The sequence below is a fragment of the Lissotriton helveticus genome, chromosome 5_1 (genome assembly GCF_964261635.1).
Source record: "Lissotriton helveticus chromosome 5_1, aLisHel1.1, whole genome shotgun sequence".
Lineage (NCBI taxonomy): Eukaryota > Metazoa > Chordata > Amphibia > Caudata > Salamandridae > Lissotriton > Lissotriton helveticus.
Window position 1 is genome coordinate 1,520,035,557 of NC_136065.1, and position 72,089 is coordinate 1,520,107,645.

Sequence of the window (72,089 nt, forward strand, 5' to 3'; positions counted from 1 at the left end):
ATCTATATCCTCCCTGGGTTGCATCTGTCAGAGAGGATGAGGCACAGCAGTTAGGCTCAGATTGAGGGTCTCCGGGCGCCCTGCATTGGTGGGGATTATCCTGTTTTTTCTTATTCTGTCTGTCAAGTTTCAGTAAATTTAGCACATGTCCCAATCTTCATAGACTGCCAATTGAACACATAGAAAGGGTAATTGTAGGCAAACTCCACAGGCAGTCTGTCACACCGACGCGTTTCGGGCAAACGCCCTTTCTCATTGTAGGTGGCACTACTTTTTTTTCTGTTTATCAAGGCTTTGCGATTCAACCCTTCCCATAGAATTCTGGGATTGGTAGTTTATACATTTCCTTTGCAAATGACACCTTTTGCGACAGTAATCAATCATAATTTGGTAATTATATTACACAACACATTTTTGTAATGCAACTGCACTCCGTAATCCAATTTATCATATTTTGACTTTAAATGATAGGTACAGTACCTTATGCATCAAGAATTTTTACGCATTGGTGCAGTTGTATATCAACCGATTTGCCAACTATTATTATATACTTATCTGTGTATTATGTTCAACTTTAGGTTTAGTAGCTGTCATTCTCACCAATGTCTTTAACTTTGGCTATTCTCCTCTCTGAACTTAACCATGCTCATTCCTTTTTTGTTACAAAATGTTAAAAAATTTTAGTGTATGTTACTGACAGTCACATTTTTGCAGTTCAAATCTGTTTTTCAAGTTTTTGTTACAAATGTACAAAGAGTTCCTCGTCAAGGTTCATCCCTCTCGGGATCTTGGTTTTCATGCGGATTATGTACTTTGATTCCATTTGGCGTAATTTAAATTTTCGATCGCCTAGTCTTTCATTTTGTTCGATGTTGTCTATTCCAAAAAAGCACATTTTCTTCCAATCCTCACCTTGGCATTCGAGCATATGTTTAGCTGTAGCATATGTCATGTCTCTGTTCTTTACAGCTCTTATATGCTCAAGCATTCTCTTCATGAGTGCACAGATTGTGCTTCCAATGTACATTTGTGCACAGTCACATTGAATAATGTATACTACAAATTGAGTAGTGCAAGTTATTTTTGTTTTGATTTCAATTAGTCGTCCTTCTGGATCCCTGAAAGATTTTGTGTTCTTGCCAATTTTGCACGCTTTGCAACGTCCACATTTATTAAATCCATTTTGCTGCTTTTCAAGCCAATTCGTAGACTTTTTGTTTGGATTTTCAAAGTGACTTCTTACGAGCATATCCTTTAAAGATATATAGCTGGAACCTCCTGAGGCGCAGCCGGGAGTAGTGACAATTGGTGTATTTTACTTTGTAATACTGTGTTTTTAAAAAACAAGACTTACCGATACCCTGGGCACCTAAATCTTTCAGGCACAGACATCCCCGCACAGCGGATTGATCGCTGCCACGGGCGGGTGTTTTTCTCAGTCCTGACGCCATTTGCTGGAATCACAAGACACGCCCACTTGTACTGGCCACGCCCCCTCACCAGGTACATAACGTGCGCTGAATGCAAGCGCGGCATAATAGCTGGAACCTCCTGAGGCGCAGCCGGGAGTAGTGACAATTGGTGTATTTTACGTTGTAATACTGTGTTCTTAAAAAACAAGACTTACCGATACCCTGGGCACCTAAATCTTTCAGGAACAGACATCCCCGCACAGCGGATTGATCGCTGCCGCGGGCGGGTGTTTTTCTCAGTCCTGACGCCATTTGCCGGAATCACAAGACACGCCCACTTGTACTGGCCACGCCCCCTCACCAGGTACATAACGCGCACTGAATGCAAGCGCGGCATTATAGCTGGAACCTCCTGAGGCGCAGCCGGGAGTAGTGACAATTGGTGTATTTTACTTTGTAATAATGTGTTTTTAAAAAACAAGACTTACCGATACCCTGGGCATCTAAATCTTTCAGGCACAGACATCCCCGCACAGCGGATTGATCACTGCCGCGGGCGGGTGTTTTTCTCAGTCCTGACGCCATTTGCCGGAATCACAAGACACGCCTACTTGTACTGGCCATGCCCCCTCTTTACACCTTCCCCACTTCCATAAAGGATGTGCATTTACCGGAAGCGCAGCGGACGAGCGCAGCGGGCCGACGTTTGCGCGCCAAAGGCGCGCTTAAGGCAAGCTCGTCTGCGCTCGTCCGCGCTGAGACCGGGCCCAGGGCCACCGCCCTTGCCCGACTTACTCCGGATAGTGAGACTCATAGATATAGTAGGGATACCCTGATAATGCTGGATCCACTGGCCGGCAAAGCAACCAGCCCACGATTAACCCCTAACACAACATCTAAGGACAAGATTCCCTGCCCTAACTGCCTAATTTGCCTGCCACATATCAACCCCCTCCCACTCGAACTATTATTTAAATCTGATCAGGCCTCAGGCAACAAGCATATCCCGCTAGACAAGACATCTTATACAGAACAAGGACATACACCTAAGGGAGAGTTAAGTGGGTTACTAAATGTTAGATCCCTCCCAAAACATGCCACCGAGATACAGCTACTGATCGAATCCAGTAACCTGGATATTCTGTTTCTAACCGAAACATGGACGGTGGCCGGACTAGAGTCAGAGGTGGGGCCGGCATGCCGAGTAGGGTATAAGATTGTTCACAAACCTAGGACCGAGGGATGAGGGGGAGGAACGGGAATCATTTTCAGGGAAGATTTGAACATTGCGACGTTGGACATTGATACGGTCTCATGTGCTGAAGTTCTTGGGATATCGATCAGGCATGATTCAGGCCATTGCCTTACTGACCTAATCTGCTACAGGCCACCGGGGCACATCAACGCTATGCAAAAGCAGGAACTGATCGCTGTCATTAACAACCTGTCAATCTCACATAGCAGACTATTGGTACTGGGAGATTCTAACCTGTGGACCAACGGCCAACTAGACACGGCCTTTTATAACATCACACAATCCTGTACCAACTTAGGATTAAAACAATGGATAACCACTCCCACACATAGGCAAGGAAACATTCTGGATCTAATATTCGCTGCAGAAGATCTTATAACCATGGGAACAATACAACCAGTAGGATGGTTAGATCACCATCTCCTAACATTCAATATCCACACTCTGGTTAATATAGGACTGGCAAACACGCAGACCAGGACCTACATTAGTCGTGACTGGAAGGGACTATTAAAAAGAAAAGAGGAAGAGGAGACTGACCTCTTTCAAGTGGGGAACTTGTTTAACCCAGAGAACGATATTACCACAAACTATCGCCTACTATGCAATGAGGTAACCAGAAAACTTGATCATATTGCACCGCTGAAAGTAATCAGAAAAAGAGGCAACCCTTCCGCGCCCTGGTACACGGAAACACTGAAAGAGCTGAAAAACGTCTATAAAAAGGCGGAAAGGCACTGGAGGAAAAACTATTTAGAGCAGGATAGACTACTCTGGAGGCAGACAATTACTCAGTACAAGAAAGAGATTACTACAGCCAAAGCAAACTATTTTGCAGATTTAATCTTAAAAAGCTCCAACAAGTCACGTGACATCTTTAGGATAGTAAAAGATCTGTCCCATCCTGAATGTGCTAATAGCAAAATCAAGCCCTCACAGGAACTATGCGACGGTTTGGCCTCCTTTTTCCAGGACAAAATCACCAAGATCATTGAGGGCATGAAGGATGCCCCCACTTCCCTAGTGCAGCATAATAGCAGCATAGAGAACGGGAAGAAGAGCGAAGGAAAGGAAGGACACCCCATACCAAAGGTTATCCTGGATAAATTTGAGACTCCGACAGAACAAGAGTTTGCGCAAACAGCCCTCAATATAACATCGGGATCCCCACTGGACCCTCTACCTCACAAAATAGTAAAGGAGTTTGGGGATGAACTCTTTCCAGTACTTCGTCAGCTGTGCAATCAATCCCTCGACACAGGTATTGTACCAAAAGAATGGAAATTGGCTTGTCACCCCCCCTACTGAAAAAATCAAATTTGGACCCCAATTGCCATAAGAACTACCGTCCTATATCGCTCCTGCCGTATCCAATTAAGATCATGGAACGACTGGTCAGCAGATCATTGTCCCTCTTCCTGGAAACTAACAACATCCTTGAAGAGGAGCAATTTGGTTTCAGACCAGCCCATGGGACCGAGTCAGCTCTGCTGATGGTCCTGGACAAACTGTGAATGAGGGCAGACAGGGGAGAATCAGCAATCTTAATTTTGCTGGACCTGTCCGCCGCATTCGATACGGTGAGTCCCGACATCCTGCTGACAAGGCTGAAAAGCTTTGGAGTTGCGTACGCATGCTGAACTCCGTCTCTAGATATCGCTATGAATTTACTTGCACTTTTCTCAGAAACTACTAAACGGATTTACACCATTTAACAAAAAACTCAATCTGCGTACAGAACTCTAACTTTCTACCAAATTTCGTGCAATTCCGTTCAGCCGTTCGGGCTGTAGCCCTGGCTAAAGGTCCCCATGGAAAATTGCATGGGGAAAACATGTTTTGGGACCCCCCTTTTTTCTCGGCCCCAACTTGACGAATCACCCCCAAACTTTCAGGGATAGAGCGGAACCGAGCAGGCCATTTTCTTTGAGAATTGCGCTAAGATTCGTCCACCGGCGCCAAAGTTATTCCAAATAGAATGTTGTGGATTTCCTATGGAAAGTAGGTCCTAACTATAACTACCTACTGGTGACCGCTTCAGGGCTTGAAACGCGTTGTGTGTTTGGGTCTCTCTAATAAAGAAGATTACTGCCCAGAAGAAACTACAGAGGTTTGTGTCTCTCTCCTCGCCTAAAGCCACCGTGTGTGGTATCAGGAAGTGGTTCGAGTTTATATATATCAACTCGTTGTGCTCAGCAAACGCCGAGCAGCGCCATGGCCCAGCCGCTTAACGACGGCAGTTCGTGTAAAGGTGGCGAACCTTCAAATAAACTCCAAATACCGTCTCTTTCCAATGACGTCCACTGGCAACAGTAAATACACGAACGCAAACTTGCATCAAAAGGAAGCCTTTTAATTTGCAAAATTCATCTGCAAATAATCCACTCTACGCATTTCGGGAAAAATTCCCTTTCTCACGAGTAATGTTGGCGGATTTGCGATTGGTTTAAATAAACATGTGACATTCTCAAAATCAAAAAACAGTGAAAACAGACTTCCACTGTTATAAAATTATAAACAAACGTGAAGAAAGTGCCTCTTCTTGCAGTCACAAAGTGCATAAATAACAATTATACATCATGGCAATTTATGGCAGAGAATATAATAAAATTGCCGAAACATGTACACAATGTAGAGAGTTTATAACGCATCGTGCCATATAATTACAGACATACTAGTCATGTCAAGTTGCCTCCTGTTTTTGAATATCAAATTCTTGATGTTATAATCCTCGAAATCAAATTTATAGTGTGGGTGTACACGATTACTTCAATTGCGTACAGTTTTACTCCTGTCCAAGTGGGCTATTACTATACTTCGGTAATGAATAACATCATGTTGTACATGATTTGGCTAGACAACAAGCTGCTTGGTATTCAACCTGACCAACATCATTGCCACAGTGGGCTTATAACATCAAGATGGGCTGCAAGATGTTTTTAAAAATAAAGGTGTTTCTCAATTTAAGCTGTGAAGAACAACCTAGTTATTTTATTTCTTATACTTAAATTAACCTTTAAATAAAGGCATGCTTGTTTATTTATTATCTCCTAATTGATTGTTCTGAGTCGAGTCCAGTGCTGCTATTGACCAGGGCACTGTATGTATAGGTCAGGAGGGGCACATGTGCACCCCGGGCTGCACTTTGATAATCACTGATCTATATCCTCCCTGCGTTGCATCTGTCAGAGAGGATGAGGCACAGCAGTTAGGTTCAGATTGAGGGTCTCCGGGCGCCCTGCGTTGGTGGGGATTATCCTGGTTTTTCTTATTCTGTCTGTCAAGTTTCAGTAAATTTAACACATGTCCCAATCTTCATAGACTGCCAATTGAACACATAGGAAGGGTAATTGTCACATGTTCCATGATTAGTAAGCAGGGCTCCTCAGAAAGATGTTTTGATTAAACCAGAGAATACCGTTTGTAAAAGTTCCATTGAAGTTTCCATAATAAATCATTGCCTATGTTTACTAAGTTGGTGCAGTGACGTTTTCAGGCATGGGGAAAAGTGGGTAATTTCCCAGGGCCCCCATCTCCATGGGCCCTCTAGGAAAGAGATATTTCTCTCTATATTAGCTCTACCTTTTTCTATTTCTCAACCTTGTTCCTTCTCTCTGTTAATCTCTGTATCTCACCTTGTCTCTTTCTTCGCCATGATATCTTAAGATCTTTAGGGCTCTATTAGACCTGGCATACTTGGCGTGGTTTCCCCCTGTATTTTTACCTCTACCTCCTGTATTTTTTGATGCTGTGCTGGATTTCTTTTTTGCTGGTTTAGATGATTTGGGCACTTTGCCACTGCTGTTCAGTGTCAAAGTGCAAGTGCTCCCTGTGTAAATTGTTATTGTGATTAGTTATCCATGATTGGCCTATTTGTGTCACCAAGAAGTCCCTAGTAAAGTGCATTAAGTGTGCCAGGGCTGGTGATAACAAATGCTACTAGTGGGCATGCAGCACTGGTTGTGCCACCCACATGAGTAGCCCTAAAATGGTGTCTCTGGCCTGCCAGTGCAGTGCCTGTGTGCAGTCTATGAACTGCCATGTCCTGACCAGGCCTAACCCTTCCCTTTCTGTACAAATTGGTAACCCCTATGGAAGGCCCAAGGTACCCTCTTGGGCAGGGTGCAGTGTATGTGAAAGGTAGAGCATGTACTTGTGCAGGTGACATGCTCTGGTCATGAATTACAGCCATTTTCGTTTTTCACTATTGTAAGGCTACCTTGCCCATAGGCTATCATGGGGAATGCTGGCTACAATGGCTACCAGCATTTCTTCCCATAGGAGCAAGGTAGGACATAAACGTCTGGTATCCCTGAACTCAGAATCTAATAACACATCTTTTAGGAAAGGTTATTTTTAAATCCTGTGTTTGAGAACAGCACTTTTAGTAAGTTGCTGTTCTTGTGTCTGACCTTTCTGTGTGCCTTGGCCTGTTTGTGAATTGACTGTCTGGTTTGAGAGTGACAGAGGCTGGGAGCCCCCAGGAGGCTGGCTGAGTCAGCCCTTAGCTGAATGACTGCATCTGCATGAGTGGTGGGAGGGGATAGCACCTGGGTCTGAATAGGGCTGTGCCTGCCTTCCACAATGCAGGGTCCACCTCCTGCTGGGCAGCTGACGACGCTGCCCCTCTCCCTGAAAGGAAAGGAGAGGACAGGAAAACAAAGTGCTCAAGGAACACCCAGAACTGGTTCAGACCGGGCTCAGAGCCCTCCTGCACAAAGGGATCAAAGACTTTTAAGGGTATAAGTACAGGACCCCTGATTACAGAAAATTAGATCATCCTGGAATCACGAACGAACCTCTGCCAAGGAGAAAGCTGAAATTGAAGAAGGAAGACTGTCCGGCTGTTGCTCTGCTGGACTGACCTGCTGTTGCTTTGCTGCCAAGGAGAGGGGAAGGACTTTGCTTTGTGCTGTGTCCCCTTGCTTGAAAGAATCTCCAAGGGCCTGAGGAGAGCTGGCTCCCTGTTAAGAAGTCCCAGGAACAAAAGGACTTCACCCCCACCTTCCCTGAACTCTGCTGAGAGAGTCCTGTCCTGCCTGGAGTGCGTGGCCCATGTATGGTGCCTCTGGAAGTTGTACCTGGTTGGGAAGCTGGAAACCAAGCTTTGAAAGACTTTCTGCAAGTTTTATCGCATCGCTCGCTTCCAGGGTGCATCCCCATCAGTGCGAGGAAATTCCCGCCGCTACGAAGGCCGAGATCGTCGTAGCGCCTGTTGCCGCTGACAGAGTCGTCGCATCCTTCGTTTGCGGGACGCACCAGTCTGGAGCGGGAAGATTGCCATCGCTACGAGCATCGTCGCAGAGCCTGTCGTCACTGGGTGAGATTGTCGCACTGCTTGCTTGCGGACCGCATCACATCACTGCGAACATCGCCGCAGAGCCATCGCATCAAGGAGCTGCGAGAGGAAGATCGCCGCTGGACCGCGCATCGTCGCCCCGGAGATCGCCGCAGCCCCAAAGATCATCGCATCGTGCCTTTGCAACCTTTTTCACTAGGGAACATCCGCACCGGAATCCATACAAGGTATCGCATCCCTCCCCATACAGACCGGAATCACCGCAACACGCCGGCTACATCCAGCAGGGTTGTCGCAGGGTTGTCGCATCACCTCCCCAGGGTCTCAGGAGTGTTTTCCACCGCACCAGCTTCTGTTTTGGAACTTTGTCGCATTTAAAGGTGTTGTTGGCTAAACGTGACGCAACTGTGAACTTTTCACATAACTGTGGATAATTGTATCGCAACTTTAAGAACTCTTTTTCAACCATATTCTCGAACTGTGTATGTTGGATTTTTTTTGTCGTTTTGGTCTTGTGTAGTTTAGATTAAATACCTTTATTTTTCTAAACTGTTGTGGAGTCAGTTTGTGGTGTTTTCACTGTGTTACTGTGAGTGTTGGTACAAATACTTTACACATTGCCTTTGATAAGCCTTGACTGTAAATGCCAAGCTACCAAGGGGGTGAGCAGGGGTTATCTCAGAGGGTTTCCTCCTTACCCTGACTAGAAGCAAGGGTCCCTATTTGGACAGTGGTACCTACCTCTGCCAACAAGAGACCCCCAGTTCTAACAGGCTCCACCCAAGACACAAAGCAATTTTTTTCAGACATCCTTTCTGAAAGTGTAATGTATAATTTGGTATTATTTGGTTTCATTTGGATGTGAAATACCAAAGAATGGATAATATAATTGAAAGTTGTTCCTAACAGGGGGCTCCAAAAGATACTTTGCCCTGGGCCCCAGAAAATGACACTGTGTTGATGAGCATTGTCAGTTAGGCATTTTGTGGCCCCCGCTCACTGCACAATTGTACTTCTGCTTCAATGTTTGTGGATTGTTTCAGTATTTGGATTTCAAAATCGGGTCCGACTGCTCAAACTGCTTCTTTTGGGCATGACAAGAGTGACATTCATCAAGTTGCTCCCCTACTCTAATAATAATAAAGCAATAATACAAACAGGGGCATGTTCTCAAGGAGTTATCATCGAGTTAACGGCACTTTAGCGCAGCCAAATTCGCGATATAATCATCACCCCATTCACAAGCAGGCGCTAACAGCCGACATCACCAGTTTACCCGTGATAGCAGCCGCAAAAAACATCGTCACAGATGACCCCACCAACTATCGCTAATGAGATACAGAGTAAGCGTTCCCATGTAAAAAGCTGCGACAACACCACTCCGCAACATTCTCAATGACCAACCAGATCATGCGATAAGGCGTGTGAGCAGCAAGAAACTAACACCTGCTCTGACCTGGTGCAAATTTGGATGACAGCCTGCACCACATAAGGGAGCCCAGCCCAGAGCCACACCTGAAGAACAACAGATGTCAGGGAGCCACTGATCATGTGGGCCAGACACCCAAGAGGGCCACAACACATACTGCCACTACCCCAGGACCACCCTCCGCCCCCTGGCCCCACCCCGGGCACACACCCCCACCACCACCGGACCAAGACACTGCACATCAACGGCCAAAAACATGGGAAAATTACCCGCCTGATGTCGCACAATTGCAGCAATCAACACACATGTGAGTACAGAAATTTGAGTCAGTCATGCACCATTGAAAGACCAAACCAAATTTCACATACTAATTTGTCTCCAAACAACTATTGTGAAGAGTCATGGAGGGGCATACCTGGACAATCTGTGAGTCACAGCCTGCAGGACAATATCCAAGATAAGAAAGTGTGTCAGGCACTCATCAAAGGACAGGGAGAGAGAGAACAATAGAGAGAGAGAAAAAGAGAGAGACTGAACAAGGAGCACAATGGCATTCGGGCCCTTGGCTCATGCAAACATGCCAACAGCTGCGTTTGTCTCAAAATTTGTGCACCCCAAATCACAGGCCTTGCATCAAAGTAAGAGCGAAGGCCACATCACAACTCAGAAATGAAAGCAGTAGTCAGCTCCTTTGTCCCTAAACACAAGGCGGAAGGCCAACCGATCCTCCGACCTTGGTCCTGAATGCGGCTGGCACACCCTGGTCGAGATACTAAATCAGTCTCCGACAACCTCCACACCACGAACAGCGCTAATCAAAAACCAACGAGCCCACACACACTTGTCCCTTCACGACCTACACCTGCAAGGGATGCCCTTGATACATTGATCAAAAACTACCCACATACAACACATTGCCCTAAGCTGCGGCATATCGTCCACAGAACTGCAACCGGCCTGAGGAGTCTCGGTGCTACGAGACCAACAAACGCAATGGCTGGCATTCCCAGACACATGCACAACCCCTAACTTGGGGAACTGTACAGTACACGAATGCTGCATCTGTTGGAATCTGTGCCAATGCCAGCACTGTGAATCAGTTAACGTCTGAGTTTCCGTCTTGCCTACATCACCTGCATCCAGCCCTGGTCCCAGTTGATTATGCACATTCAAGTGCCCCATGCAGGTCTGCCTATCCAACGCAAAGGTAGTTGAATTGTCTTAAGACCTGACAGTGTGCCCCCTGTTGGTCCATGAACAGGAGTGTCACAGGGATACCTGTGCATGAGATGCACTGATCTTTGGCGTAGGTGCAGGAAGTTGTGCATGGGAGATTGCACAACTCCTCCTGTGCAGTGACCACATCGAAGCTCTACCCTATTGGGCTGTGTTGCGGATTGGGGAAATGGCGTGGACTGAGCACATCTGCCTGGACCAGTTGATGGATTGGGTCACCCTGGTGTTCCTTGAACCCGACAATGGTGTACTATTGGAACACATTGCCCATGAAGCTGAGCTGGCATTCATGGACGAGTAACTACATTCCTGCAGCCACATTGGATTGCCACCCAGAGCACAGGTCCCAACACCTTGGTGCATCGTGGGGAATGCTCACATATCCCACCTCAACAGTTGACATGTCTGCCTCCGTCTGGACTCAGAATGCATGGGCGTGGAACTATTTGTGTGTATACACACCTGTGCAAGATGAGGCACTACCATGGTCGGAGCAGCACAGGTTCGTTTGGCAACGTTCCCAAATCAGACATCCTGCTGGGGGGAGCACTCATGGCAATGTAGCATGACATGTGTCCTTGTCGGACCCTTCCACCTAATCACTGTCAGCAGAGCAGTCAGCGCAGTCCGGTGGCACAGCACTATGCAGACCCCATGAGCTGTGAGTCGTGTCCCATCACACAGGGCAATGGGAGGACGGCAAACATCACATGACTTTTCCAGCAAGGCAAGGTGGGCTGAGACCGTTGCCATCCGTAATGATACACACAGCCCTATTCAATACATAGACGTGTGCCTACGTTGGGGGGTTGCGAGATTGTCATTAATGTGCAACGAGGCCACAGCTAGTACTCACCTTCACAGACATCCAACTAGCCATGTGGCTCATTGTTCAACATGCGCATTGATGTAATTTCCAAAGGTGTACCTTCTTGTGCAATCATTGTCCAAACATACATACATACTTTCACACTTGAGTGAACATAGTCATGACACATTTGTGTGATTTCGAATGTTTTATTCATATTCTGGTGAATTTCGGAGCTGGCGCTGTACATGGCCATGCCAAGCCAACAGTACATGGGAGCCCAGTGGTGGGCTAACCAGAATCCTCTCGGGATTGGAAAGTGATTTGGGAGAGGGAGAGTGTAGTTGCTGTGTTATTGTCAACCAGTGAAGATATACCAGTCCATGTCGGGGTTCAGGTGTATGTCGCAGAGTGTTCTGGGGGTCAGTGAAAGATGTTGTCCCAGGGCATGATGCATAGGGCAGAAGCAAGCAGTGACAGGTCATATGGCAATGATGGATGCAACTACCTCCTTCCTCACATAGTAATTACAATCCACATCTTAGTCCTCTGATACTTCCTCAGTGTCCGGTGTGTGTGGCGGGGTAATGGCTGCATCACTGGGTGCCACTGACACATCAGGGTGCAGCTGGTGAAAGGCTCCATCTCTTTGTGCCACTGACACATCAGGGAGCGGGGAGTTGTGTGTCGCAGTTCCTGCTGCAGTCATTTGGGACTGGCGCAGTGGCTGCAATGGCAGGATGAAGAACTACAAGGCATGGCAGATCTCAGCTACATCTCGCTGGTGTTCAGCTGTGGCAGCCATATTTCCAGCCTGCATCTGCTCCATGGTCTCAATTGTCCTGTGCATCTGTGCCAACTCTGTTGTCATCGCTGGTGCCTGTCTGACTAGACAGTTCTTGTATCCGACAGTTGGCCCCAGCGATGTCATCCAAGGATTTTCGTGGAGCATGGTGCGGACAGTGTGTGTCCGTTAGGCACTGTAAGTGGTCCCTGATGGGAGTCAGACACCCACGTATGGCATCAAGTTTGGCTGCCACGAGCTCGAAACCCACCCGCAGCTGATCAGCCAACTCCACCTGGCAACCCAACACATGGTGTTGAAATTCCATGTGTTGTTTGTGGGGGTCCTAGGAGACGGCCATGTGGGTGTGTGTTTCCTGCTGTGTGGTCTGTGCAGGTGGTGGGGTCACCTCGAGGCAGGTGGGCTGCTCTGCTCCTGGGGGTGGGGTGTGGAGGCTGTCCATTAGCCATTGGAGGGTGTCTGAACAGATGTGCAGGTTGTCCTCTTCATCATCACTGATGGGATTTGAGGTCTGCTCTGCAGTAAGTGTTGTTTGTATCCCTGCAATATTAAAGGGAGATGCATGTTAACAGAGGTTCTCATGTATGTTGCCGCTTTGCAGATGTTTACATGCAGACTGCATGCCAATGTACATTGTGACTGTTTTAGTGGAGCTGGCTATTTGATGGCAGACAGTTTTCCGAGTACATGACGGATGTGTGGTAGTACCCGTACATTGTCATCACACAGTGTCAGGCAATGCAAGATGTGAGTGGCCAGTTACTACGCACAAGCTGAACCTGTTATGTCCTCTGTCCTGTGGTGTAGGTGTTGCACTTAGTCCCACATTGCCGACATGCTGGTCCTCCGTGAGGCTTGTGGGGTTCGGCTTGTCCTTTGCTCTTGGTCCGGGTGCATCCATGGTGCTACGCAATTTGAATTAGTTTTGGCGTGGTTTTTTGTTTTGGCTCTTATAGTGCGTTTTCCCGCATGGCGCATGGGTGTTACAGGGCTGCGCTGGTTTTCGATGATTTTGGTATCGCGCTTTGGGGCATCGCAACGTTTTGGGTATTCGTGTTTTGCATTTTTTGTTAGTCTCATTGAATTTTGCACAGTCATTTGGCGCAGTATCACGCATGGTGCCGCCGGGTTGGGAATTGGACGTTAAGATGGTGTTATTATCTCGCGATAGACTGCAGGATGCACGGTTGCGTTAAGCTAAATTTGCGATGGTTATCACATGATCTTGAGAATATGCCCCTAACTGGCTCATATAGCACTTCATCACACACGTCTCTAACGGCCACATGCATCATCGGTACATTTTGCGATTCCTTATTTGCGAAATTTAGGGAATCGCATATAAGGAATCGCAAAATGGAATGCATAATTTTTTTCGCTATTTTTATGCGATTCGGTAAAAATCGCAATTTTTACCGAATCGCATAGAATTGCGAATTCTTATTTGCGAATTCGCATTTTTGCGAATTCGCAAATAGCGAGATCGCACACATGATGCATCTCAATACAATTACTGCCAGGAAGCTAGGGAAGCAATCAAATGCACCTGATTCAGCATTTGAACTGCAGTAGAGACTTCTGGCAGTTGGAGCTGTGCCTGTTGGTAGTGGAGGAGCCTGTGTTTACTCCTGAAGTAATGGATCCTGAAAATTTGACGGAAGAGCAGCATGCAAGGAAAAGAAAAGTGAAATTTAGTGAGCAGGAGTTAGAGATTCTAATAGAAGAGGTGACAGCCAGACAGGATCGATTGTTTGGCAAACAGTCCCTTAAGGTGCCTGAAGGGGTGAAAAGGAAACTGTGGCTGGCAATAGAAGCTAAAGTTAATGCAGTAGGCGTAGCAGACAGAGACATCACCAACCTGCAAAAAAGATGGTATGATCTGCGCAGTCGCGCAAAAGAAAAACTTGCAACCCGCATTAAGACTGCCAGAAGGACTGGTGGAGGACCTCCAAAAGACAAGCCAACTACACCCCGTGAGGACCTTGTTGACGGAACCCTTTCCACAGAAGCGGTGATTGGATTAATAGACATTGACACATCAGAGCTACCAGGAACTTCCCAAGGTAAAGATACTTTCTGTGTTTTTAGAAGTAATGTTTGTCTCTGCTGGCCATTCCAAACTACATCATAAGTGATGTTGGTTTGTTTCACCCTCTGCTTCAATGTGTTACCTATGGTTGTGTGTGCATTTCTAATTTTCATAGTAGCTGCAATGCATCATGGTACTTGTAGTTTCTTCTTGGCATATGCAGAAAACTGTTTTTAATTGTGTTATTAAAACAGAAAAGAAAATGTGGTAATAGCCAACCAAAGTAGGCTATAAACATGTATTGAATATACAAATGGAGTACTTTATTTAATGCAACATAAAGTACATTTCACACATAGTAACCACATTTTTGCACTCTTTTAACCATAGATGTAGACATGGACACACAATTCATAGACTTTGCTGAGTCTTTTACTGAGGATTTGCTTAATTCTGTTGAAAATCATTCTGAAGCATCCTCACCAACAGTCCAGAGAAGTAATCCACGTCACAGAGTACGTCAACTTCCAGAGTCAGACAGCGATGTACCACAAAATGATATTGTTCAAGTCCAAGATACTCCACAAAACACTGCTCCTCCGCAAAGACAGCTTGGCAGACGTCATAGACTGCAGCAATTTTTTAGGCGCAGGACACGTCAAGGGTAGCGCAGATCAAATAATGATGATGAGACCGGTGCCAGTGTTGTAGAATTGAAACTTTTAAAAATTCAGCGTCTGCAAGGAAAAGACATTAGGGTCATTAAAAGAAAAATGAGTAACATGAGTCTTGATTTTAGTGCCATTAGTAGAAGTGGAACGCCGCAGCAATAGGAAAAGTGGCAAAGGAACCAGCATGACCAAGGGCACTGCCAATGTCACAAGTAAAGCCTTAAGGGTGAGAGGTAGAAGGAAATAGCATGTTTCCAAAAGTGATATGATACATTTGTCATCATAAGAGTTATGCTTTTCAAAACTTTACAATAACTCAATACATGAAACTTTTCTTTATCCAAGAGCCATTATGATGTCTAAAATATTTTTTTCCAATTCATTTCAAATTGACCTAAATAAGCAGACCATGTCACCTAAATCTAAGCATTGTAAGTGTCATACCTGTGTTAAAAGTAATGTTGTGTGATCTCTGCCCTCCTTCTCCTTCCCTCTGCAGCGTCTGGTCCATGTATTCTGGCTTGGGGTTGTTGGGTTGGTTGTCATTGTTTTGCAAGACATCCTCAAAATCCAATTCAAGTCCTCTCTTAGTTGCTACGTTGTGCAGCATGGCACATGTTGCAACAATCTTACAGCAAACCTCAGGGCGATATTGTAAAGCACCTCCTGTTTTATGTAGTATGCGAAATCTTGATTTCATTACTCCAAAAGTTCTTTCAATGACATTGCGTGTTGAAATATGGGCATGGTTGTACAGTTGCTCTTTGCGAGTAGTAGGGTTCAGATAGGGTGTGAGTATGAATGGTCTGACACCATAAGCACCATCACCTACAGTACAAGAAAAGGTGGAATACAAGCTATTAGTGTTAATGGAAAGTATTATTTCACTACTTAAATTTATTTCCTTAAAAATCATTTACCAAGCAAATACCCATCACCAAATTCTCCAGCCAGCAGTCTGAATAGCACTGTGTCTAAAAATGTAGGAATCATGGGCACTTCCAGGGAAGCTAGCAACTAGATCAGTGATAATAGTTTTGGAGTTACATATAGCTTGAATGTTGAGAGAATGGTAACATTTCCGACTGCGGAAAATGTACTCATTGTCAGAAGGAGGACAAATAGGAATATGTGTGCCATCTATGCAGCCTATGACATGTGGGAAATGTGCCAAGTTGTAGAAGTCTAACTTGGTTTGAAGCAATTTCTGCGCAGTTGTAGGGAAAGTAATGTAATGCCTTACCCTTTGCAACATAGCATCTAGAAAATTATTGAAAAACCTAGACAGTGAACTCTGGGAGACCCCACCAGCAATGGCTATGACACCCTGGAAAGACCCCGAGGCAAGAAGGTGGAGCGAACAAGGTACCTGAACATAAGTAGGAATGGCTTGAGTCCTACGTGTCTGCTTCTGCAAAATTGGGTCCAAATCTGCAATCAACTCTAAAATAGAATCACCATTGAGCCTATACTTATCATATATCTCTGGCTCTGTCTGCCCTAATAAAGTTATGCGCAATCTAAAAATTATTTTACTAATGATCCTTCTCCTCCTAGCAGCAGCTCTCAACCTCATCCTACGGGCAACTACAATGACTGCAGCCATAGTGAATGTATGTAAGATGCATTGGTGTTCCCCTTATATGCCTTTCAAATCACTTTCGCCTGAATCACTGTTAGAAAAAAAAATACCACCAGCTCATACCTCTTCTAAAAATAAGAATTGCAATTTGTGATTTCTAAGAAAATACCAAATTGTGATTTTTCATGCATGCACTTTTTTGTATTTAAATTGTGATTCCTTAATTTTTGCGAATAAATTTAGAAATCGCAAACACTATTGCGATTCCTAAATTTGCGATTTGGCCTTAAACATTAATGCATCCCAAAATTCAATTTTGCATTCGCTAACGGCCGATTTTTGTGAATCGCACCGATTGCGAATGCAAAAACGAATGATGCATGTGCCCGTAACTGTTTTTAACAGCAGTAAAGAACAGATGTTATTGTTACTCAATTCATTGGAAAATTAGAGGTTTTATATTATTGTGACTAGGTATTCAAAGTTGTTTCAAACTTTTGGTTCAAACATTTCTACTGCAATCGTTGTTCTGTACAAAGCCATCTTTGTCAGTAAGCCTAGCCACTTTTATGTACAAAGTGACACCCTCTTACCGAAAGCAAATTTCCTATATTAGAGCAATGGGCGCCTTTTCCGAGACTCAACCAACCAGAGCACTGAACTGAATCTTCCTTTATTCGCCCAAATTGGGAGGACAGGAAGCCTTTTCCACACAGTCCTCTCCAACGTATGCGCTGGATGTAGCTGCCCGTTAATTTCCAACCTGCACCAAAGTATTTCTCTCCTTCCTTCAGAAGCTCTCTTAACCCCTTCCATGCTCATGACGGAACGGTTCCGTCATCCGCGTCGGTGCTCCGGTGCTGATGACGGAACATTTCCGTCATGAGCCAATATGATTTATGACCCTTCAGCACTGCAGCGAAATTTGCGCAGCACTGAAGAGGTTAAAGCGCGTCTTTTAATTGACTGTTACTAGAGCAAGCCTGCCAGTGGAGAAGTGTGGCTCACTGGTTAGAGCAGGCAGACCCTGAAGCAGAGGTCAGACCCGGGACCAGGGTTCGATTCCCGACGCGGCAGGGTGTTGAGCTCAAATGTCCACGGACTCGATAATTCTCGCTTCGGTGCCTGACCTAATCATGGGTTCACACTCTGCAACTCTGGGCATTAAGCTTGCTTAATCTCCACAACGGCCCCCCCGCGGCGGGATGCCTGGCTTTCACCTTGGGGATGCCCTGGAGGGGCTATCTCACAGGGAAAAACCAGGACGGGTTCCCAAGGCTGGCACGGAGATACCCCTTCGGGGGTCGATTCTGGCGCTATATAAGAAATGTAATAATAATAATAATAATAATAATCAAGTGGCCAAATGACACACAGCAATGTATAGACAAATTCAATCCATTTATTCGAGTAGGACACAAGGAAGATAAAAGAGAGGTTTAATTTCTGCACTATTCACGCCTGAATTGGCAATATAACAACCTGTCCTGATTTATAGGCGTGTCCTAGAGTTAGATTTAAGTTCTTGCCAGCTTCATGTCTAAAAAAAATTATTAAATGAAATATATACATACTTGCATCGATTCAATTAAATCTTGTAACTCTGTTCGAATATATATTTATAAATATAAAAGTGCAAATGTAAAAAACATGGCTGCGCACAAACAAAAGATCGCACATAGAATTACAACAATGCACAATATATTTAAGGACAGACTAAACTGTTGCGCAGACCTCATCACCAACAGCTATAAAATATGAAGCGCGGGACTACACCTACATTTTTTCTGCTTTAAAAAGGGTATTCAAAAGGTGTAAGAATACAATTCATAGGATTTGCTGAAAAAGGTGAAGTTCAACAGTGTCTGTTTAGAGAAATCATCTCAGGGGCAACTGGTTGCCCTAAACTAGGCCTGTGCAAAAAGAACAATTGATGGACAGAATGCAGAACAATGTTATAAATTCACCCCAGTACGGAGATCTGGGCCTAAATCTATCGTTTTTTTGCACCCCATGCCATTCCAGTTTGAACTCAGCCATATGCAAATCAGTCTTGACCCTGCACCCAATGGGAAAAGTGCAGCTCGAACGACCAAGCCAGGTCCTCCCTTGACTGGAAACAAGCATCCTAGGAACGGTTTTGGGGTTTCATCCTTCATCAGCCAGGCTTGCTTGACTGCAGTGGCTTGGAGCGCAAGGGACTACGTCTGGGCATTCCCGTCCCAATCGGGGCAACAAATGCAAAAGGAGCAATTGATGGATAGAATGCAGAACAATGTCATACATTCACCCCAGTACAGAGATCTGAGCCTAAATCCATTGTTTTTTTTTTAATCCCAATGCCATTCCAGTTTGAACCCAGCCACATGCAAATCAGTCTTGACCTTGTACCCTATGGGAACTGTCCAGCCCAAACTGCCAGGGCAAGTCCTCCGTGGACTGGAAACAATCATCCTTGGACCAGTTTCGGGGTTTCACCCCTCATCAGCCAGGCTAGCTTGAGTCAAGTGGCATGGAGAGCACAGGGCCCACGTCTGGGCATACCTGTTTCACTAGGGGTGACAAATGCAAAAGGATTGATGGACAGGATGCAGAACAATGTCATACATTCAACCCAGTACAGAGATCTGGGCCTAAATCCATCTGAATTTTTGCTCCCCATGCCATTCCAGTTTGAATCCAGCCTTATGCAAATCAGTCTTGACCCTGCTCCCTATAGGAACAGTCCAGCCCGAACTGCCAGGCCAAGTCCTCCGAGGACTGGAAACAAGCATCCTAGGATCGGTTTCAGGGTTTATCCCTCATCAGCCAGGCTAGCTTGACTCCAGTGTTATAGAGGCATATGGCTGGGTCTGAACTGGGGTGGCGAAGTGAGCTAAAGAACGATTATGGATTCAACCCAGATCTGTTACTGGGGGTGACTGTCTGAAAAGTTTCAGCACTCTGTTCATTATCTCCTAGGGTTTGCTTTGTTCGCCCTAAGTTGGCAGGGTATAACCAGACGGGGGTCCCTTGCTCACTTTGCCACTGGATTCAAGCAAGCCTGGCTGATGAGGGGTGTTACTCTGAAACAGGTCCCAGGATGCTTGTTTCCGGGCCAGTGAAGACCTGGCTTGGCAGTTCGAGCTGGACAGTTCCCATGAGGGTCAAAACTGATTTACATTTGGCTGGTTCTGAATTGGGGTGATGAAGTGAGCTGAAGAACGATGATGGGCTCAACCCAGATCTGTGACCGGGGATGAGTGTCCGAAGAGTTGCAGCACTCTGACCATCATCTCCTTGTGTTTGTTAAACTAGGCCTGGGCAGAATTACAATTACCCAAGAGGGATTGAAGTAATTCTTTAATACTGTTTAAAGCAGAATTACCGATAATTATGCAATTACTCCTTATCATATGATTAAAAGTAATTTTTGGGAAAAAATCTTACTAGGAGTGCACATTTAAGGAGTACGAGCAGCCTCTCACGCTTGCTATTCATTGTCTGTTGCATTCACATTGTTTCTTAGCGTAAAATCATCCTTCCCTCTATTTTGGATGCAAGGGTGCATTTTGAGCAAATAAAATAGTGGCAAATGCCTGTAGTATCTTGGGGAAACTCCTACCCCAATTTAGCACCTTGTCAGCAGCTGCTTGTGTTTGATATTCATGTTCTGTTGCTATTTCTTGGCTCAAAATGTATCCTTGGGAGGGGGTATTTTTGCACTAAGAATTAGCTCTAAATGCAGAACAAGTCTTCTCTTAATAAGTTTCCAGTGATCTGTGTAATTAGGTTGAGTGCACTGTACTTCATGTTGTTGCAAAGTCATCCTGTGCCCCCCCATTTTGTTTTACAGACTGGTACTGGGGAAACTGACTCTTGCTGTCCAAGGGCTCTGCCTAACCAGGCCCAGGGCCAGTGCTATGGTGAAAACACTGTGAAAACACACACACGTTAGGGTACACTATGGGTTAGGGTACCCCTATGATTGGCATGACATACCCTTTAAGTCCCTAGTACATAACATGCCAGGGGGATTAAAACTACCTTTAAGTCCCTAGAATATGATAGAGCATGGCAGTTTAGAGGCCAGCATCCCTTTCTGCTCTTGCATGTGTGTACTGCTAAAACCCTGAGGTCATTTTCAAAGCAGGCCTTTGTTTCTGGACTGGTTTTAAATGTTAATTGTAACAAACTCGACTTTGGTGGTAGGGGCACTTAAAAATTGATAAACTACAAAATGTTGGCCTATTAGGTACCACCAGAGTCTCCAGGAGGTGTCTCTGGGGTGGGCGTTCCAGGTACCTATAAGGCGAAACCTTATAAAAGAGATTTTATATGCGCTGGGGATAGAGAAATTGCATATTTCACTTTCCTCATCGTAGTAAAGTGAATTCCAAAAATGTACTGTTGTGCTAGAAGCACTGTGGCGTGAGAATCTACCATATATTTGCATATTCATGGCCCCCAAAGTCTCCCCATGGTGTTTGAGGGGTGGGAGATCAGGTAGATATAAGCAGTGTTTTATCAAATATGTTTTATAGGCCCTGGTGTTGGAGAAATTGGACATTTCAATTTCCCATATAGAGATCCCCAGCCACATAGGTTAACATTGCAATAGTTTATGAATTCATAACTAGTGCTAAGGAATTCTGAAAATGTTTATTTAAGGTCTTAGTAGAATGGTATTGATAAGTCCAACAATATGCTATTGTTGAATGCATCCTAAAATACACTGAAAAGAAGTTATAAGACTTTCCAGTCTTTAAGCCACAAATCAGCCTTCCTGCCCTCTTCCCTGATTGGTCAGAATTAACATGATTAGCCAGGCTGCTTTGATGAAGGGATATGTGGCACCTGGGGAGAGAGAGGCTATCTGGGAAGATAGGGTTCTGTTACACAGGAATGCCGGAGCATGGGAGAGGGATCCTAAACCATGAGCCTTAAAGAAAGAAGGGGACAGGCAGAAAAGGCAAGGTCCATCTACCTCATCCCCTCTTACCCCAGCCAGATGTCAGGCTTAATGAAGGAAATTGCAGATTTCAGGGGGAGAAGAGCTATGTAAATGAGCCATACATGAGGTTGGTTTAGCTAGTTCTTTCTCCTCTGCTGAGATTTTAGCCATATTGAATTTTGGAAGAATAGTGCTTTCTGGGAGTTCATTATGCCACACTTTGGAGACAGTGGTCATGCTCCGGAGTGTTGCCCTGCACCTCATTGGACAGGAGGGCCCTCCTGATTACCCCAGAGAACACTGAGTAAGTATCTGAGAGGCGCAGAGCCTCTTAGATCTTCTTCTTGAAACTAAGAGAAGAAGAAGGGCCCATGCTGGAAGTTTGATTTGCATCAACCTGGCCATAACCTCTGATTCACTGTGCCTGCTGCACAATCAGAAGCTACAGCACTGTGGGCCTAAATTGTTTCAAAAGGAATAAATATTGGAATCCCTGCAAGCTACAGGTTAACAGAGTTCACCTGCATCATTGTCATCAAGAAAGCCCAGTCTGGAGTGTGTCCATTGGATTTGTAAGGCTTTTGTGGAACTGAAGTCCCAAACTGTCAAGGACCATCTTGGAGATTCCAGACCCTTCGATTGTGTTTTGGACACTTTGGGACCCTAGAGGAACTTCAGGAAGAATTTCTGGAAGTTTGTAGAAGTTTAGAGAAACTTTGGAAAAAAGCTCCAGATGGGGATAACCTCAACCGCAAGAGCCAAGCCAATGATCTTCAACTGCGAGCCGGCCAGCTCTGCTGGTTCATCTCGCTGAAAAGCTCCAGAAGTCCAGCTTCCAGAATTTGATTGGAAGCTCCGTGGAAAGCAAGCCAACAAACCCTCTGTTGAAGAGCATCAGGGACCCGACAGAAAAAGCTCGAGAAAAATGTCTAAAGACGAAGGTAAAATTTTGAACGAGGCCTACTGCGAGGGGTAGCCGTGCAGGGCTCCATCACAGTCACCCTGAAACTGTGACTTTGTCCCAGTCTAGAGTGACCACATGTCCCAATTGATGCTATAGGTTTCTATGTGCTATATAGTGCTAAATCTTTAAAAATGCATATCTCTGTTTCCCTATATTGGATCTTTATGTTTTGGTGTCATTTTAAAGATAACAATATTTTCTATTTATATAAATTGGTGTTCGATTTTTATTGTATGTTTTATCTTAATATTAACTATATTGGTATTTTTAAATGCTTTACATACCTGTCTCTGAATTTAAGCCTGCTTGCTTGTGGCCAGGCTACCAATGGTTGAGCATGGGAATAATTTTATGAGACCTATTCTGAGCCCTAGACAGTGTTATTTCCCTTATTGCCAGTGGTGGATATATATTTACCACTACTAATAATCCACTTTCCAACATTCAGCGGTGTGTCTGAGGACTTGTGGTTAAAAATACACCTTTCAGTAAATATATAAATTATAAAAATCATCTAAATTGTATTACAACAAAACTTTTGAGTTTGATTTTTTAAATTTGGACTAAATTGCTTTGTTTTTGATTTCTCCAAAATTCTGATGCTAGTTGTTGTGACCCAAAACTATAGGCATGCAGACCAGAACTTTTTTTTGGCAATCTTGTTCCTCCCACACCTGCCTCCTGCGAGCAAGCTGAGAACATCACTCCTGCATCACCACCCCAAACTAAGCCCAGACAAGGTCTGTTAGTGAGGCATTCACTGCAATCATGTTGACACCAATGAGAAGTGACATTGAATTGGATCCGTCCTTTTTACAAAGTAGAACCCAATTGTTTCAAGAATAAAGAGCAATGTGGACAGCAGTCACAGCCAGCAATAGTACATTTTTCTGATGTTGGAGCATAACAGGAGGATGAGCTTCCTTCTGACCAAGAAGTTGAACTTCCTCTTTTAAAACCATTGGCTCCCAGATCTCCACCAAGGTAAAGGAAGGTTACTAATCCACCACTTTATCCAAGCACCACTTCTGATGACGATGACAGGGACATGGAGTGGACCCCGGCAGAGTCCAGGACACAACAGGAGAGGCAAGGAGAAAGAGAAGTTCCTAAAAGACTTATACTTATGGAAGGAAATTATGACGAGGATGACAACGATGACGCAATCATGATGGAAGGTGACACAGAGGAGTCTGATATTGCTATTCAGCCTGTACCGTGGGATGTGGTACAGGTAGCCAAGGTACCCTATGTATAAAGGAATCCTTTGGGTATACCTGTAGGTATTTTAAACAATATAACTTTCTTCTGGATCTCTGCTTATCCAGTTTGATTTAATCTAAGAACTCCCATTTTATCTTTGATTGAGTACGCCCTGGTGATACCATCCTACCAGGGTTCAGATAGGCACCAATGATGAAGCATGTCATGGTAAAGTGAGTGAGGTATCTAATCGATCAATCAATCAATCAATCAATTAATCAGGAGTTAGTAAAGTGCACTACTAATCTGTTAGGCTCTCAAGGCATAATGGGGTAAAGTGCGCAGCTCCATTGGGGTCATCTGAAGAGCCAGGTCTTGAGTTTTTTCCTCAACTGGAGCGGAGTCGGGCTTTGCCAGAGGTGGAGGAATCTGTTGTAAATGTATCTAGGACCCTATTTAAATATTCCCAATGTATGCCCTTATGTGGTTGTATCAAATTATACCCTTATAAAGGCACTAGCAGCCCGTCCCGACCTTGTCCGGGAGCAATCAGGCTTCAGGGCCCCCGCCCGCCCCGACATTGTCCGTGGGTCCCCCGGATTAGCAGCCCGTCCCGACCTTGGCTTCAGGGCCCCCGCCCACCCCGACATTGTCCGTGGGTCCCCCGGAGCCTTACCTCATCTGCCGCACCTCCCCATGCTCCTGAGTTCATTGGTCCGCCGCTAGCAATCAGGCTTCAGGGCCCCCGCCCGCCCCGACATTGTCCGTGGGTCTCCCAGAGTAGCAGCCCGTCCCGACCTTGGCTTCAGGGCTCCCGCCCGCCCCGACATTGTCTGTTGGTCCCCCGGAGCCTTACCTCATCTGCCGCACCTCCCCACGCTCCTGAGCTCACCGGTCGGCCACCCCTCGCCGCTCCTCCCTGCCTGTCCGCCGCTCCTCTCTGCTCCTCCCAGCCTGTCCGCAGCTCCTCACCGCTCCTCCCCGCCTGTCCGTGACTCCTCCCCGCGCTCATGTCCGCCGCACCTCCTCGCGCTCCTGGACGCCGCTCCTCCCTGCACTCCTGATGTCAGCACGCACGTCGCGGCCGGTGCTACTTCCATGGGACTACTTAATTTTTTTTTTCTCGTAAATCTTTTAAATAACTTATATTTTTTTAATTTATATAGCCTATGTCCATCTGCACACCCTGACAATTACAACGATGTATTGGGTGTGTGGATTGGCATTGTGGTTCCCGAGTTTACCCGCCTCAAAGGTTCAAAGTTCTTCCTTTATAATAGTAGTATAGATAAGAATCATACCCATATTAAGTCATAGCCAATGCAGTCCAAATACGGCAAGGCTACTCCCATAGACTCCTAGAAAGCACAACGCGTTCTTAAACAAACCAAGCCTCCAGCAGCCCGGGAATTCCCCCTGCTTCTGTATTGATTTGTCCTAGAACTCCTGGAGTCCTGAAAGAACTGCGAGTTCTTAGTGACGTCTTATGTCCCACCTTACGTCAAACTCGGCACCTTCCAGGTATAAATATACCAGCATCTGCCCTAGCAAAAGACACGGTGGTTTGGAGCAGATCGGCTATCCACTTGCCCGATGCCCTGCTGAAGCGAGTGCCGATGGAAGCCGACCCTTCCATTGACGCACTGAGAGAGACGCTGTCTTTTCTCCTGCCGAGAAATCCAGCTCCAGTGTTTCCCTGTCACCCTTGCGGGTTGCTGGGAGATCGAGTCCTGAGAGAGAGATACAAGACCTCCTTCATTCTATAACCAAGTACGGAGCTGATTAGACCCTTAGAGAATTCTTGATTCAGATTCTTGGCAAAAACTATCTTAACTCAAAGTACAACTCATTTACTCCTTCCCATGCACTAGGCTTAGGTTAGGTACACTGGGGTAGGCGTATTTTAGAAACACCAGTTGAATACTTTTAGTCAACTTTTATCATTGTATGTATTTTATCCGTTTTAAGTATCTTATGGTTTAGAAACCATATAAATGCTTTTACAGTATTATTTCATAATACTCCTTTTACTGTACGCACTTTACTTTATGACAATTATTGCAATTGTGGCAATTCACTTCTCTTGCATGAGAAAGAAGACTGCTCAATAAAATAACCACTTTTATTGAAAACGCCCGTCTCTCTATTTCTCTGCACTCCTGGTGAAACTAAGCATGCACGATTGACTGAGTAAAATAGCCATCTATTGTTTCCGCGACTCTGTAGATATACTCCTTGTTCTAGGGGAGCAAAGTTGTCAGGTTTATGTGGTTGTCAGAAACTAATCCCTTCTTGTGAATTCGAGAAAGGTTCTAGTGACCTCTGAGCTAGCTGGCATTCATAATTAAGTCTAACATATTCAATAGAGATCTAGTCGACCTCAGTCCTACATCTAAACTATCGTTTATGTTATTCCAATGCGCAGAGCCTATTGGGAATATAGGAACTACACTACATGTCGCCTAACGTTTGGTAAGGCGATAATTTAACGCTAGATACTGGAGTAACTCAGTCGTGCTTTTCACACAGACCCCTTTTCCCGTAAAAATTCCAATAGACGTCTGGAGTGGGTAAAAGGTTAATATCCGCCAGAACTTACTAGGAGGAGATTCCTATGTATTAGTTTTTGGTATAGTCGACTTTGAAGGGTACAGTGTTCCAAAATATTGTGCACCTAATCTTTGTTTCCTTGAAACTTGCTCTGCAAAACTTTCTGTCAGCAAAAATGGCGGAAAGTGACGACGAAAGGGAAAGAGCTAGAATAGCAACTCAACTTTTAGCGGAAGACACAAGTCTCCAACAAAATGACCCGGATGCAATACTCTTGAAACTTATAGAAAATGGAGTATCACCAAGAGGTGGTACAGTAATATTTGTGTTAGAGGCACATGAATATCGGCAGACAGAGGTATTCTATTCATGGATAAATTTTCCAGCAGCAAATGCTGTGACACGCGAGTTCCACTACTACAAAATAGAGGAATCTCCAGAGGAATACGCCCCTTTCGAGGACGTTGAAATTCCACTAACTTACCAAGAGCATGAGCTCTGGTTTAATGGCGCCCTAAAACATCAAAATCACATTACCAGGCTCAGTCCACTTGGTAGACCAGGAGCCACATGGCCGGTTCTAGCCAGCTATACACCAAATCCTGACATTGAAGAAATGTCAGACCAAGAACTTTTAGTTCAGCTAAAAGAATTAACAAAAGCATATAGACAATTATTTCAACTGACAATTGACGGTAAAATGATCCGCCAAAAATTAAAAGAAACAGATGTAGCAGAACAACCTTTTGATCTTGCCAGAATAATTGAAAAATCCTATGAAGAACTAGGAAGAGATAGTTTGGGTGGGAAACTACTAAAACCACAACTAACTGAAAATCCTGAAAAAACATTTATCAAGAATAATCTCAATACTCCAAAAAAGAAGTAGGAGGGTAGGAAACAAACCACTCCCCGAGAAAAACAGTTTCGATCCAGAGGAAAGTCTCCTCAACGGAGAGATATGTCTCCAGAACGGGGGGGCAGGTCTCCAAAAAGGGAGCCCTCTGAAAAAAGATACAACCTTAGAAATATGGACAATTTGAGGAAACCTGACAGATATCAAGATATTGATACACGTCCTTCTCGATCTTTTGAGACTTCCTCACAGAAATCGGAAAGAAGAGGACAGTCAGAACATAAAGAGGAGCGTGTCAAGTCCAAAAGACAAGGAACCTGCTCATCAAAGTATAAAATTACAATTTCCTAAAAAGAAGGTAGCTAGTATTAAAATAAAACATGTCGAGGATTCTGAGGACACAACTCAAGAACGGAGATTGGGTCCAGACAATGCTAGACAGCGCAGCAGAAAAGACCATAGCTCGCAAGATCCTGATGAATCTTCTGGAGACAGTGGACACAAATGAATACATTCAAGTGTAAACTGCAGAAACCAGAGTTAGCATACCCCATAAATTATATGAAATAACATTACGTATAGAGGGGGACAAAACTAGGAAAATAAGAGGTCTCTTTCGGGAGAAACTATCTAAAGGCTATGATATCCTGCTAACAGAGAAAGACTGGCCACCAGAGTTTGTCAGGGAGTGCCCACATGGCGAAATAATGAATATGCCTGCCGTCTCAAATCACATTCCAATTCATAAAAAATATACATATGCTAGAAAATGGGCAGTGGCCCAAGCCCCGGCATTATATAAAAATCATGTAGGATGGGATGAGTATTCTCCTCACCATAAAATCCAGTTAAAAAATCAACCTACTGCACAAAAGCAGTATCCTGTTAAGCAAGAAGCTAAAAAACAAGTCACGGAGATCCTAGATCAACTTGAATACCAGGGGGTATTTGAAACATGCACCTCACAAATGAACAATCCTTTGTTTCCTGTCTCCAAACCAGACGATTCATATCGTCTAGTTTTGGATTACAGACACCTAAACTCTTGTTGCAAAACATTTGCAGTACAAAACTCACACAGTGCAGCACTAATGAATAACATCGGGCGCCAAAAATATAAATATAAAACGACATTAGATATTTCCAATGGTTTCTTCTGTCAAAACATTGCACCAAAAAGCAGGTATTTGACCGCTTTCTCAAGTATGGGGGCTCAGTGTATAATTTTGTCGTCTCCCACAGGGATTCAAGAACAGCCCAGGATTATTTTCAGCCAGGGTAACAGAGTTACTACAAATGTATGATGATGAGGCATTATCTTATGTCGATGACATCTATCTTACAGACGATGACCTGGAGACATACTTGAAAAGAGTGAACACCATTATACTTGGGTTTCCATCTGAAGGGTACAAATTCAACTTTAAAAAATCACGAATTGCCCACCTAACTGTCCTATTTTTAGGATATGATTTATCAAGTGAAGGCAAAAGCCTAGCAGACAACTTCTTAGCGTAGTGTGCAGTACTCCAAGCTCCAAAAACGCTGAAGAACTTACAATCGATTCTAGGTTTCCTGAATTTTGGAAGAACTTACATTCTAAACTATGCAGAGAGGATTAAACCTCTCTACGAATTAATAAAACCTGATTTCAAACCAATTAATTGGACTCAGAAACACACAGAAATTTTATGATCATTACAAACAGACATGTTAACTAAAACAAAACTGCAAACACACGCAAACGAACGCAACCTTGTAATCCGAGTCATCCCAGGAAGTTGCGGATTCACGTACCTGACCTCTAATGAGGGAGAAACGGTACCAATAGCTTATAAATCACACTTGTACACACAAGCTGAAATGAAATTCAGTTCTACTGAAAAAATTCTGACTGCGGTTCAAACTGCTGTAGCAAATAAAGAACCCTAGCTCAAGGGAAGAGCATATCTGTTTTAGCAGTGATATCAGCCCTTGAGGCAGTAACAAGACCGAGCATTCCAAATGCTATGGCATTAGATCCAGAATGTATACAATGGGTTAATTCTCTTGCTGCAACAGACGTGATACACGCATTTGATCCCAAAATGAAAAAGCTAGAACATCTAGAATACGAACATGAATGTCCTGTGCCGATCGAAATTCTGCCTCTAGAACAGTACTCCTGTGTAATCTACACAGAAAGATTTGCACAACACTATGTTGTGGATAAACAAGTTTACAGTGCTGCATGTGCGATTGTTAAAGGTCGCTGGCGCATAGGTAAATTCAGACCAATGGTCACTAAAACTGAATCACTCAGAAACTGTACAGCCCAGCGAGCTGAACTACGAGCTTTGAACATGGCGCTCAAGAATGCTGATCGCAAATTCCCCACACTAATAGTGTGCAATTCGCATTACTGCGTCCAGTCTTACAATAATTCAATGCAGACCTAGATTGAAAACGGTTACAAAGATGAGACAGGTGTCACAATAAAGCATACAAAACTATGGGAACAAGAAGTTCTTTTACAGAAAGAACTACGAAAGACTCACGGGATACATACGCAGAGTCTTCAACGTGATGGCGTTCACGTTACAGGGAATTCATTGGCTATCAAAGCCACAGTGGCAGCTGTTCAACCGGCTTCCGTAGCTACAAAAAAGCGTTAAAAAAAACAAATAGATGGAGAAACCATGCTGGCAGTAAAAGCCTCATTAAAAGGCTACCATGTGGAATTACCTCTAAATTAATTTTGGAAAATTGGGTGGTGATGGACAGAGTTTCTGAATGATGCAGAATACTCTTACCAAGTCAAGAGATCATGGTTTTAATCCATCACCGTTTTTTAGCTCACTGCACCATCCCAGCTCAGAACCTGGCTATATGCAAATTAGTCTGTTCCTGTCCCAGTGCATGATGGGAACAGGGCAAACCAAACTACCAAGCCAATCCTTATACTGGGAAGGAAACAAGCTCCCGGGGACCGGTTTCTGGCATCACAGCCTTCTTCGGCCCGGTTTGCTTGAATCCTGATGGTGCAATGAGCAAGGGACTCACGTCTGAGTATACCCTCCCACACATAGTGTGGATAAAACCGATTTTGGAAAATTGGGTGGTGATGGACAGAGTTTCTGAATGATGCAGAATACTCTTACCAAGTCAAGAGATCATGGTTTTAATCCATCACCGTTTTTTAGCTCACTGCACCATCCCAGCTCAGAACCTGGCTATATGCAAATTAGTCTGTTCCTGTCCCAGTGCATGATGGGAACAGGGCAAACCAAACTACCAAGCCAATCCTTATACTGGGAAGGAAACAAGCTCCCGGGGACCGGTTTCTGGCATCACAGCCTTCTTCGGCCCGGTTTGCTTGAATACCTCTAAATTATCCACTGAATAATACATACATAATTGATGCGAACTCCGTTCCTTTTGCTCGAATCCCTGGAGTGGGGGACAGAGTAATTCCAAACACGAACCGGAGGGCTTACTTGATTTCAAGAAGCACACATTGGAATTGGTCTGAGGCACCAAGAGATCTTAACATTTCTAATAGAATTGCAATCACAATACTGGTGGCCGGGGAAGAGCATGCAAATTTATAATTTTGCAATAGACTGTGAGGACTGCAACAGAGATCGCAGTTGTGAACCGGATGAGATACCAGCCCAGACACCTCTATTAGACAGCATTAGGCTATCTACACGCAGACGTCCACACGGAAAAATGCGATCCCATAAATATTAAGACGAAATTCATTTGGATGTGGCCCCAGCGCACGCCTCACGCCAGAACTGTTATAAAAGATTTGCGAGTCTTTATCGGCACATACGCAATTGGCATGCTACATTCTGACCACGGTCCTGCGTTTACCTCTTGAGCTTACAAGGAGGCCATGGCCAGCTTGGGCCTTGCATTGCGGTACTCTAGTCCATTCCATCCTGAGAGAAAAGCGGTAGTGGAGAGAAAAAAACGTGACATAAAGCAATCTATAACAGCGAGGGTATTAGGTTCGGGTGATGGGTGGGTCAAACATCTAATAAGTGTCCAACGTAGTCTTAATAATCTGCCAAGAAATTCTCTGGGTGGAATCACTCCGTATAAACTTTTGTTTGGTACAAGAATGATAATCGAAGATCTCGATTGTCAGACTTCAGTGGTGGAACAAAAAACCTTTGATATCAAAGATCATTTGGCTCTTTTACAGGACTTAAATGAAACAAGAAGAAGTCTAAGTAACACAAAGCTAAAGCCAACGCCACTGAAGAAAAACCACCTGTCCCAGCAAGACCTGTCTGGATTCCAAAGATTGGGGATCTGGACAGAAAAAAGATCGCGGTGAAGAAGGGATTTGGGCCTTCTTACAGAAAAGCGGTACCTATCTTGGCAATCAGTGGAACAAGATCAGTAGTACTACTGCCCCTTGCTGGTAAAAAGGAGAACAGAGTTGTATCAATCGACCTGGTAAAACCACAATCATGTGGCCAATAATAAGTAGTAGGCCCAGTGGACTCCCAAGGAATAGCAGAAGACCAAACCTTGCTACAATCCAAGAGGTACAAACTGAGAGACTAATTACATTTGATAAACCTGCAGTAAATAAAAAAGGACTATGCAACAAAGCCATGGAACTTGTACCTCTTAAAACCCAAATTGAAACAGTTCGTCAAGAAACACCTTTCTACAATGATGTAGCCTCTGACCATACAAATCCAAAGATTAATGAAAATCCGGAAGCTATTCCAACAATTGACAGAACTGCATCTGGCTACTTCATCAATTTCAATGACTTTTCTGATGATCCAAGTGAACATGAGGACAAGCCAGCAAACAAGACTTTCAAAGACAAAATTACAGAACTCTTTCATCAACTTGGAGAAACATATCTGATTTCACCATGGATTGAATTGTGGATTGTGTTAGGTGTACTAGCCTGCTCTGGCTCATTTTGGTTTTAAGCTTGGGAAAGATGATTGAGGGAAAAAATAGTACAATGGACACAGCAAGTCAGAACATCAACTTGGTTCTAAAACCTCACAGATCTTCTCACATCGAAAAAAGAGAACTGTCATCAGTGAATATCACAGCCATTTCTATACCTGGTGGTGTAGCATGGGACACAACTGATTACGACATCTATGGCCCGGTTGAACTCTTGAAATATCCACATCAGTTCAAGGTTTCTTTAAGTGACTTTGTATCACCTAGTACTTTCTCTGATGATTGGGACTTTGAAAATATTAATAATATGATGTCAGATTTAGAAATGTCAGCAAAATTTACAGAACATGATTATTTACAAGGTTCATCAAATTATGAAGAAATGTATTGCTTTAATCATTATGGGCATCACCATTTGCATAAATCTGCTAATCCTAGAAATGTTTTTACTTATAATCAATGGGAGCATTGTCCAACACCGCCAAAAGGCAGTTCGAAAACATTTTATGGAAAATTCCCATACTTTTCAGGGTTTAATAACTATGTTCCAGAAACGTTTTATTTTAAAATTATGAATAAGACAGGAATGAAAAACATGTTGACAAATACTAAACTGATTTATTCTGAAAAATTTTATGAAAAAAATGTCTACATTTGGGTTTGAATTTTGGAAAAACAACATTGAGACTAAAACAGTCTGGGGTACAAAAGACTGACAGGTACAAGGTTTAGAATCATTATTCAGAGCCTGCATGATCCCAGAACAGATAATATTCCTGAATGACACCATTCAATAAACAATCTGTCTTGGCCTAGCCAAGATAAAGGACTTAAACAAACTGTCTATACCAAAGCCCATACCTGATAGTATTAGCACTACAGATGTGGAGATAGACGTATCCCATATTTTACACCAAAACAGAACAAGTCCTGATTGGAAAAAATGGTTGATCTGGCACACAGACATTAATAACTGTCAAGATAGATTCCTGAACAAAACACAGGGGTGCAAACAGAATAGGCCAGACTCAAGATATTCTCAGAGACAACATCCAGGGATAATAACAACATACAGTGTAGGAAAACTATGCCTCGAATGGCTACAGAAATCCACACTACCTGAAATTAAGCAACACTTGACTTTACTTAAAGAAGGTGCTGACTTGCAAGATTTCTTAATGGGACCTCGCAAACTGCGTCAAAAACGTTTCATAAACACTGGTATATACGCTGCTTACAACGAAGCTTGGAAAGTAACGCAAATTGAAACTGCTGAAAAAATACGAGAAATTGATCGTATTCATTTGGAAAAAACAGGGTCTGTAGTGGACAATGGGTTAACGACTCTGTCCTGCAGAATGTATTCACTGGACAGCATTGTATCATCTGCTATTGATATAATAGAACAGGATATGCTAATGTTACAACATGGCCAGTCCCAATTACGTTCTATTGTACATTTAGGCTGGACGTTACAAAATCTCCATTCAGGCTACGTGCCATGGCGTCTAATCAACACAACGTCATTATTTTCTATCTTTAACCTTACAGATAAACAAATCTCTTTGGCACAAAAAGGAGCTGACTATACGGTGCTGAGCATTGAAAAACTAGAAATATTGCCATTGACAATCTCCGAAAGACCTGTCATTGAATGTATAATACATGGCACCATTACAATTCCGATAACGACTTTTCAGTTTCAATATTGCCATAAGTATATACCAGCGTGCCTGTATGAAAGGTTGGGTAAAGAATACATCAAGTCAACCTGGAATTTACCTTATACACATAGATTTTAAAGTGAAGGGAAAAAAGAGGTATTTCTTAGTGGTAACAACTGTAAAAATTCACTAAGTGGTACACTTCTGTGTCAAGGTATTAACTTGCATGGAGCCTGCGAAGGTTCATCAAATAACCTTTCATGTCACCTGCATGGCACCCCTGCTACACAGATAAAGCTTTTTTTAAGACAACTTTCCAACGGCAGTTACGTTATAATAAGTGACCACAGCTGTTGTGGTATGGTGCCAGTAACGGCCTATCTCGTGAGCGTTACTTCCAGGGTCACTTGCTGTATGTAAGTATTGTATCCAAACAGCAAGCCAGACAAGGAGGCAGCAATATGGCCTTCTCTGAAATTTGAAAAGTAGGCGGAGCTCTGTCAAGCCACGCCTTTGCAATACATATTCAATAGACTGCCATGGCCAGGAATAGGAATTCCCTAGGGTGTCCCTCTGCCCCATCCATCACCCCAAGCATTATTAATTCAGGTGACATTACCGCTTTAACCCCCAATTATCCTTCCATAAATTTCTCAATTGTCACTCTTAGCGAATACAATTGTGGGCATTCTGCAAACATGTGGACAATATCTGCGTTACTTGCATCGCAGCGCAGGCAGGTTATTCCAGAGGTACCACCCCACTGTGCTATTCTGGCGGGAGTGTGGTAAAGTGAGTACACCGTCTTGTAATGTTGTGCTTGTAACCTTGCTGAACATAAGACGGTTCATCCCAAGTCCAAAGAAGCCTGTAAACCCTCACGGGGGGCACCTACTTTCTCTACCCACTTTATGGCAAATTTATCCCTATCATCACTTTTGAGCATACATAATTCTGTATATAGCTGTCGAATTGTGCACTGACCACAACGCTCTATATAATCCATTATCCGACAGTGGCCAAATCCCAGTGGACCTCCCTGTTTATTTGTGAAATAACTTCTCACCTGCAGATATTTAAAAAAGCTTCTGCCGCAAAGATTACATTTTGTTTGTAGCTCTTGGAACTGGAGAATGCCCCCTTGGTCACACCGATCCCCTACTTTCTTAATACCCTTGTTCTCCCATTCCCTCATGACTGTATCCCTAAAGATATCCCCTGGGAGTAAATGGTTTGTATATAGTCGAGTATACCTATTATATCTTCCTAAGCCTAGCTTTTTTGCGACTGCCTTCCAAATTGTGTACGCTGCGTTTAGTGTCTTGAACCTTGTGTGCTTAAAATAACTAAAATCAATATCATTTAAGAAAGCGTTCTCTGCATCCCCACCCAACAGTGCAATATATACATTTGTGAGGGCAAGACTATTAACCCCTTGACCCGTTCCTCCACCCCTTATCAATCCCCGAAAGTAGTGCAGGGCCGTTGCTCAATAATAAAGCCTAAAGTCAGGGGCCCCCCACCCCATTTTTCTCTGGGGAGTGTCATGTGTCGATATGGTCTCCTAATTTTACCCTGTGCCCAAATAAACCTATTGATTATCAATTCCAACTTGTTAAACCAAAAGTGATCAAAAAATAGTGGTATTGCCCTAAAAATTTATAAAGATTTTGGGAATGTGATCATTTTGATGACATTTATCCGGCCCATCAAAGTTAAATGCAAATTGTGTATTCTTTCCGTGCTTTTCTTTACCTTTGCTAATGTCAGAAACTAATCCCTTCTTGTGAATTTGAGAAAGCTTCTAGTGACCTCTGAGCTAGCTGCCATTCATAATTAAGTCTAACATATTCAATAGGAACCTAGTCGACCTCAGTCCTACGTCTAAACTATCGTTTATGTTATTCCAATGTGCAGAGCCTTTTGGGAATATAGGAACTACACTACAAATCGATGCAAAGGGAACACATGATGGACAGAATGCTGAACAATCCAAGCATTCACCCCCAACCACAAAGATCTGGGTTCAATCCATCGTTCTTTTCCTCACCATGCCACCCCAGTTTGGACCCAGTCATATGCAAATCAGTCTTGACCCTGTGCCTCATGGGAACAGTTCATCCCGAACTGCCATGCTCTCTATGCCACTGGAGTCTAGCTATCCTGGCTGATGGGTGAAACCCTGAAAATGGTCCTAGGATGCTTGTTTCCACTCCAGGGAGGACCTGGCCTGGCAGTTCGGACCGGACTGTTCCTATTGGGCGCATGGTCAACACTGATTTGTAAATGGCTTGGTTCAAACTGGAATGGCATGGTGACCGAAAGAATGATGGATTTAGGCCCAGTTCTATGTACTGGGGTGAATGTATGACATTGTTCTGCATTCTGTCCATCGATTGTTCTTTTTGCCTATGGAGGTAGAGGAATCAACAAAAAAGTCTTCCGGGGGTCTAATCCAATATATTTGGATACCCAAGAGGTATAACAGAGGACAGTAAAAAAAGACTCCTATCCAGTATGGAGTTTTTTTACGGTTAGCAAAAAGGGGAAGCACAATGCAGTATGCACTATTTGCCACACAAATGTTCATTGAGGTACGCCTGGTACGCATGTTGGTACTGGAAACCAAATGACCCATATGAAAAACACCACACAATCAAGTGGGAGGGTCGCCATAAAAAAATTGCTTAGCGTGATTGTGGTGGTGAGAAGAGCCAGGGAACACCAGCTACAAGTAATAGTTCAATCATAGTGGAAGGTGATGATGAGGAAGAAGAGGGTAACATTTTAATGCAAAGCAGCTCTGTCCCAGCACTGCACCAGCAGATTCACCCACCTCTGCAACTTCAGAATGGCATAAGATTTGGAGTGAGATGGAGACACCACAGCATACAGTGATTGCCCCACCACAATGCACATTAAGTCTACCAACACCATATACTTCTCAAAACACGCCTGTATCAGTGCCCCTGTCGCAGGGATTCTGCTCCTACACAGAACTGAGCATAGAGACCTAGAACCTCAGTGAATTAGGGTGTACCAAAACTCACCTCAGTATCCAAAATCCCCTACCAGACTAGCAATCAATGTCTCATTGGTTCTTCCATACCCCCAATGTTTAGACAACCCAGAACATGTACTTAGAACACCTCAGGTAACGTGGAACACATCAAGACTCTTTCGTTATACTAACATACCAATCCAAAACGAGGAGTAAATGAAGACACGTGCAAGTTTGAAATGTTTATTTCTAATGCTGTGTTCTCAAGCGCAGTATCTTAGCTAATACAAGCAAACATATTATAAGCAACAAAGTTATCAGCATAGTTACTAGTCCATAAAATACAAAGGGAGAAAGCATGCTAAAATGCTAAAGGGAAGAAGGCTAAATGGCACCTAAATCTTACCCTCCCTTGCTAGTATAATATATTATATCTAAAGAAGGTCTCTTTGGGGTTTAGAAGGGCGGCCCCATACCTCTGATCTTAGTGGAAAGGGATCACATCATCTTCCACCAGCTCTCTGCTTGCGAAAATTCATCAAGTGTGTGTGCATGCTCTGCACAGTGCATTATTAAACGCGCCTAAAGCCAGAGTTGGCCGTAGGTGCATATGTGTTATGTCTAGAACGTGCGCAGATCAGAACTCACAAAACTACTGTGTTAAAATAACCTTGAAGGCCTCGGCACTTCGTGTTCAGACATAGCTTACCAAGCAAAGCTGATACAATAGGAACACATATTATTCTCATGTGAAGCAAAATAGTCTACTAGGCTCAAAGCTCCAATAACAATATGTGCCGTGTGCAGAAGCAGCAGAAAGGTAAAATGGCATTTAAACTTCTAATAAGCTCATGCTAACTTAACACAGTGTGAAGGCAAAGCCTACCTATATGACACCCTCTCTTTATCCGAGCACGGATAAGATAAGTTAAGGGGCAAATCTGAGAAATGCAGAGTTCAAGAACAACAGTCAGCTCAAATTTGCACAAGATAAAAATTAAAAAGAAAACATTTTTTTCTTTCAAAATTCTCATAGTCAAGTAAATGTAGGAATTGGGCTTAGCAAAGTCAATAGGCCTGGGGCAGAGAATTTTTTTTATAGAGGCTTGAAAAAAAAAATGTTCGATGTCCAATAAATGACGTCGGTTATGGGAGAGAGAAGCAATGACATATCTCATCCTAACAATGAATATGCAAAATATGCCTTCAACAGAAAGTCACTGTTCTCATCCGAAAATAATTCAGCCATCCAATTTAACAATGGGAAAGAACATATAAGTTCTTCAATTACCGGAGCCTCTACTACCATCAGAGGATGACTCGGTGGGTTCTCAATGAAGCTGTGTGCCAAGAAATCTTGCGCCGCTGTGAACACATTTCAACCACCCAGTATTCCATGCATCGCCGCAAAGGCCATAATCCCTCTGTCAGAACAAAGCAATTCATGAGCAACTAAGGGGCTCATAAGCTGATTATAATCCACATCGGGAGACACCGCATTGCAGAGACACAAATCCAGGGCCCAGTCAAAATCGCATCTCAGGCAATGAAAGACAGGCTGGACACATGTAAAGTAGGAAAATCGAAACGATAATCCATAAGCTGCACTTAAGGTTGCAAGAGGCAGCGCTCCACAGTACTCAAGCATTCTGTTGCGAAACAGCTCCAGTCGCGAGAGCTCGTCTCGAAACACAGGACGTGCATCCATTTTGATTTAAACAAAACTGCAAAAGAACGCCTGCAGCCAGAGCCAGTAGTAAGGGAAATCCACCAAATAGGCTGGAAAAGATCGAATGCAAGAAAGCAGGTAAGACCCCGAATATAGTTTGAAACAAAGTAACAAGGCCACTGCTTATAACTTTAAAAAAGTGCGCCAGCCCCGTTGTGGAGGATGCATTAAAGATTGTGTGAATTAATTCACCAAAATGCAAGGGCAAGTCAGTAGTTAATAAAGTATGCCCCTCTGTGCAGGTGTTAGCCACGTGAAGGACGAATGTCTCATGAACAGATGTGAGGGCAGCTTCTTTCTGGGACAATAGAGCTCTTATGCGACTCATCTTGTTGAACTCTGCTTTCAAGGTCGGAATCGTGGGCCAGATGGAAACATCAAGCTTCCCATGCGGGGGTGGATACATTACATTCTTACAGCAAACCACATGCTCACTGACGGTTACTACACAAGCAATACCTTTTAATAGCCCAGAGCAATCTTCATTGTTTAAAAGTAAATAACTCCCGTTTGCCAGTAATGTGAATGTGCGCACGATCGCCGGCACAGGTGTATCTTTCAAAATACAGACCAAATTCAGCTCATTCTGGTTACAAGAGCCATGCAATTGGATATGTCTGCACATTTATGAGTGATCTGGTGTTTCAGTGCAATCCTCACCATTTAAATTAACTTCTTTACCCTCCCTAAGGCATCTATAGGTAAATGGAAGCGACCAAGCTTCATGGAGATTAGCACTTCCAAAAGGTTCATATTTACCAATGGCAAAATACTTTACACACCCATCAAACTTGAACAGAGGGGATGGTAGAGTAATTAACCCGTGGATAAGCCACGTTGCTGAATTGACCTCTGCCACAGAAAACAGTAATGGTTCTAACCTTTCAATGTGTAACATAGAAAAGGAGGCATCTTTCATTGACAGTAAACGCTGCTTGTCAGTCAAATTAAACGGGGCAAACAATGATGAGGTGTTCATGCAATGCCATGGCACTTTGCCAGCTTTCAAGGTTTGCAAAGTCCATGCAAATTGCGTAATGGAACGCAATTGATTTTGACCATGGTACAAAACAGACACTTCATCTTGCACAATATCAACAACAGACGATACAATATTGTCTAACGTGTCAATGTGGGAAGAAAGCGTATTAATGCTGTTATCCACAACTGCTAGCACTTTCTCTAAATTAGCTTGATCTATAGCTCTAATGTGGGTAGCTGCCTCAATCTGGGACGTTTTCCAGACTTCGTTGTAAATAGCATATATCCATCTTTTAGATCTGCCGTTAGCCGGGCCCTTTATAAAATCATTCAGATCAACATCGTCAGTCAGTTTAGATAAATGCAGCTTAACTGACGCCAAAGTGGAATGTTTGAGCCAATTCTGACATAATTTAGCTACAGAATAGGTAGTAACAGAATGGCCATTTTCAAAAAAGGGGATCCACCCTGACCTGTGTAAAACCTTGAGCCAATCCCAGAAAACGATGCTGGTAAGAATCAGCACTTCTGTGCCAGAGTAACAAACCCTAAGGATCCAAACTGGATATGTTAAAGGAAGAATTTAGCAACGGAGTTTGTAACTCTCTGATCGAAAATTTAGTGGCATTATTCCAACCTTAATATTCTTCTAAGTCAGGAAAAGAAGGAGCATTTATTTTTTTAGTTGTAGCCAATCCAAAGCATGTCGTCTGTGAAATTGTAGAATTGAAGAACAACATATGGTTCGGGATGAGGCATGCTCGGTGCAAAGCCTCAGTTCCTTGCACTTGCCAGCTTTTAGAACCCCAAACTGATTTAAAGTCAATTGTATCCGTCCACAACTCGTAGCCACCTACAGCCAACTGGTCAAGAAAGGACTTTGAGTACAACAATTTAGTATCGGTAAGTCTAACTTTGGATGTGGACTTTTCGGTCACTTTAAAATAAAATGCATTGGGATTCAACTGATTAGAATCAGTAAAATAAGAAAACCTTTTCAAAAAGGAAGCAGAACTGCCTTGCATAGAAGCTGGACAATGCTCCCATTGTGTATACTTTACAATGTTCCTCCTGGTATTAGTTTTATGGAGGTAGTGATTGCCAAAATGTTGGAAGCAATATAAATCACCGTAATTAGCAGATTCTAAATACAAATCTTCAGCATCAAAGGCAGCATAATATTTCAAATCAGAAAACAAAGCTTCTACGGCCTGAACATCCTAATCATCAGAACGTATATTTTGTTTAACTACATCCCCCATAGAAACTCTAAGCACAATAGGGATATTTATAACTTCAGTGGGCCCATGAATTTGAAAACGAACAGCATCCCATATAATCCCATCTAAAACAGGCCAAGCAGTGATGTTAACAAAAGCCAAGTCTCTCTTCAATCTGTGCGATGAGGAATGGGGAGCCAATGTTCCATTGATATGTTGAATGTATGTTCTCTCCTCGACATAGTGTCGATTGACAAGTCGAAAAAAATACACCACAATGCCAATTGTCATTTGCCATGAAAAGGTAAATTGAAAAAAACACCAACCAAATGGAGGTCCAAAGGAATCAAAAAAATGTTTTTAAACAATTTAGCCAAAACAGAGATCGTCGAAGGTTTCTTCGATGTTTGTGAATCAGTGTCAAATGAAAATCTGGATTGTGTAGCCAAGCGAGTTTGCAAGGCAGTCATCGATAAGTCAGTTAGATAAGTGTAGTCAGTTTCATCATGTTGAGTACCAGGCAGTGTACTCAATAAAGGACTAGAAATTGCAGGCATCTCGAGGGCAACATCAGACACTGGATCAGAAGCGGGGCCAAAACAGAATTTCTCAAAATCGAAGGACATAAGACTGCCAGTGTCATAGTAAGAAGAATCGGCCACTCTGTGTATATATACCTGTTTTCCCTACGACCTGGAAGTGGTGGTAAAATGACTGTTCGTGTGCCCTTCACACCAAGCACCAGAACTGGAGATCGATAAGAGGGACCAAACACTTTCTTGTTTTCGATCTTCTCTCGAACCAATTCACCAACTTGGGGTAGCCAGCCAACTACCAGGATCTGTAACACATCATCCGAGGAGGAGGGCAAATGTTCCTCTGCAAGACTGTCTCTCGTCTCTTGTAGAGTCTGTAAAACATTGCAATCTACGTCAAAGCAGGCAGCTACAGCCGCCTGGTCTAGACCTTCAAGGTCCGGTACAAACATCTTGATACCAAAGAGCATTTGGTATGGGGTCCGCCCACCCAGAGACCTTCTAGGGAGAATATTTAGATAGCTGCATGCTATTGAGGTGGGCCAGCCAGTTCCTGCCAGTGCCTATAACCCTAGCTGGCAAAGACTGCTTTAAATCTCGGTTCATTCGTTCCACAACACTATTACCCTCAGGTCTGTATGGAGACGAAAACTTGACTTGGACCCCCAACAAAGTCATGCCATCCTTATACGCCTTAGAGGTGAAAGCCGGACCCTGATCCGAATGGAAGGTAAAACAGGCAAAAATCCCTACAAAGACACGCAAGATTCTTATGACAGTTCGTGAATCAGCGCTGCGGTGTGGCCACACCCACACAAAGCGTGTGCATGAATCAACTGCTACTAAGATGTACTTATACGCAGTATCAGAAGAAAAAGGACCGCAGTAATCGAAATAAACACAACCAAGTGGTTTATTAGAAATGTACAACTGTGTCTGGGGCGGACGCGTAGCAGTCGAAGGCTTAATCTGCTGGCAAATGTCACACTGAAGGACATAATCACGCGTCTGTTTGTACAGTCCCCGCCACCAGAAACGTTGTTGTAGCTGAGATACAGTAGCCGAAACGCCCCCTTGCGCAGACGCAACACCTTCATGGGCTGCAGTAATCAGCGCTGGCCTGCGGTCCGCGTTGGGAATCAACCGTTCACCAACGTCAGGTATTTTCACACAAGGAACTTTATCAGGGCTTAAGTGGTATGAATACTTCAAAGGAAACCCCTTAGGATATTTACTTAGCTTCTCAGTCGCAACAACAGCTGCCAAGATATCATCATCAATCTTACTTTTGGAACGTGTAACTGCTGCAACCAAATATATCGATACTGCTGATTTTGCGGCCTCATTGTTGGGAATTAGTGGGGTTATCTGCCTTATTGTGTCTTTTCTTCCTTTTCTTTTTCTTTGTTTGGCATTGTCCTCTCTCTTTTTCAGCTATAGTGGTAGCCTCCTCCCCTTTTGTTGCCGCTCCTTCTTGTTTTTCGCCTTATCTGAGGGGTAGCACCTTGAAACAGTGCTTGGTTTCTTACCTGGTCGAGTTTCAGCCAGGTTGGGGTGCTTTGGATTACGGGTGTGTTCGCATTGAATGGAGTACGGGAGAAATTGACTTTGTGACCTGAACGAGGCTTCGTTCTTCTTGACTGGGATTCGGGATCCGTGCGCCAGCAAAACGAAAATTGGAGAGCTTTACGGAGCCTGAGGATTCGTTGCGGGCTTTGGGAGACCACGGAATTGGGATTTTTTGAACTTTTTAGTTTCTGCACTCGGCTGAGTACAGAACTCCGTGAGTCGTTATCGAGTATTCGGAAGTGTTTGTTTTCCGGATCTTATGTGACCTATTCTCCTCGTGTGCTACTTGGACGTTTTCCACGAAGCTCCGTTCTTCATGGGCGCTGAAAAGCAGCGCTATTTAGTTGTGGCCACAGGTAGGAATGTCGTTATGCTTTAATAGCGATATCTTTTTACAAATCCACTAAGAGGGGTTTTTTTGGTCATTGGACTTTTTCCCCCTATAACAAAACGTGTTATTGGAGAGGGTGCCTTTTTTGTATATATTCCAAACCGAAGGTATTCTGTTTATGTTACTGGATTTCCATCAAGACTCTCTACAGGCGATTGAGCTGAGCTATACAAGTAAGGAGGGGAACAGGGTTGTGTTAGGCAATATTTGGTACGCTGTGGTTGTTGCAGGTGAGAGGACATTGATTCTTGTTGTTAGGTCCTTTCTCATTGTCTCTTTGCCTTTCCTTCCCCTCTGCAGGTTTTGAGGACCTATATTTCCACAGAATGGGGTCTGCATAGCGGAGCACAAGAAGAGTCCTGGGAACTCTTTATCTTTGGTTTATTCCCACCCTCTTTCTTTGTTCGGTCTGTGGTTACGCTGTGATATATATGGGCGTATTGCGGACCGGATAGGGGCAGAGGATTGGGTCCATCCTCGCTTCCGTGGTGTGGGTTGAGTTGGGTGAAATCCGACACTCATCAGCCAATGAATTTCCAACAGCGTGGACTCCTACGTGCTGATGACCGAGAGTATGAAGTACAAACACGAGTGGCAACTGCTCTTTAAGCTCAGCCACTCGGACCCAGATCATTTTATGTTTTATTGTGCTACCCTTGGAATCACGAAAATCATTCTGAATCCAAAAGAACATGTTTTCATTGTAAGACTGGACACAGTAGTAAGAATCACTCACAATAAAAGTCGTCACACTAGGATCAGCATACTCCAATGCAAGCATCAGAGCACGAAGCTCTGCCAATTGTGCGGTGCAGTCCCCTAAAGTCTGCATGTGCACGACCCTGGACTCGAACTCATCGTTCACCAAGGCACCTACCACAATGGCGCAAGCTGAAACGTATGCGTGCTTAGACCCATGCGCAACTTGCGCTGAACCATCAGTGTAGATGATGCAATGGAAATCTTCCAAAGGCCGCATAGTCAAAGGCGCAGGATGAACAAATTCATACTGCAAAAATTCCTGCGACTGTGGGGAGGCATCAAAAATAAATGTGACATCCGGAGACGCCAATGATGCTGCCCATTGTATCTGCCGTGGGTGCAAAGCTTTAGAATTTGGCACACTGGCTTTCGTCACTGTCTCTAATGCAGGATACGGGGTAACAACCAACATGCATTTTCCCTGCGACAGTGCATGTTCCTTAAGAATCGCCATCTGCACTGCTGTCAAAACATTTTCCACAGTGGAAAACCGCATTTCCGCTGAAGTGTACAAGTGTGACTTGTAAGCAGTACTGTGTCTCCTTCGTTAAAAGTAAGGTAAGTGAAACCCACCGCCCCAGGGATGATTCTTATCACCAAGTTGGTGTGGTTATCACGAGTCAGTAAGAATTTAGATTCTAGAAGATCAGCCTGCAAAGATTGCAAAATAGCTGAATGTTCCGGCAGCCAGGAAGATTTGGTAAAAGTAGGTTGTATCAAAGCATACAAAGGCTTGATACGCTGGGCCTATTCAGGAATATATGTATGCCCAAAATTCAAAAATCCCAGCAAGAACTGTCATTTTTTCAGAGTTGTAGGAGCGCGCAGTTGTGCGCATTTCTCCAAGAAGTGAGGAGCCAATCCTCTACCTTCATTTTTGAGCTCGTAGCCCAGGAACAACACTGTATACTCTGCAATGTGAGACTTTGCAAAGTTGAATTTGTAACTGAAGTCCGCAAAGTTACAAATTATGCGGTCAACGCGACACAGATGCGCCCAAAGCACGTCGCCTGTGAGATAGATGTCATCCACATACGAACACGCATCCATGTCCACTCTCTCTAAGAGAGAGACAATTCTTAGAGCCCATTGGTAAGGTTATCCACGAATAGAAAATGTTGTATTGGTAAGCTACGTCCACACTCACCACCATATTAACTGCCATGCCCTCCAACCCGAAGTTATAAGCCTGCAAATGATTGCGAACCGCAATTCGACTATGCTGCGGTATGTTACGTCAGCCATAGTGACACAGGAAGAAAGAGGTACAACAAAATACTACGTGGCACAGCTGGGTAGTAATTCAAAAGGAAACGGTTTGAAAAGATTCAAGCTTGAAAAGACATATGTAACTATAGGTACGTTTGTCCGACACCACTGTCTTCCGGAAACAATAGTGAAGGGGGTTAAGGACTAAGCACTACACAAGTGTCATGTAATAAGACCACCAACGGTTGGGCGCCATGTCGCAGGGATTCTGCTCCTACACAGAACTGTGCATAGAGACCTAGAACCTCAGTGAATTAGGGTGTACCAAAACTCACCTCAGTATCCATAAATTCCCTACTAGACTAGCAATCAGTGTCTCATTGGTTCTTCCATACCCCCAATGTTTCGACAACCCAGAACATGGACTTAGAACACCTCAGGTAACATGGAGCACATGAACACTCTTTCGTTATACTAAAATACCAATCCAAAACGAGGAGTAAATGAAGACACGTGCAAGTTTGAAATGTTTATTTCTAATGCCGTGTTCTCAAGCGCAGTATCTTAGCTAATACAAGCAAACATATTATAAGCAACAAGGTTCTCAGCATAGTTACTAGTCCATAAAATACAAAGGAAGAAAGCATGTTAAAATGCTAAAGGGAAGAAGGCTAAATGGCACCTAAGTCTTACCCTCCCTTGATAGTATATTATATCACATCTGAAGAATGTCTCTTTGGGTTTTAGAAGGGCGGCCCCATACCTCTGATCTTAGTGGAAAGGGATCACATCATCTTCCACTAGCTCTCTGTATGCGAAAATTCATCAAGTGTGTGTGCATGCTCTGCGCAGTGCATTATTAAACGCGCCTAAAGCCAGAGTTGGCCGCAGCTGCATATGTGTTATGTCTAGAACACGCGCAGATCAGACCTCACAACAACCACTGTGTTGAAATAACCTGGAAGGGCTCCGCACTCACTGTTCAGACATAGCTTACCAAGCAAAACTGATACAATAGGAAAACATATTATTCTCGTGTGAAGCAAAATATTCTACTCGGCACAAAGCTCCAATAACAATATGTGCCGTGTGCAGATGCAGCAGAAATGTAAAATGGCGTTTAAACTTCTAATAAGCTCATGCTAACTTAACACAGTGTGAAGGCAAACAATATCTATATGACACCCAAGAAAAGAAGAAAACCCAGTTTATTATTAAAGACATGTTTAGGCAAGAGGGGCCCTACGAGCGGAACCACCCAAACACATGTTTGTGGCAGCCAATTGCCCAAAATAGTAGGTACCAATTTTGACCTATTTTGCCTGCGCTGCTGTTTCAGTACTGTATCACGCTGTATCACGCTGTGCAGAAGGTGGTTGAACAAGCTTTGCAGCAAAGTGTTGTTCACATCAACCACCTGGTGACAGACATGTGGACTAGTTGTCAGGCGACTGATTACATGTGCATCACTGCACACTGGATCTCTTTTGTGGGGGGTAAAGCAAAAGATATCTTGCAGGTCTTGGCCCAGAAGAAAATGTTAAGAGTATTTGACAGCATGCAACAGTGGAGATGTTCACCATGGTGTGGAAAATAGAATATTGTCATTATATATGTCCCATTATACACCCTCTCTTTCACGTCTCGAGCTCATCATGACGGTAACTAGAAAACCCGAGCACATAAATGTAAGGTTGCACGCAAACACATCTCTTCCTCAAACTGCAACTACACATTCTTATGGTCAAGCCGATTCCGAGAAACGAGCCCCGTTGTAACCACACCCGCTTATGGTCAGGCCGATTCCGAGAAATAAGCCCCCATTTGCCAAAGACACGACAACCAATTCCGAGAAAACCACCCAAATCACATGACACCAGACATCCTGTCACGACCATTCCTCTTTTCCTTATCTAAGGAACCAGCCTAGGGTTATTTCTCAACTCTCGGCTTCTGTCGCTACTTCCTCATGATTATGACACAGTTATGTCGCTACTGCCATGATTCTTGTATGATTGCCACATTTTTGTAACTGAACATTGGTAAAGGGAAGCTCCTTCCCCTTTTTTGTATATAAATACTGCATTTCCTTTGATTAAAGTAGAGACCATTCCCGAGCCTGCTTAGGTGACGGAGCTCTCCCTTAACTCGAGTTACTGAATAAAGACCCTGAATTATAACCACCACGGACTCTGCTCTTCATGCATGACCTTATTGATATTATAGAAATTCCGATCAAGGTAAATGACTAAAATATTTACCACAGCAAATTGGCGCCCGAACAGGATCTTCCCTTTCTCTCCACACGCCGGTGATGCGGACCCGAACCTGTCTCTCCAGACACCGACGGACTTCCAAGTGCACACTGCAGGGTGTTCCTGCATGAACTCCTTCGTGTCGAAGAAGGACCGTGCCGCGGCCTAGCCATCCACTCGAGGTGGTGAGGACGACAGCGGAAGTCTCGACCCAGAGCCCGGACATTGTGAAGTTGCCGAGTCCGAGGTCTTCAGAACCCCGACAAGTCCCTGATCAAGAGCGCAGCATAACTAATCCAGTGACCAGAACTTCAAGGTCTTCAAGTTCTCTGCACCTCGGTGAGTGCTCCCGGGGGTGTATCAAGACGGGTTCTGATTTTTCAGAGCATGGTCAAGACGGGTTCTGATTTTCAGAGCACGGTCAAGACGGGTTCTAGGTTTCTAGAAAACGGTATGTTTGTACTCTGATACTCAGGGTATATCAAGTTATCAAGTGTAAATTGTTTATTTATTGACGAAAATGCCTTTGCTTTCTAAATTGTGTAAACTGGGTACTCGGAAAGGGTTACTGGAACAATCTGTACCAGTCCCCCCGAAGGATACTCCTGGTTACTTCATGTATACGAAGTATGGAATTGGTGCCATCTTGTATTTGGTTCTTGGGGAAGGTTACACTAAAGATTTAGAAATTGCGATCAGATGGCCAAAGAGTGGCACATGGGATTTGAATTGTATCATGGCAGTTGAAAAGAAATGTTGGGAAAAGAAAGCAAGACCCTCGATGTTAGAGAGTGTCGAAATATGGCGAAAGGAAGCACATCGAAGGGAACAGAAAGAGAAAGGGAAAGTGGAGAAAGCAAAAAGAATGTCAGAAGAAAATAGGATGAGAAAGTTACAGGATCAGAATGATGATATTTGTTTTGAACAAAAGAAAAGGGAGGTCTCGGCCTCCGTGACGGGTATATATCCCGTCCTCTCGCAAAAGACAGGGTCCGATGGTAGTCCAAACCCTAACATCCCCACAGCGCCTCCACGTCCAAAGGTTCCTTCTGTGCCCGAAGACTTCATTACTACCTATTTAATGGAACCACCTCCTGCTTATACTAATCAAATAGCAAACAAACGAGTAGTTACCCAGACGGAAACCATGTCTGACACTTCGGGTGGTGTTCTACCTATGTTAGAATGTGAATATGAACCTATTCCAGGGGAAGACCCACAAGCAGATGTCTCCTATCGCTTACGGGAAGCTCTAGAAAGCATACGGGAAATAGCGAATATCACAAATTGCCTAAATAAAATTTACGAGGCTCTCCGAACAGGAGAACATTTTGAAGTCCTACAAGAGGCTATTAAAAATAGACCTATCGCTCATAGAAAATGCCTCTCACGATTTATGATTACCTGTTTCATCCGCATGATCTCAAGTGCTGGAAAAAAGGTTCCCGACGACCTACTTCAGCTAGATCAAGCAGTAGTAGCTGGAAATTATAATAATATAAAAGAAATAGATCTCTTCATTCCTCTATTTACTAGTAAGGTTTCCGACTCACACCAGAAAGATGCCCCTACCCAGGAGATCGAGAATGAGGGTACAGACAAAGACAGGGAAGAAGGAACTGATTTTCAAGGAGCAGTACGCTCCCGTATCCCTCGATCCCTAGGTAATGGACAACTCAGAAATAAGGCTAAAAAATTGTCAGCTTCTTCAGATAGATTGTTCCAACAAACACAGGAAGCCTTGGGTGATTGGATGGACGACTAGCCTCCACTCACCACACAAGAAAAAGAACTTGCTCGATCAAGCGCTCATTGGGTGTCTCAATACTCCATATACGGCCCTGACATAGTTGCTCAAATGTTTTTTTCACTCCCTATGACATCTCAAAGACTAGCCAGCATATATATGGTTCAACACCTCATTACCTTGTACGAAGACACTGGCTACCCGCCCAAAATGTTACGTCCTCTCTTACGGGATTGTCTAGAAGGGAGGTGGGTGGCAAGGGGACAAGAATTCCTCAATATTTTCCTGGATCAGCGACAACGCTATGTCCAATGCTTTTTGATGCATATGACTCTAATCCCCCTCAGTACGGCCAAGGTCAATTTCCCCTACGAGAAGTACACCCCGTCATAGATTCTGCAGGAAAACTTCAACAGACATTCGTCTATACTCTCTTGACAAAATTAGAAAAATTAGAGATGAAGAAAATGGTCCCTTCTCATGAAAAAAATCCTACGGGTTTCCATAGGGAACTCAAGGATATTCTTCAAATGGGCTCCTTTACTTATAAGGACCTCAATATTCTCCTCAAAGTCCTGCTACCTCAAGGAACATATGACAAACTAAAGGGAAAAGATTGGGAGGTTGAAGGGAAAAAGGTAGCATGGCCAGATTTAGAGAAAGAAGACACTACTCGTGATCCTGGACAAGGTCTGGGACCTCTGGTTCTAGAACTCCCTCGCCTTCTCCCAAAAATACTATCTCAGTTGTTGGCCACTAAGAAAGAAGATTGGGATGCTATCTCTGCATGCAAACAAAAACAAGATGAGGATGTAGGGGACTATTATACAAGATTAGAGAAATGTTTCCTTATCAATAGCGGTCTCTCCTCAGGTGGAGACGCCTATAGTCGATTGTTTGTCTCAAAATACATAGAAAATGCTTTACCTATGATCAAAAATAGAGTATTAAAGGTTGAAAGCAGTTGGCAAGCTAGTTCCCCTTCACAAGCACTTCAGATGCTCCAGTATCATCAGAACAGAATTAGGGACGAACAAGAACAGGAGAAAAGAAGGACAAAAGATACTAAAATGAAGGTATTGGTAGCGCAGACTAATACAATTCCTCAGACCCATCAGCAAAGTCCAGTATCACAAGAAAGGGTTACCTGTAATTATTGCAAAAAGCCTGGTCACTTGGTACGTGACTGTCCAGTCTTACAACACAATATTGCTACTGGAAAGACACAACCTCGCACCTATACCACTCGTCTCTCTGCTCCAACATCAGCCACCCCAGTGGATACTAAGTTAGCCACCCAACTCCATCAGTATCCAGTGTCATCCTATCCTGAATTCCCCACGATTTCATGAGACAGCTGGGAGGAACACGATAGTCGTCCACTGATTCCGGTCCCGGTTGACCAAAAGGGTCCCTTTGTACATGCTAAACTCCTAGGTAAAGAAACCAAATTTCTGATCGACACCGGGGCTGAATGTATGACGTTACAACGCATGCTTTTACCACGCATGCTGTTACAACGCAGGTTTTACCACGCATACCATTACAACGCATTACACTTGGGGGTGCTGGATAGTGAATAGTTTAATTTACTATTCCAACTCCAGTCCCCGTGGACACTAGGGAAGGTGTTGGATAGTAAAAAAAACGTATTCCCTATCCTAGAGCGCCCCCCAGTGTAATGCGTTGTAATGGTATGCGTGGTAAAACCTGCGTTGTAACAGCACTGCGTGGTAAAAGTTTCGTTGTAATGGTTGTAAACCCCGGGGCTAGTAGGACGACAGTGCAACACAACAAAGTTCCCAAGGTACCCCTCTCTGGCTCAAATAGTATTTCCTTGGGTTTTTCAGGTAAACCCGTCATCAACAAAGTTTCGGAACCAGTATCACTTCAGGTTGACCCTCTTACAACTTCCACCAATTTGGTAGTTACAAAGTCGAGTCCCGAAAATCTACTTGGCATCCAGACATTAAAGTAACTGGGTGCTGTGATATGCTGTTCCCCGGAAGGGATCCGACTATTCCTCCGAGATTTCAAAGGTCATTTCACCACACAAGAATTAGATGTCAGATTAAGGGGCATTCCTGTTACATTATGGGCTACTGATCCAAGTGACGTAGGATTCATGGATATTACGCCACATCTAGTCACGTTAAAGGAAGGTGTTGTCCTACCTCGTGTCCGCCAATACAAGTTACCTCCAGATGCGGAACAAGCCCTTATTCAGATTATCGATGACTTGATACAAAAAGGAGTAGTCAGAGAAGTACCTTCCAACATATGTAACTCGCCAGTTCTGCCAGTCCGAAAGAAAACTGATGACGGTGCACCACCAGTTTACAGACTCGTGGTTGACTTACGTGAACTCAATAAATGTGTGGTACCACAATACCCTGTGGTCTCAGACATCAGTACTCTGCTAACAGCTATAGATCCTGATGCCACACATTTTACCGTTATTGACCTTAAAATGCATTTTTCAGTATACTCATTCACCCAGCCAGTCAGTACCTATTCGGATTTTCCCTACAAGGTCGTAGTTTCTGTTTTACAAGAGCTCCTCAAGGGTATACAGAAAGTCCCAGTATCTACAGTCAGGCACTTAAAAGACAGTTGGACGACATTGTTCTGCCCTCCATTACGACATTGTTACAATATGTCGATGACTTGCTGATCACCGCACGTTCTGAACCAGAATGTGAACAAGCCTCACAAATTGTCCTAATGTTCCTTGCACAACATGGCCACAAAGTATCACCCTCTAAATTACAATTGTGTTTACAGCAGGTGGTCAAAGAAGGGTAGGGCACTCACACCTGAAAGAATCCAACTCATTTTTAACATTCCTATCCCTAAGACACAGAAAGAAGTCTTGCCTTTATCGGCCTCACTTTCAATTGTAGGCAGTGGATTCCCCAGTTCGCCTATTTGGCCAAACCCCTGATACAATTAACAACCTCTGATTTTGCCACCTCTTCTCCATTACCATGGACACCCGATCATACCTTTGCTTTTGACACCCTTAAACAAGCATTATGCTCTGCACCTGTCCTGGCTACACCAGATTATGCCAAACCTTTTGTCCTCTTTGTCACGGAAGGTACAGCCTTGTCAGTGCTCACACAAACACAGGCCAATAAACATCGTCCCTGTACTTATTTCTCCAGTACTCTCGACCCTGTTGCACAAGGCTTGCCTGCCTGTTTAAAATCCGTTGCAGCTACGGCTCTGGCAATACGAAAAAGTGATTCCATTGTGCTAGGACATCCTCTTGAAGTGCAAGTCCCACATGCAGTAGAATTACTTCTGAAAAGGACATAGACACAACACTTGACCATAGCTCGTCTCAGAGGTTATGAAGTCACATTATTCCAACCCCACATTATCATCAAACGATGCACTATCCTCAACCCAGCTACGCTATTACCCACTGTTCCAGTAGACAACCAAACCCACGACTGCCTAGAGATAGTCGAACTAGTCACAAAGCCCCGGTCTGATCTTGTAGATGTACCTTTAAATGCACCAGAACACACACTGTTCGTAGAAGGTTCCTGTATGCGCCTCCAAACAGGCGAACTTTCAGCAGCTTATGCTGTCACCACAGAAAATACAGTCCTTCTGGCAGCTAGAATACTCATGCGTTCAGCCCAAGCAGCAGAACTCATAGCTCTTACACAAGCATGTGAATGGTCAAAAGGAAAACGAGTCAATATCTGCACCGATTCGCAATACGCATTTGGGATAGTCCATAATTTCGGTACTTTATGGAAGAAAAGAGGTTTCCTAACCTCTCATGGAACTAAGATACAACATGGAGATCTTATTCTTCAGCTACTAGAATCAATACACAGACCCACAGAAATAGCTATTTTGAAATGCAAAGCACACACAAAGGTTATAGACTCTGTCACTAGAGGTAATGCTCTGGCGGATGCCACAGCTAAACACGCTGCTCAGACAGGAACACCGAACACTGAAATTTACATCAAGACTGTCTATCCAGTTATCGACCCTACCAAAGATGTAGTAGACATCCAAAACCAAGCTACAGAGACCGAAAAGAGGAAATGGGAAGAAGAGGGAGGTTCTCACACAGATCAGGGTTGGGTAACAAAGGATAGGTCCAGATGGTTTCTCCCTGACATAATGGTTCCTGTAATCATAGAAACAGCTCACGGCCCGCACATCTAGGAGAAAAAGGGATGTTAGACAGTCTAAATTTGATATGGCATAACAAGCATCTACGTTCAGCGGCTAAACAAAAAGTACGAACCTGTATGATTTGCTGTCAGTTCAATCCAGGGAAGAGTGTCTCAGTTGAACAAGGAGGGTTCCATCCTCCAAATTACCCCTTCGAAGTCCTCCAAATGGACTACATACAAATGGAGAGATGTCGGGGACATAAGAATGTCCTCGTAGTAGTCTGTACCCTAACCCGATGGACTGAAGCATACCCCGTCCCAGACTATGGTGCCCAGATGACAGCTAAACAACTGATGAGGGAATGTTTTTCTCGGCATGGGTTGCCAAGAGTCATATACTCTGACGACGGACAACCGTTCTCCTTCAAACTGATGGAGGCTGTTTCCTTACTCTTAGGATACACCTGGAAATTCCACTGTGTCCGCCACCCCCAAGCCGCAGGCATAATCAGACCCTAAAAACAAAGTTAGCTAGAATATATGCTGACAAGCAAATAGACTGGGTTACAGCCCTTCCGGTTGCTCTTTTCTACATACGAATGGTGGTGCATTCCCGGATGGGTCTGTCGCCTTATGAAATAACCTTTGGGAGACCTCCGAAAATATCTGGGGTGTCCCATCCCCTAAAAAGTTAACTGACATTGATTCACAGGTGGCTGCAGCCTTTCCAGACAAAACAACGCCCGAGGAACACGCCATCCAAACTGGCACTTGGGTCCTGGTGAGGAACTTTGATCGCGCCAGTCCCCTGGAAAGAAGGTGGATGTCTCCCAAGCTGGTGCTACTCACGACGAGGACTGCAGTCAAGGTTGAAGGATGAAAAGGATGGCTGAACGTCAGCCACTGTAAAAAATTCTTTGGACCAACACCTACTGACATTGTTGCTAACCCCAAGGACATCGACATCAAGACAACAGAATCTGTTTCACCCCTTCCTGAACTTTCCCCCCAAGAAGAGTACAGATCGCAACTACGATCCCATCAGAAACAAGCTAGAGATATTGCATCTGACCTCGACCTACCGGTGGCTATTTAAGTCCAAAACGTAGTTTTGGTGAAGCGGTTGCTGGGAAGTGTCCGGTCACGCATGCAAAATTGACTCAGACTAGCAGCCAAAACATGAAAAATGTATTTAAAAATGTAAAATTATTGCATAACAAAGTTTCTATCTTCCTACTCTTTATGATTTCTATCTTTTGTATCACGGCTTGCCTAGGTTGGTTCCTTCATCTAGCTTTCCCACCGTCTTCCCCCACGCCTTTGAACAACACAGCTATGCATTCACATGTAGATCTTCCTCCACATCTCAAAAATAGAAGGAAATAATTCTTCAATAACACATTCATCTCCACGCTCCAACAAACATCAAATGGTTATTAACAAAACCAATTGTTGGGTCTGTGGTTTAATACCACACTCCGTACACGGAGGAATGCCTTTTATCCCTCTCCCTTTTGGCTATGCTGGATCTACTTATGCACTCTCTATGATATTCTCCGCTTCTGTTAAAAACATTCCTGAGACCAAGGCCAAGAACACTTGTACCTGAAACGAGATAAAAACAAAGACAGTACGAGCTGTCGAAAAGATGGTAACTTTCACAGCGACATGGGGACGAGCAGACAACAATGAAAACGCCAGTTATTCCCTTTTTAACTACACTACCTCCTTTAGGGAAACGTTTTCAGTCCAGTAGAGACAGACAGAACAGGGAGGATGGGCCGTACCCCATAAGGACCTATTCTGGGTAAGAGGAAAGTGCAAGGGTCAGAAAATGGGAGACAGTGAATTTACCAAGACATACACCCTACCTGACCTAAATTTCCCAACGATGGCCACTGCCCCCAACACCTATTTTATCTGTGAACCTCACGCACGCACTTGGCTACCTCAAGGCTGGTCCGGGAAGTGCTACATTGCATTTCTCCTTCCCCCTACCTACACCGCCCCGGCAGATTACCATCTAAGTGACCCTCCGACCGTAATTAATAGACGCCGAAGGGGGGCTATAGATGCTGAAGATACAGCGGACCAAGAGGCTGGTGATTTCTTTAAAGGAATCATCCCATTCTGGGGGCCTATGATCAACAGCCGCCATATAAGACAACTGACTCGTTTAGTCCAGGGAGCCATAAACGAAACAGCTGGTGCATTGAGTAACATCACCGCCGAGATGGCTGCCGACAGAGTCATGACGTTGCAGAACCGCATTGTTCTAGACATCATATTGGCCGACCGTAGTGGCGTATGTGAACTGATCGGGTCCAGCTGCTGTATATTTATTCCAGATAATGCAGCCTCGGGGTATTCCACTATTTTCCGCCTTCATATACTTTCCAGAAAACTAGATGCAGAGACTAATGCCTGGTCCCTGACGGGTTGGCTCTGAGGCCTCCTGTCCTCATGGGGATGGAAGGCACTTACAGTTATAGGTCTTGCTCTAGCCATTCTCTTCACCTGTTGCCTCTGTATTCAGTGTGGCCCAGCACTCTGTAGTTTCTGTATCACTACCTGAATTCCTAGACCCCAAACTAGAAAGAAAAACAAGGAAAAAAATATGTTACAGGAACAAGTGGACAGCCTAATGAACATAGAGGTAGATTAAGAAAGACAATGTTAAAAGGGTATATTATGGGACAAGGATGGAATGTGGAAAATAGAATGTTGTCATTATATAGGTCCCATTATACACCCTCTCTTTCACGTCTCGAGCTCATCATGATGGTAACTAGAAAACCCGAGCACATAAATGTAAGGTTGCACGCAAACACATCTCTTCCTCAAACTACAACTACACATTCTTATGGTCAAGCCGATTCCGAGAAACGAGCCCCGTTGTAACCACCCCCGCTTATGGTCAGGCCGATTCCGAGAAATAAGTCCCCGTTTGCCAAAGACACGACAACCAATTCCGAGAAACCAGCTCCTGTTTGCTAAACACATGACACCAGACATCCTGTCACGACCATTCCTCTTTTCCTAAGGAACCAGCCTAGGGTTATTTCTCAACTCTGCTTCTGTCGTTACTTCCTCATGATTATGACACAGTTACGTCGCTACTGCCATGATTCTTGTATGATTGCCACATTTTTGTAACTGAACATTGGTAAAGGGAATCTCCTTCCCCTTTTTTTTACATAAATACTGCATTTCCTTTGATTAAAGTAGAGACCATTCCCGAGCCTCCTTAGGTGACGGAGCTCTCCCTTGACTCGAGTTACTGAATAAAGACCCTGAATTCTAACCACCACGGACTCTTCTCTTCATGCTTGACCTTATTGATATTATAGAAATTCCGATCAAGGTAAATTACTAAAATATTTACCACAATGGAGAAATCACATACATCTGTAAACATCTCAAAGGAATTTAACAACAAGGTGTATTAATGGCTGCGATCCAGAGTTCTCAGAATTGGATTTGTTGGCACAGACAATGGCAGTAGCATAGTCAAGGCCATGTCAGACGGAGGCTTTTTCAGGGTCCAGTGTTTTGTCTATTGCATCAACCTGGGGAAGACATAGTCAGCAACATACTGACTACTTGCAGATAATCTGCACCCATTTCAGCCATTCTTTTAATACCCAGATGCAGTGGCAGAATATGCAGTGTAATACTAGATCACCGGTAAAAGCCCTGATACAGGAGGTGGCAACATGCTGGAACTCAACCTTTTACATGTTTAAATGTCTATTTTAGCAGTACCAACAGATTAATGACTATGTCATTCAAAGAGGATGGGATGCAGCTGGGAAAGCTATGACCATGGATGCAGACAAATGGGGCCTAGTCAAATGCCTGAGGTTTTCACTTGGTTGTTACAGTGAGAAGGATCAGTCTCTTGCCTCAAAACGTGGAGAGATTGAATATGATCACAATTAACCCTCATTTTATACCATACAATTACATCGTTCCTAAAACAGCAGCACAGGAGGAGGAGGATGTTGATTGGGCCGAAATTGAATCAAATGTCTTAGCTGATCATTTTCTGGGTGAACCACCTGAGTTTGAGGATGAACTTTACTTTTCAGACTATGTATGCCAGTGCTCCTATAGATTTTTTTTATTTTTTATTTCTCATTAAACATGTTTCTTTGCAAAAAAAATATAGCTAGTGGAACATTATTATTTTGTGGCATATTTATGGTGGTGGCAGACAGTGAGGGAGGGTGTTCAATTTGAATGTGGTAACTTGCCTGAGATGATTGTTTTGTAATGTTTGGGGCCTTAGTGATGGGCGATCATTTTATTCCGTGGAGGTGACTGGCCTTCATAAAACTTACTTAGCAAAAATTAATTAACCTGCATGGTTCACTCCTAGGATCCTTACGTTTTTCTCAACATCTAAGATGACCGTCCCAGACAATCGTTTGATTTACAAAAGTTCTAAATTTCAATCTGTTGCTCGCATTAAAGGAGAGATAGTGTACCTACCATAATGCTTGGATTGGAACAAGTGACCATTGCTCCAATAATTGATCAGATTATTGAGTGACTGTGACTGACAATTGATGGGGAGGCTGACAGTGAGGGTCGGTGTGTTTAACTGTAATACGGGACATTTCTTGAGATGATTATTGATTTGTAATGTTTGGGGGCTGAGTGATGAGCGATCATTTTTTTCCCTGGAGGTGATTGGCCCTTTCACACTTAGCCAGATTTATTTGCAGTGTCCTTTTTTCTGGTTCTTTTGATACTAGAAAAAACACTTTAGTTAACAAACAAAACCCTACAACGCAAGTCTTTACATCGACTTGCGCTCGATGGCGAGCTAACATTACAAAAGTGTAATTTACTATTCCAACTACAGTCCTCTTAACAGTAGGAAAGGTGTTGGGATAGTAAACTACACTATTTGTAATGTTAGCACGCCATCTAGCGCAAGTCGATGTGAAGACTTGCGTTGTAATGGCATAGCGTGGTAACATCGCAGTCGTTGTAATGACCGCGCTGTAACAGCATTGCGGTGTACTGACTGCGATGTTAACGATGTTTCCCCCGTACTGGTCCCATTTACCCACTGGCCCATGAAAAGTTATCCATATTTTAGATATACCCGCCCATTTTAAGCTTTATCTTTTGCTATTGACTGCCTTTTATACAACTGTACATTTTAAAATTGTGAGTTTTTATTAACTGTACAATAAACTAAATCCGAAATCTGAAATCTGAAATCATATTTTAGATATAGAATGAAAAACATCAGTCATCAGCATCATCATTCCAACCTGTGTTGGGTAACCGTAAACGCCTAACCTAAGCTCGTCCACTTCAGACTTTGAGTCCATTTTTTATAACTTGAGGATTTGGTAAATAATACTGCTACCTCCTCATTAGCCAAAACTTACTAGTATTGCTATTTTTTGTATTTTAGCACTATCAGGCATTCTCATTGTGTCATTATGCTGTACTCACTAACTCAGTCTTTTTTTCCATTTAGATGCCTAAGATGGATAATCTTTCATTCAGAATATTTCTACAGTTGAAGCTTACCTGGGTGGAACTGGAAGTGGGACCTTGCTTGTGAAATTGTGAGGCCTTCCCTGTTATTGCTTCATCTATATTCAGGTAAGATAAGTAGTTTGGAGTAAAATGAACTAGCTAACTGCTACTATTGTTTACCTAGGTTGTTGTAGACAATAGAGGTCACCATGGCAGCATGCCCCCTAATGCACAAGATAATTAGAGAAGTATAACTCTAAGCGCTAGACTCTCTCTTACAAGCACATAAACAGGCTACATAAAAGCTGAAGGCAGCAGTGGAAAGTAAAAGTAAAACAAACTACTTCAGGCAAAAATTCAGATGAAATAAAATTCTTTCCCCCTTTATTTTTTTACAAAGAAACCTACCCTCCCCACCCACACAACAGGCTCCACCCTATCCCCAAACAAAACTGACCCAAGCTTCAAAGTGTCAAAAGTCAAAATGTTCAAAAAAGTCACTCCCAACTTCCTTCTCAACCTCTCCACCCAGCCTAAAAAAACAAGTCCCTCACACCAAAACAATTGTTTTTTTAAAGTTCTAGAAGAGGGCATTGTAGATGTTGGTCAAGAGCTGGTCCAGACTCTGCCCATTGTGTTGAGATGGCTCTCGATGGAGTCCGTCCACTGCAGGATGCCACGCAGCAATTGTCTGATGGTGTTGTCAGCGTGAGAGGGGGTGGAAGCTGTTTATAGAAGCTGTTAGTGGATCCGGCGATGGGATGGCTGGGAGGCTGGAGGCTGAGGGGGACCGGCTGCACTGGGGCCTAACTGAAAGGCATTTGTTTCCTCCTCCTACTCTTCCAGGGCCACCAGCTGCCAGTACTCGTGCTGGATATGCTCCAGTCTCCGCCTGTGCAAATGGCCCACTATCTCCTGCCTGTTGAGTGGTCTGACTGGAACAGCAGGAGGAGCTATATTGAGAAAAACAAAAAACACAAATTACAAATTATGCTCTGTGCAAACAATTGTTTTAAATTACTGGGTAGCACAGTAGCAGTACATTGCATGCCCCCTAGAGCCATTGGAATTTGATGTGAATATGATTAGGAGAGTCTCAAGGCCAATTTATTTTAGCTCCTCCAGTCTATCACAAAAATTTCCAATCCATCCATTCAATTATCCACCCTTTCTTCTAATCATCCTTTTGCCCATTGTTGGACCTGGCCCTTTTTGGCAGGTTCACCCTGAAACTTTTTGCTTTTTCCTAGCCTGTTTCTGGAACCTGGTGCTGGTGATTTTAGGCCTTTGCGCCCTTTTTGACTGTGGTACAGTGTAAAGTGCGTGAGCTCTCTGTGTATGTGTGGTGAGTGACCTGCCCTCCCATAGGAATGCATGGGGAAAATGTGTGACCTTGGTGGTTCCTGCTGTGTGGGGAGTGCAGGGTCGAGTTTGGTATGTGCGAACTCGTGAGATTGAGTGCTGCGTAATGATGTATGTGGCATGAATGTGTCTAGGGTGGAAGTGCCACTTCTAGACATGGGTGTGCGTGTGTAGTGAGTCTGCTGGCACGTGATTGGCTGGAGCCTGGCCTCCAGGAGTGTGCCTGGGCCAACTTGTGGATTGACTATCTGGTTTGAGGGTGACAGGGGCTGGGGAGCCCCCAGGAGGTTGTCTGAGTCAGCCCTTGGTTGAATGACTGCATCTGCAACTAGAGTGGTGGGAGGAGATAGCACCTGGGAGTGAATAGGGCTGTGCCTGTCTGCCACAATGCTGGCTCCACCCCCTGTGGTGCGCCTGATGTCCTCAGCCTGGCCAGTGAAAGGAGTTCCCTATAACCAGTTGTAGCTGGTTCTCACATTGCCTACACCCTGCTAGACAAAGGATTTTATGGTATGAAAAGGGGCTGTGTCCCCTTACAAAATGTTCTTGTTTCTGACTTGAATCCTGCCAGGGGCATGCTGCTGCTTGGGCCCGGGGGAAGGCTTGCCTCCCTGGGCCCTGCCCAGCCCCTGGACTGCTGATGTCCTGGACTCTGGAGACCTTTTGCTGGGTCCCCCTTTGCTTCACTTTGCTGCTGGGACCCCTTTTTGCTGAGAGTCCTCCCTGGGGGGCTTGATGGACTCTGCCCCCTTAGTGCCTGGGAGAACGCTTCATTTCTGTCTGGACTTTCCTAAATGCCTGGAAGCACTTTTTCTCTGCCTAAGCGCTTGGGAGCGCTTTATCTGCCATAGCGCTTCGGAGCGCTTTATGCCCGGATTTATGTTATTTTTTTATTGATGGGTGCCACCCCATTTATTTACTTGTCTAACGGGTGCTCACCCCATTTCTACTTTTATTTTTGCAACCGAGGGTGCCCACCTCTCGTTGTGCCCCTTTGAATCACCGCCGCTGGCCCGGAGATCGATACGGAGGCGCTGTGCCTGCCTCCCTGCCAAGGGCCGCACTGCCATTGGCGCCCCTCAGCACAGGAAGTCAGGTGATCCTTGTGGGACATAGGCGGGGCCTGGCGTGGGTGATTTCCGTTTCCCCCTGCCGGGGGGAAGCCTTTGCTTTCGTTGCCGGTCTCCCATGCGATGGAGGGAGACCAGAGATGTGCCCGGGGTGTTGCGGCCTGTAGCGGGGCTCCCCTGTGCTGAGGGAGCCCTGGAGAAGAAGAGCTGAGGCGGCGGAAGGCGCAGGTGGGGCTCCGTTGTGGGAAGGAGAGCCCCGTGCTGCCCAGAGGAGAGCCCGAGCGCAAGAGGGAGATAGAGCCGCCGCGGAGCCTGCCAGACCCGGTGAGTGCATGGAAGGAGAGAAGGGGCATCGGGGCACATAGCCGTGCCCGCCCCTCCCCTCCAGCGCGAGTGCCTGGGTGCAGAGAGGCCCATGGGGCCTCCCTTGATGCCGAGTCCCCCGAGAGGGACTCCGCCTACCACCACATTGTTCTCAAGCCCGAGAGGCTCAAGCGCCAGTTTGTTCTTTGAGCCCCGAGAGGCTCCAGGTGCCCCGTTGTATTGAACAGCCCACGAGGCTCTGTGGGCATTACTTGGTCTTGAGCCCAGAGAGGCTCCATCCAGGGGCCATTATCAGTTTGAGTCCCCAGGAGGGGGACTCCGCCAATTTGCCCGCTTCTTGTGCCAGGGCCCGAGGCCCCAACGACCGGCACATTTTCTTTGTTATTGAGAGCCCGAGAAGCTCAGGGCATTCCTGTTTCAGAGCCCACGAGGCTCCCTGCCCACATTGTTGGTATTTGGAGTCCAGAGGGGCCCACCGCCCACATGATGTTTAGAGCCCAGTGAGGCTCTTGGGGGGACACAAGTGTTTTGTTCAGAGCCTGAAAAGCTCCAACGTTGGCCCCATCACTGTCTTCACAGCTGCTCAGCACTTCGTGTGCAGCTGCCACGTTTAGGCCCCTGACATTAGGACACAGGGCGTCCTAGCCCCAACAAGGCCAGTTGGCCTAGGGACTGCCACAAGTGGTGGCTTATGTAAGTTTTGCACAACTGTGTGGTTTTATTACACCTCTGAATGTGTTTTCATGCATCATGTGTTTCTGCGCTATTGAGTTGTGTTCTGGCACCTCTGAATGTTTTTAGGCATCATGTGTCTTCCTTGTTCTTACACCTCTGAATGTGTTTTTATGCATCATGTGTTTTCCTTCCCTACACCTCTGAATGTTGTGATGCATCATGTGTAATGTGTTCTTGCTTATACCCCTAAATGTATTTTATTCTTAGGTGGTTGTGTTTTGCCTAGTAGAGTTTATACTAGAGAGGTTATGTGTCCATGTGTGATCTAGGCCTATGGTTATTAGTATTGCGTAGTGTGTACCTACCTTTACCAGTAGTTACTGGTTGTGAACTATAATTGTTCTTTTGTGTTACCCTTATTCTATGATCTGCAAAGTGCTATTTCTGCTAAGTGTTGATTCCTGACAGTGGTCCAAGTTGCCCTGTCTTGTACATAATCCCTTGTGAATATTACCCGTGCCAGTTGGCACAATGTACATGTGTGATTTCTATCTGATGTGTTTTGACAATACAAAAGTTATTTTTATATAACCTTGTGTGGAGTTCCTTTTGTGGTAGGCCTAGGATGTTGTTGCTGTTGTGTGCTTGCGCAAATGCTTTACACATTGCCTCCTGGATAGGCCTGTCAGCTCGTGCCAAGCTACCAAGGGGGTGAGCAGGGGTTATCTTGGCGTGTGACTCCCTTGCCCTGACTAGAATAGTGGTTTCTGCCTGGCTTTGGCGTCAGCCTTAGCCTACCAGAAATAGCCAGTTCTAACACCCATCCATCCCTTTTAGGTTTTACCCACCTACACACCAATTCATCCACTCACCCTTTCACTCATATACCATTTGGGTTCTTTTGACGTTCAGTTATTTCATGTTTCCCTCAAGCCATCAAATCTCGTTATGTGAGCTTTTGATGAGTTGCAGAGAAAAGAGGTCATAACTCAACCACTGCTGCTGCTGATAAAGCTAGGTGGGGGGGGGCACGTTCACATGTTGAGTTGAGGGCGCCCTCAAGCTATTAAATATAGTAATTGCAAGAAATTATGTGACTTACCAATGCCCTTCTCCTCTGCCGCATCTCCCCAACATATGACTCATCTGCGTCTCCTTCTGCAGCTGCACTGGAACTGGCATCCCCGGTGTTCTGTGTGACTAGAATAAAAAAATATACATATTTTCAATGCCATATACACCACCCCAAAGGCAACTGCAATACAGCACCACAGTTCAGTTAGCACTGCAGTATCTTCTAACCAAAATATCACACTGGGACTTTGATTGGTTCACAAAGTTAGACAAGCCAGGGGTGAAATAATGATCAATGAAAGACAATAGGGTGTTGTTTGGCAAATGCAATGGGAGTGGGACCTCATACTTTTTTTCCAGCCATGCTGCACTGTCATGGGAAACTGCTGGTATACTGTAACTATAAATGAACGAGACAGCATTACACTACATGGGGGCTTTGGGGGTCCATGATGACTATGGGCACTCTCTTTTGAACTCAACCTTGTTAGAGCATGAGCAGGAAAAAGGTAGCCTTCTCAACAAACATACATGATTAACTTTATTGATAATACGATCTTACTTAGGCCTGCAATCTTCATGATAGAAAGCACCAACATTTCAATACCCCACGATTCTACCCTAAGCCCACAACAATCATAAACCCCAACATTAGGGAAATAATAATCATGATTAATAGGACTTACTGGGGTCTGCAGAGCCCTCAGCAGCCATGCTGGTGGTCGGTGTTGGCTGATCAGCTAATGCTGGACATGTCTCCTGAATGTCCCTTTTCTTGCCCTTGGGTGCCGATGTAAGAAATTAATAAGATTTAACCAAACAGATTAGTGATTCAGTTAATAATCTCCACACATTTTTTATGACAAGCAAACACAGTCACATTGTACTTCTCTAAAACAGGTTGCCTATAGTAATATAAGTTTATTGACTATCGTTGAGTTGCCCATACTAATCCTGGAATCCTATTCCAAATTGCTTAATAAAAACTACATTTGGAACAAATGCATTGTAGTGAATGATCTCTGATTCTATTCCCATTTCTCAACTTCGTTGATCGACCAACTCAATTTCCTTTTTTGCAATGCATAGATGCATATTACACATTGCTGTGAAATAAATAACTTAGAATTGTACGAGCTACAAAAACAAAGTCACAGGGAGAGAACGCGCTACTCACTGATATCACTAATTCACTATAGTGACAGGAGAACAGTCTGCAATGGCAGAGTAAACTAAACGTAACTTACCTCTGAGTGTGAGCAGCATGCTTTTCTGAAAAAAAAAGTAACATTGTAGAACATAAACACAACACATAATTAATACTCACCAAGCCCTGGAATCTTGATGCCTAGAAGGTCAAGCAGGTCCTGTTCCCGGTCCTAGGAAGTCCACCCAGTGGTACATCAGCTGCTGGGTGGTGCACTGAACCTGGCTAGTGTGCCGCACGCACAGACGCACCCTCCCCAGCACAGTTGGCGCTCTTGCAGGCAGTATCTTCTACTCCTCCTCACCAAAGATTGCCCGGGACTGCACAACAGAGAAAATGAAAAAGAGAAAGATAAGGAAGAAAGGGAAACAAAAAGTCACAAAAAAATCTAAAAATGTAAACTACACAAACATAAAGACTCAAGCTAATATAAAAAATGAAAATGAGGGGTAGATTTGTTTTCAATGGGAAGGATTACACAGATAATCAATCAATCAATCAAGACATTTGTATAGCGCACTACTCACCCGGAGGGTCTCAAGGCGCTTGGGCAGGGGGGTCCGCTACTGCTCGAACAACCAGGTCTTGAGCTGCTTCCTGAAGGCGAGGTGGTCTTGGGTCAGGCGGAGGTGGGTCGGGAGGAAGTTCCAAGTCTTGGCGGCCAGGTAGGAGAAGGACCTACCTCCTGTGGTGGCTCTTCGGATGCGGGGGACGGCGGCGAGGGCGTGGCTGGCCGATCGAAGCTGACGAGTGGGAGTGTAGAAGTTGAGGCGGCTGTTGAGGTATCTTGGGCCTTGGTTGTGTAGGGATTTGTGTGCGTGGGTGAGGAGGCGAAAGGTGATTCTCTTGTTGCACAGGAGCCAGTGCAGGTCTCTCAGGTGTCCGGAGAAGTGGCTGTGTCGGGGGATGTCGAGGATGAGTCTTGCTGAGGCGTTCTGAATCCGCTGGAGTCTCTTCTGGAGCTTGGCGGTGGTTCTGGCGTAGAGGGCGTTGCCGTAGTCCATTCGGCTGGTGACGAGATAAAAAGAGAGATTACATTGTAGGCTCAGCACCAAACAGGGAGCAGAAAAACAAGATGGCTGCACCCATGTTTTGCCATTTACAAGAGTTATAGAACGCAGGAACGCACTTGAGAACTGTGTGCTGATATTCACGTGCGATTTATAATGAGAGGACACATACCGTGTTACCATCGCAACTCGAATGGGTGCACCAGCAAACTCCATCCACTAGCGAAACTCCACAAAGCGCAGCAGAGTTTTTTTGCGACTTCGAGGACTTCCGCGTAGGCCTAATCTGAAGTGCGGTTTGCTCCTATAGCATTACCCATAGAGACAGTAGCATTGTGGGAGGAGACCGCCTACACTTAAGTAGAGAAGCAGAGAATCCTGTTTCATGTAATGAAGCCTAGATCCAGAGCTTGGTAAGCTGCATCAGGGACAGTGATCCCTGCCTTTTGAAAGACTTCACAATGGCGCCCAGATATCTGCAATGCATCACATAGCCTGAAGCAGATGCAGGAGAGGGGGTCAGATGCAGGATGGCTGCATTATTATGGCAGGTTAGTAGCTATAATGGAGCTCTAGAAACCTCTTTTATGATTAACAAAGTAAAGACAACCTTTGTTCAGTGGGCTGTAATCTACTGCATGGAATGCAATCTAAACCAGTCACCTGCTCCGTAGTGATTCAGCGGTCTTTCGTTTTTTATAACTTGATTCTGTTACTACTGTAATACTTCGCTCTTTGTGCTAGGAAATACATTCACATGTCCTTAATAGGTGCACAAACATTCAGGCCCGGACTGGCCATAGCGGGCACCGGGCTATCCCCCGGTGCGCCGCAAGGGTGGGGACGGTTCAGAGCCCCTGGGGGCTGATTTTGTTAGAGGGCCGTTTTTGCAGCATAGCTGCAAAATCGGCCCTGCAACAAAATCGGCCGAAAACCGGCCCTAGCAAAGAGCTCGGCGGCACCTCCAAACCCCCCGAGTGGGGAGGGGGGGCCGGCCGAGCACTTTGCCAGGGCCGGTTTTGGTTCCCAGTCCGGCCCTGCAAACATTGAATATGAAGAAGCCCTTGTGCACTGATGTCAAATACCAACCTCTACACTGGTTTCAATGCACAGTGAGAGAAGTCAGTAAAAGACCAACCACCTTTCTTAAAATATCTTCTTCTGGAGATATTACTTTCAGACCTTCTTTGAATTTAATTATGATACCAAAAGACTCGGGGGATTGGCTGCAAGCAGCCTCTGACTAGCTGGAACCTCAAAGTACAAAGGACTGGAGCCTCATTGTTTTTATATTTAGAGGCACTTAGGGAGCTGGGAAAGTAGTTCAGGCCGAGCCCTTTCCTCATGGATGGATCCTGGTAAACAGCTCTCAAATTTGCCACTTCATTTGTGAGGAGCTTATCCAATTCGCATGTTTTTTATTCCCTATGAGAAGTAGTCCTGGATTTATAAAGGGATTGCATAGTGCTACAAATCTACAGTGCTACAAATCTCAGAAAATTATGAAAAAAAGGACGTGCTATGTGAATATGTGTGCCAATTTGCATCTATTTGAGTAATCATGTTTCATCTTCAGCCTAGCAGGCCAATGACATATTGAGGAATCAGCACACTTGTGGCTGTCAAATGCTAGTTTGATCCCACATGAGGCATGTGATCATTAGTGAGCTCCTTTAAGACTTTGACTTCTCCATTACAGTGTTGTAACAGTGTACCATTTTGTCTGACCAGTGGCGTAACGAAACTTGAAGGCGCACTCCGGCTACCCGGCCCACAACCTACCACTTTGCCTTACCATTGGGAGCTTCTCTGTTGTTGTTCATCTTGGACGGGAGTTAACCATCCTGTGTCGTGTGGTTAGGTTTGCCCTAATTTCTAGCTGACAAAATAGCAAATACAAGTTCAAATCACTTAAAAAATATTTTAAAGTTGTGTAAATTAATTACATGATAATAAAAATATTCAAAGACAGATTTGCCATGTTAAAAAACAATGGTGGGAATTTTACAGGCATTCTTATCCAAGCATCAATTTATGTACCAGTCATATTCTCAAAAAATGAACAAATAGCCAGTATTTTTGCAGTGCTAACAGAAAAGAGAAGGGGGCCGGAAGGAAAACGGTAAAGCAGTGGCTGCTCTATCATGTTCAGCAAACAAGTTACCAACTAAAATCTTAACAGAGCCTACTTGGCCTCTCATCTTTCTAGGATCAAAAAACACTGTGACTCATTACTTATAGTAACGTTCAGTTCGTATGTAATCAGAGGACACATTTTCTATTGCACAACACGTCACCTTGTGGTCACTGCGTAGCCCTTTATTATACTCAAAATGTGCATAGTGAAATCTGTTGTTGATGGTGATATGAAAAGACACATCTGCGGTCGTAAACGCTACATACAAAAAACAATTTTTAAGAGATGAAGGGGAATCACTTATAGGTTGGTTCCCTCCCTTTACAATATGTAGCATACAGAAACCAAGAGGAGATGGGGCAGGATATATTAAATGCACACCTGTTTGTTGCAATTCCATTTGGAGGGAGCCCAATAGGGTAAAACATGAATACAGACAGGGACAGAGCAAATTAGTAAATGAAATGGGATTCCTCTAAGGTTATTGTATTAACCTAAAGAATAAACATTGCAGATGTGGAATATATGTTAAAGCAACCCTCACATAAGTTAGAATACAGTAATAATGCAAGAATGAGAACATGAAAGGTTGACAAGAATGTGGTGGACATAAGCAAATTGTAGTTCTGGCAGACAAGCCTGCACAGCAATTACAAGCAGTTCATCTTAGATTAAACTACAGTCATCAGCAAAACCTTTCCTCCACCGAGGAAAAACAAACATTGGCAAAGCCAATAGGTCTGGACTATAATGGAAAATTCACAACAGACCAAGAGCTTTGCCCATGCTTGTTACCTGATGCAAGTCAGCCTCATAATCGCAAGCAAAATTGACGCTCAGTAGAGCGTGTCAATATGTGGTATGTGGAAACTATGTGCAAGTGAATATGATGCCTGGTGGCAGCCATCTGAGTGCTGCTGTGCGTGACATGTGTCAGGACTGGCTGCCTAGATCAGGAAAATGAAATGGAATACAAATTTGGAAATGACAGGCAATGCTGAGGAGAATGAGTGCATTGGGCCCTACATTGGAGTTTGGTTTCAGGTTCACAGGAATCTCTTTCAGCTGGCAAAGCAAGACTGAAAAGGTATCCAACTGTGTTGTTGTTTAAAAACGTATTTTGCTAAATGTATTTTTTCTATTTTGTGTTATACTTGACAGTGGGCACATATATTAATTTTAATCAATGTTTAATGTTGATTTGTAGCTTTACCTGAATACCAATCTAGCATTAATTTATATGGTATTTCCATTTGAACTTATTTACGTATTCCTCCTTACTTCTATTCGTTTAATTCTTTTGATACTCTCACTCAGAGAGGACAAGGGTCCGAGCCTTTTGGAGTACAAGGAAAGGGACAGAGAAAAGGCTGATCTGTGGTGAGACCATATCAGTCATCTTTCAAAATTCTTATTTTGCATACGTAAAGCCCTCGATCTATGCCCATAATTCTCTGATACCCTTTGTAGTTACACTGCTCTTTCTTAGACTAATGACTAAGAATCCGGTAGAGGGGTGTCACAAAAGGTGTCCATGTTTCCACTGACTTCATTCCTCCATTGTAGGCATTTGGAGTGACTACCCTCTTTGATCTGTGTCCTGGGCTTTTACAATAAAGGTTGCACTTTTAGAAAAGCAACCATCTATATCTTAGACCAAGGCTAAATATCCCCATAATATATCCACAGCTGCCAAATTTTGAGTGCGCTGATGTGTTTGCGCATGTGTGTGTGACATTTAAATATGAATCTAAATGAGGGACACCTCCAATGAGGAGAGAACGAATGAGAACTTAGAGGATAAAAGAAGAACCAGATGAGGTGATCTTGAAGAGGGGCTGTGAATGGACTGAAATGAATGGATTGAAATGTTGGAGAGCCTAGAAGATGAAAAGGAGGAAAGGGGTGAGAAGGTTACAACAATGACACAAGTAAGCAGTGCAGGTAGTGGGAAGAAAGAAGATAGTGATGTGCACCAGTAAGGATGGGGTATAATTTATATTTTTTACGGAGTTTTATATCACGCAAATTTGACCCGAATCGGGTATCAGAGCGCTTTACATAGCACCAGTTGCGTAACACAAGGACACATTCGTTTTTTGTTAGGCAAGGGAAGATTAGGATGTTCAGCATCGTTGCCGAGACTCGAACCCTGTTCCCCCAGATTCAAAGACGACCGCCCTAGCCATTACGGCAACTCCTCTCCATTGTGCTGGGATGTCCAATGTTCATTTGAACTTTGGGATCACTTGGAATGGACCACCCAGTGAGCAGAGCACAAGTACATTGTAACGACTTGGAGTGCATTGACATTCATACACCATAACCGTTCCTAACCAAATAGTTAGTTTTATGTTATATTAAGCCATTGTGCCACATCATTCAAATGAACAGGGTGTTGCCTTAGTTTCAATGGTACTCTGAATACTCGACTATCATACATGCAGGTTCTTCGGATGCCTTCAAATTTAAAGCGTTGGGGCTCATGAACACAAATACCTGCATAACACCACATTACAAACACAATACCTCCAGGGAAAAACTAACAAAAATGCAATAAGCGTAGAGTACCACCAATTATTCGATTGATGTGCAGAAATAGCTCCAAATACCATAGTTCATGGTAGTGTTACTACAAATATTCATCGCTTCGATGCAATACCATGAACATCTATATTAATGACCTCAGTGTTTCACAGATAATGACTTTGTGGTCTTTTTGTTTTTTACAAACTCACGCAGCTAGCATTATTAGGGGCAAGTGCTGCTCAATTATTTACCTGCTTATGTGAGCGGATTCATGGTAGTAGGGTGACAGTGATTATGTAAAGCTAGGTTTGCATGCGCCGTTTTTGCATTCCTGAATAACAGGCTGGGATTGAAATCGAAAATCTTTACTATGGGGTCCGTAAATTATAGGGAAAGAGGTAGGCTAGAACTAGAGTTACGAGGAGCAGAGTGTTACAGTCAACATGTAATAATAATAACAAAATAAAAAAGACTCTGCCACAAAGCAATTGGCAACAAGTATAAATTACATAAAATCTATTTTAGAATGTTACGGGTAACAGCACCTGCTACATGGATCTTTGACTGCTCAATAAGTTCCAGTAGCAGTAATATCGCTCTGGTTAATGGGTTTTTTGGAGAATGTGGCAGTTTAATCCAAGGTGCGACTCATCACAAACTAGTTGATCGAGTGAACATGCCCGCTACAAAGCAAGTGTAACTAGCAGGATACTCAGTTTATTTTATGTAGATATGTTTATAGTTTAAACTATAGTTACACTGCTCTTTCTTAGACTAATGACTAAGAATCCGGTAGAGGGGTGTCACAAAAGGTGTCCATGTTTCCACTGACTTCATTCCTCCATTGTAGGCATTTGGAGTGACTACCCTCTTTGATCTGTGTCCTGGGCTTTTACAATAAAGGTTGCACTTTTAGAAAAGCAACCATCTATATCTTAGACCAAGGCTAAATATCCCCATAATATATCCACAGCTGCCAAATTTTGAGTGCGCTGATGTGTTTGCGCATGTGTGTGTGACATTTAAATATGAATCTAAATGAGGGACACCTCCAATGAGGAGAGAAGGAATGAGAACTTAGAGGATAAAAGAAGAACCAGATGAGGTGATCTTGAAGAGGGGCTGTGAATGGACTGAAATGAATGGATTGAAATGTTGGAGAGCCTAGAAGATGAAAAGGAGGAAAGGGGTGAGAAGGTTACAACAATGACACAAGTAAGCAGTGCAGGTAGTGGGAAGAAAGAAGATAGTGATGTGCACCAGTAAGGATGGGGTATAATTTATATTTTTTACGGAGTTTTATATCACGCAAATTTGACCCGAATCGGGTATCAGAGCGCTTTACATAGCACCAGTTGCGTAACACAAGGACACATTCGTTTTTTGTTAGGCAAGGGAAGATTAGGATGTTCAGCATCGTTGCCGAGACTCGAACCCTGTTCCCCCAGATTCAAAGACGACCGCCCTAGCCATTACGGCAACTCCTCTCCATTGTGCTGGGATGTCCAATGTTCATTTGAAATTTGGGATCACTTGGAATGGACCACCCAGTGAGCAGAGCACAAGTACATTGTAACGACTTGGAGTGCATTGACATTCATACACCATAACCGTTCCTAACCAAATAGTTAGTTTTATGTTATATTAAGCCATTGTGCCACATCATTCAAATGAACAGGGTGTTGCCTTAGTTTCAATGGTACTCTGAATACTCGACTATCATACATGCAGGTTCTTCGGATGCCTTCAAATTTAAAGCGTTGGGGCTCATGAACACAAATACCTGCATAACACCACATTACAAACACAATACCTCCAGGGAAAAACTAACAAAAATGCAATAAGCGTAGAGTACCACCAATTATTCGATTGATGTGCAGAAATAGCTCCAAATACCATAGTTCATGGTAGTGTTACTACAAATATTCATCGCTTCGATGCAATACCATGAACATCTATATTAATGACCTCAGTGTTTCACAGATAATGACTTTGTGGTCTTTTTGTTTTTTACAAACTCACGCAGCTAGCA